Consider the following 70,556-nt stretch of genomic DNA (forward strand, 5'->3'; position numbering starts at 1 on the left):
GCGTCCTTTCAGCTCGCAGGCTTTGCAAAAATAAATATAAGAAAATAAAGCAGCGTTTTGCCATCCAGCGAGCCCCTTTTTTTTCCCTTTCCCACTCTTTTAATGAGAACCATGCCTCTGAATATCCTTTCAAGATCATATCGTGGTGTAACCAGGACGGGTCTATCACGAAAGCTTGAAGTTGGTTTGCATTTAATTGCGGGAGGGTGTAGGGTGGGGGGCGTAGGGGTGTTGGGAATGGTGCAAACGAAGAGCATTTATGTGGGTTTATCTTTTTCTTTTTTTTTTTTTTTTCCCTATCGTTGTCAAATAAAATCAGAAGACACCATCAAAGGGTTTTTCATTCAACAGGGTTGTATTTAAAAGCAAGTATGAGAATTTTACAAGAACACGCTCAATGGATGGGAATATAATGTGCTGCTTCTTGGCTGCTGGGGGGTTTACTCCCCCCCTTTTTGTCCCCCCCTCCCCGCCCTCGTCCATATGCACAATCCCATCGCTCCACATCAGAAAGCAGGAGAGCATCCAGATTGGAAACCTCAAATGTAACCCCCCCCTCCCCCCCAGAAAAAAAAAACCCTTCCGAATTGTTGTATTTACACAAAATACATGCACCACATCACCAACGGCATCTTCGGGATTTCTTTGTCCTCGAAAACGTCGCGTTGCTTTCGGACACTGCGAGAAAAAAGTCATTGTGCAAACAGAGGGGGGGGGGGGGTGGAAAAAAAATCACTTTTATGCCCTGTGCCTGGGAGTTGAACTTGTTTTCCTTAAGCAGGAATTTAAGGACTTGACTTTGCATTTGTGTTTGTAGGTATAAGGTATCCTTGACTAATGGAAATGCAGCTCGTTTCAGAGTGTAATTAGAGTTTCATTCATTTTTTTTTTTTTTTTTTTAAAGAAGACTAATATATTGTTCTCATGAAAATGCGAAAAGATTAACTACAACCGGAAAACAGCGAAAGACATCTGGAGCCAAATTCAGAGTAGGATTACTGGGCCAAGAAAAATCCTATAAATTTCAGTTTGCTGATGAATACAATGAACTCCACACCAAACGTGTGCTCCAAGGTGGAGGTTTCATATTAATACCAGTCCTATTAGAGCAGATTGCAGTGAGTCCCATGAATATGGATGATGATATTTCTGATATGCATTCAGGTATTTAAACTCCTATAGAAGAAACCCACACCACAATGACCGCAAAGAGGCTTTTAAGAGGGGAAATTCTAATAAAATGGTCAAATAAAATCATAATGTAGAACAGCTTGCAATGTCTTTATTTGCCACAGAATTTCACAGAGTATCCCGGGGACTCACTTTACATACACAAAGAATTTTTTTAAATTATTAATCTTTTGCAGGATTTTTTTTCTCTTGATGTTCTTCGTCTCCCATTTCCAGGAAGAAAAAAAAAAAAAAAAAAAAAAGCACTACGAAATTTATTTACAAACGGTTTCAGAGACAGTTATTGCAAATGCATTTTCGCCTGGATTTCCCCCCCGACTCCCGACTCCAAATGTAGAGATGATATTGCAGAGAATATATATATGGATATATATGCACACACTCCCATATATATGCATATATATATATTTTTAGACAGAAAGGGTGGATGGAGGAGATGGAAATAATGATCATCCTTGGAACACGGAGGAGCGGGGTGGGTGTGAATGTGCACACACACACACACAGAAGGACACACATGTCTGTGTGTGCATTCACACACACACACACACACACACACACACACACACACTCACCCCAGATGAAGTGATTTGATCCTACAGGGAGACTTTGGCCGCTCTTGTGATAACACAGCTGCATACTGAAATCACCGTGGTAGTAACACACAGCACTGCGATTTATTCAAACGGACAGGGTGCCTAAATAATAATACCAATAAAAATAATAATAATAATAATTATAATAAAAAAGGAAATCCCAACCTGTTCAGGCAAAAAAAAAAAAAAAAAGTTAAATAAAATGTTTATGGAATTCAAGTCCTTGAAGCGGGATCTGAAAGAAAATCTCACTCCTTTTGTTACTCAGCACTGTCCCAGACATACAAATATAAGTAACGAAAAGGCTTAAACTTTGAGGTTGCTTTGTCGACTCAAAGGGCAAACCCATGCTCGCAACTGTTCCTCCTCAATACACATACACTTCACCAGCAGAGGGGATTTCAAAAGATGTTCACAACAAGGGATTTCCAGAGAAATACTGCAGGCGGTCTCTGCTTAATTTTTTTTCTTTCATTCTTCTGTTCTGAAACCAAATTTTAACCTGTCGGTCAGTAAGATTTAACATCCTAGACAACTGGAGCCTTTTTTCTTTGTTTATATAGACATTGAAGAAAAATTCTCTCTCTAGCTCTCTGATCTGGAATTTCGAGTAGGGACATCTCTTCTTCCTCGTTCTGGGAGCACCTTAAAAGAACCAGAAGGCAGGATAAATATCCTAAAGAAATGCAAGACACAGACTCATCTTCACAGCTGACTAGATAGATAGGAGCAGCTTAATAACTCCAGTTATTAATGCAGGGGGGAGATATCTTCCAGCCTATTGTTAGGGGTAGCAGAGGTGAGGTTACACAGGGTCTTAAGGACCGTGGTGTAATTATTTTCCCACTGCACGGGATTTAACGCAGGCACATGCAGACATTTTCGGTGCAGATAGGTTATTTTTTTTTAAATAAAGACCAGCCTGGGACTGGAGGCAGCAGGCTGCTGGAGCAGGGTTTGAGAGGCTGGGGGAAAAAAAAAAAAAAAAACACACACACACATCCCCACGCTCAGCTGCAAATCTGTTATCTGTATAGAAACAGCATGAGCAAGGTTGGAATTAGAGGAACTAGATATTATGTTCCGCATAAGTTTTTGATTAACTCCAGTCCCCGCCACACACGCAAAAAAGAATCAAAGTAAAAGAGAATTTATCATCTGAGCTGCAAAAGGGGACTTGCATCACGAAAGCAAATAGGAAAACAAAACAACCCTCCCCTCTTCCCAAAAGAGCCCCTCGCTGAACGCTAACTTGCAAAGTTGCCTGGATTCAGCCTTTAAAAAAGCTCCTCTAAGACTGCCTAGAAAATGTGAGTGCATGCAAAAAAAACCCCAGAAGACCCAAGCAAACAACCACGTAAGTAAAAGCCCTTCCTGACAAAAGCTAGACGCTGCACTAGGCTTGGAGGAGAATAAATGCCACTTTAAACAGAAAAGTCGAAGAAAATGCTCAGCTTTGCCTGCGGATTCGGCAGATTTCTCCCTTAGCACTGCACCCCCACCAAGAGAAAAGACTCAACATACAGTTTTAATTAAAAAAAAAAAAAAAAAAAAAAAAAAGCCGCCCCAAACATTTTGCATGCATCTTAATGCCTGAAAGAAAGCACAGGCAGCTAAAGTAGTGTTCTGCCCAATTGCCTTTTACCCTCAGCAACCCGGGACCAAATCCTTTTAAAATGCTCATGTAAGTTCATGATCAAAGTTAATATTTGTCACGATGGTGTGCTTTTAAAATTTCACAGACTCTAAGATACTGTGTCTGCGCCTAACATCTCCATTTTTTTCAAAGAGCTTTTCCCATCGTAAAAATTCTTCTCGTTGGAAGAAAGAGCTTTGTAGGTTATAATAAAATCCTTTGAATGCTTATAAAACTCCACATAAAATTTGACCGACAAAACACACGGGCTAGTCCCTTAACCTTTCCATTTACTGCTCTACCTACTCGAATTGCTGCTTTTGCTTCCTTCCTTGGTGACAGAAGAGGACGAGGCTGAAGACCCTGGGTTTGTGTTTTCCTCCTCATCTTCCGGGTCTATACCTTGCTCTCCGCGGGATGACAGTGCGTGGGGTTGGGACTCTGCCTCCACTTTGCCCTCACCCTTCTGCAGGCAGGTCTCAGTCGGATTTTCCGCCCCGCAATAGGCATTTTCAAAGAAGCGGTCGAAACCTTGGGGCAAGACAGTGTTTTTGTTCATGCTGGTGTAGAATCCCGTCGATGCCGGGTGGTTGGAGCTGGGGTGGTGGTGGCTGTACACGCTCTCGTTTTTCATTAGCATTTCGGTCATGGTGGAAGGCGGGATGCACTCTCTATGCATCAGATCTTCTGCGGAATAACACGAGGCGTAATTGCTTCGGTGGTGCCATTTACTTGAGGGGTCTAGACCATAGGAGACCTCTCGCACGGGCTGCACTTGCGAGAGGTTGGTGGAGTAAGGGTAGGAGATTTGGCGAGAGGGGGCCTGTGGCAAGAAAGATGACACAGTTGAAAATTCAGGGACGTAATAGGTACAGCTGGGGAGGTAGAGATTAGAAGCGCAACCTGCCCTTTCTCCAAACTCAGCGCTCCTCTCCTTACGCGACTGGGAGCAGAAGTTGCCCAGGTTCACCGAGTTAAACATCTTTCTCCTTTTCTTGCTCCTATAGCTAGATGTTTTGGATCCGATGTGCAGAGGGGAAAAAATTTGGGAAGGCGAGATGACGCGCTATCCGTCTTAGTCGCTCCGGAGGACACGTGATCCAAAGTAGATATTGTCATATATCAGTTTGGAGCACTTAGATGCGTAGGAGTGGTTCACTTAGGTAAGATCTCAGAGGTTCAAACGATTGGTTTGCAAACACCGCAGAAACATTATGAAAATCAATTGCAGATTTGTATTCATTTTCCTGAAGGCACACCCCTTGTAAGCATTCACAGCAGCACAAGTACAAGGGGTGGCTTGTGAAGTTGCTGCTTTTTTTTTTTTTTTTCTCTCTTGCCTTTTTTTTTTTTTTTTTTTTTTTTTCCCTCCTCTCCTTCCTATTTGGATTCCGCTTGCTGCTTTTCAGCAGGGTTTGGAGATGGGGTGGGGGCGATTTGGGCTGGGGAGGAGGGAGGAGGAAGAGGGAGGGTCTTAGAGAGCTCGGACGGTGCTTTTCCACCCTTTTTGAAATATTTTAATTACGCTGATTATTATAATTTATTATTATGGCTATTTCTATCCTTAGAAGTGTTCCTGGATAGACTTTAGGTAGCTCAATAAAATCGCTGGAGATGCAGAAGTAAGTTTTCCAACATTTCTCAAAGCCTTGCTGCAGGCGGGAATGCCCAGCTTTTCCTACAGCTGCTAAATTATAAGTAACTCTCTATCTATCTCTCTATCTGGGAGTGAGGGGGTTGGTGCTAATTAACAAGCTTCTAACATACGCTAATTATGTTGATTTCTATGTGCACATCAACTATACATCAACCAAGTTGGCATGCTTTATGGAGAATATACCATTTAAGCAATGACAGTGTGCGGGGGATCGTGTAAAGTTTCCAAGTTTAAAGTTAAAGCAGGCCTGGGTTAATGACGTTTGATATCGAATTAGTGATATATCAAGGAATAGAACAAATGAATTAAGTCAATGTCTAATAAATATTCGAAAACCTCCTTTAATGTTTAGTTAAATATTTATTATGTAAGAGTGGCATATTGAATATTTAATGCAATTGTTTATTGTCAATCAATGAATGTACTTTCAGCAATACTCTCATCATTTATTCTTCCAGCTGAATACAAAAAGATATTCTTATTAAAGTCATTTGTCTTCTATCCCGTGCCCCGGGAGCCTCCTCTTTCTCTGTCCTTCTGCATTTTCATACGAATACACAGGGATACAGAAGCGTTGCCAGATATTTTCCGAGTTTTGCAAAGAACTACTAGGCGGGAAAAAAAATTATCCGGGAAAAAAAAAAAAAATCTCTTCTGCAAACCCATTGGAAAGGTGCACCTGAAGGACGCGTAACTTCCGCGGTACCAGGCTCCGAGGGGTTATCCCGCTGCCTTGAAATAGTCTTGAAGGAGCAAAATTGCCTGCAACAATTGGGCGCTAATCGGGCTTTCACCTGGATTGGAAATCTGCCTGAGGTGGAAAATATTCCTCTGCCGAACAGAGGTGGCTGCTTTCATCTATATATGAAAATCTTGCAGCGCATCCCCCCTTTTTTATCCTTTTATTTACAGGATCCTATTTAGGCATTTCCCTCCCTTGAATTATCCCTTTTAAAGCGCCCAGTAAAAGGAAAAATAAACAAAAATACTGAATTGTCCACACATAAACCCGAACTAAAACTCCAGCCTGGGATCTGTTTGGTGGTGGGCTGAATACTCCGAACAAAACTAACGCACCAGGAGAGAGCCAGACGCTTTTATAGAGAGGATCTTGTCAAATCGAGTTGCAGTAAATTCAAATAGCAAGAGGAAAAAAAGGCAAATCTCAGCCTTAGAGCACTGAGCCTTAGGAGCAGAAAAAGCCTCGACGGTTGCCGTGTTTTCGCCTTGTTCCCCGAAAAAATAATGCATAAACTCACCCGAAAATAACCAATTCACCCCAAAGGAGCAGCAGAGGGTCCCAGCCCTGCTCGGGGATGTCCCTCTTGGAGCTGAGCATCCCTGGGCAGCTCCTTTTTCACTTCGCTCTCCTCTGTTTAATTTTATTTAATTTGCTAGCTCCCAACCTGCTGTTTGCATTTTAACCAGGGGGGTTGCTTAATTCCTAGGCGAGATGTAGAGAAATGGGGAGGAAAACGCACCTCGAGCAACCGGAGGGCGGTTGTAGCCTCTGCTAAAAATATAAACATCCTGCAATTCTGCAGCAATACAAGAAAAGAAAAAGGAAACAACAACAACAAAAAGTTGATTTTCATGGAGGAAAACAGCCTCGCAAGTCCGTACCCTGCAGCCGAGCAGAGAGCAAAGCATTGCAAGATGCCTGAGCAAAAAATACAGTGGGTATTGCAGTAGAGCTTTCCAAACTATGGTGTTTATCAGGCGGTGTGCCCGGATTTTTATGTATTTATTAGGAAATCTTGAAGGGAAACATGGCGGCTTCACATGCTAAGGTTCTGTGCTCTTCCTCACTTTGAGCCTTCTTCATCCCACTAATGCAACAACGCACTCCTGGTCATTTATTTGCATTAATTTCTGGATTTCTCCCCCCTTTCTCCAGCTTTGTATTTTCTATTTAAAGAGCCGTTCTCATAAAACCCTTTTTATAAGGGATCGGGGCGTGTGAGTCCCTCTGAATGCTTGTGTGCGGAGATAGAGAAATGCACACATAGAAATATGTCTGTAATCCCAAAATGAGCTGCGCTTTCCTCCCTAATGCTCCGTTTGGCTGATGAATATACATATATATACAGGGGCAAGAACTCTGGCTGCAGAGATGGATTTCTTCAGGTTTGTAATCTGCCCTATTTTATGACTTGGACGTCGTTTTGGGCAAAACTTTTAATTAAAGTGTCAGCGATCTTTTAACTTGGCTTTTTATGGACCAATATTAATACTAACTACAAACTAATAATGTTAAGCTATTGTTTATGAGTGTAATTATTTTTTTCCCCAATTCCCTCCTGTTTGCAACCTGCGTGGAGGATCTTCTCTCTCCGATTAAAGGGGAAAAGGCTCTAAAATATACAATTTTTGTTTATATTTATCCCAGTCTAGATTCCGTAGGAAGGCTGTAGCCGTGAAGCTTTGCATCCAGGGGAGGAATGAGAGAGTGATATTGCAAAACCAATATCCAGGCAGCTTCTTAAACCCCAAACAAAGCACCTACACCCCAAAAACCCCCTCTAACACAACAGCAAACAACAGAAATCCGTGTGGCATAAACCTCGCCGTCTCTCCTCTAGGTGCGTGAATAATTTATTGCTCTTCGTAGGTAAATACATCTAAACCAAGCCCTGGTGTCGTTTTGGTTTTTAAACCCAGTTTAAAGGATAGGATTTGCCTGCTTCCTGCAAGGAAGCAGAGAAGAGGCAGCTGTGGAGTCACAGCACTTGAATTTGACCACCAAAGTGACCACCATAAAACGGAATGAGGGCTGGCGGCTCGCATTCCTTTTGGTTGCCCTTAAAAAAAAAAAAAAAAAAAAAAAAAAGCAAATAACCTTAAGGCAGAGCCTTAAAGCATCCAGAACATTTCAATCCCTTCTATTTTTTAAACCTGCTCCATTTCCTAGAGAACGGGAAAGGTTAGAGCGTGGAGGGAAAAATTAAAGATAAGCTGTGTTTGTGCTCTTTAAAGGGAAAAAAATATCTAGGGGAACTTGAGAAGAGGGGGGGAAAGGTCTGATTTTGTTCATTTTGATATGACTGTGTGTATAAGATGAAACTGCCCCGCCTAGAAGGTTTTTTCCCCTTTATTTAGTTATTTCTCAGCCAGAGGGAAAGAAAAGGAGGCGGCAGCACCGAGCTCGTCGCTCCTTGTGCCTCTTCTGCAATTAATAACATAAATACCCAGTTTTATCCTGGCATCTCAACCGGAGACTTGTCTCTACCCAAACTGCCCCAGCAGAAAAAGCAAAGTGCAAGGAAAAAAAAAAAATCCAAACCACCCCCCCCAAGCCAACCCCCCCCTTGCTCCGGAGTCCGCACTCGTTTGCCTGATATAATGCAAACACTTAACACATTTAACAGCGTTTTCAGCAGGCAAATAGGCTCAAGGCTTGTAGGATGTGTTTTGCGTTACTAACATGAATTTAAAGGGGATGTTAGAGGCATTTCGTGACCAAAAAACATTGTAGCAATTGTACCAAAATCAAAAACTTGGAGTTGTGAAAGTTGGCTTTAGCTGATCTGTGTAAACATCTGAAGTTATATTTTGATTTAGGTTAATCCTGTACTTGAACTCTTCTCAATAAATCATTCCTCTTTTTTTTTTTTTTTTTCCCTCCCATTGGAGAGAGAATATATTATTTTTTTTTCCTTCCCCCCCCGATCTGGAGATATCTGAACGCAATGTAAATTCGTTAGCAACCTCCCAACTTCGGTCAAAAACTTTTTTGTAAGTATTGCCATAAAGAAGTCTTTGTCCGAGCCAGTACAGTAGGGAAACTATTGACCGAGGAGGGGAAGAGGAGGGGGGGGGAAGAAAAAAAAGGAAGGGGAAAAAAAAAAAAAAAAGAGAATATATTTATACCAACCTGGTTTACCACGTTACTCATCGCTACTTACTGTGCTCTCAAGGTATCTGATGCATAATTTAGACCCTGAATCTTTCCCTATTTCAGCCAGTTGATCAGAGTTTGCTTTGCCTCCTGTTTGGGGGGAAAAAAGAAAGGAGATTTTCCAACCTGCACTGCTAACCTGTGCTCACTCGGGGCTGCAAATGCATTGTGAGTGGGTGCAAAAAGCACTTCTTTAGCAGATGCATCTCCCAGCAGCTGCAGAGATGGGCTTTGCTTTTGCTAAGTAGGCTCCAACTTCTGATGTCTAATGACTTTGGCCTATCAGATGTTCTCATAGTGATTTTTCCCTCCCTTCCACGACGGTACTACAATTACTTCCTCAGATGGACTTCAAAAAAGAAAAAGAGAAAGAGAGGAAACTCAGGCCAGTAAACAGATTACTAGACACCGCGTATGTGTACAGGAAATCTGAAGGGAGAGACAATAGCTACAAGTGGGAAGCGCTTGAAAAATATTATTATCCCCAAATGGGAAAGATAAATTTAATTGGATGGATGCCAGGCTGCGAAAGAAAACTATATAAGCTGTGAACAATTCAAAGGGAAAAAAAAAAATTACTTAGATCTCTCTAGACCTGAGCTGCAAGTTCAAAATCATGTGGACTTAATCAAGATAAAAGCAGATTGAACTATGCTTCCCAACCGCAGGCGAGGCTGGGACTGTCTGGGATAAAAATGTGCTGCGGGTGTCGGATTCAAGTAGAAGTGATGCCGAAGAGGCGTTAAGAAGAGATGGACTTAATAATAACCAATATAACTAACACTTTGCTGATCGGCCTTCCCACTTATTTTGATTTTCTCGTCAGCCACGGGTCCTTCCCCACCTTCTCCGCAGGGAGAAGCTGAGGCCGGGGGGGGAATATCAATGCCTGTGTGTTTCCATCTATTTATTTACTTTCTTTTCCCCTGCACAGCTCGGTTGCAGGGAGCTGCTGGAGCATGTGAAACGGGGAGGTTTGGGGAATTCAAGTAAAACTTCACAGCGTGCTAAACTCGCTCCTAGAGCCGCTGCGAAATTCAGCCTAGAGGAGACAGGAAACCCAGAGGAGCTCGTTAAGCAACACCTATTTCTATTCCACAGCCTCCCTCTCTTTTTCCCCCCTCCAAAGCTCTAAAAATACTTATTTAAGCACAAAGGAAGACATATAAAACACACCCAAACCTTTTAAAAAAAATTCCTTTATTCGCCAGACTTTCCCTCTTGATAACTTTAGCAGCGCCACTGAAATGTGCAAAACTGTGTAAAAAGTCGGAAATTGTGGCAGAGAAAATGTGTTTTCTGTTGGGTAACCCATTTATTAGCAAAATAGCCCCGAAATGCACAGTTCAGAATAGAATGTGGGCGACTAATCCTCCCCAGCCTTATTAAAACCGCACACACGTTTACATGCGTGGTATTTAATCCTTAAATACTCCGGAAATCATTTCCAAGTATTGCACTTTAATACTTTGGCTCCCGCATTCCCCTTTTTTTACCAAAGAGAAAAAAAAATAAAAAAGCTTTTTTTTTTTTTCCACAACACCTAGCACCTAGATGTATTTCCCTCAGATAACCATTGATCAAAGGCGAATCTCAATAGTTTATGGGGATAAACTTCAATAATTCGCAATTGAGAGCGCGACAGCGCTGGGCTTTCTCTTCCATCCCCGCATTAATCAGAATAATATGAAACAAAATCCTTCAGCTGCTTCACGGGGTGACATTTTCCAACCGTATATCCAGCTTTTAGAAGATAAATGCTGCCGGCGGAGGAGTGGAAGGTATAGCGCTGGGAAATGCCTGTGTCCACCCCTCTCCATCCACCTATGGAGCTGATGTATGTACCTGCCTCTCCCCATGCACTCACGGCCCTCCACCTATAAAATACGCCCTGGCATGCAAAAGCGCATCCATCTCTTCATTTTCAGCTGGAAAAACTGAGGCATCGGGGCACAAAAATCTCTTTTAAATAAGTTGCTTTCCTCTACTCCCTCTGCAAGCAGTGCGGCTCTTTTATTGCCTTGCAGAATAGAAAAAAAAATAGATATTCGCATCCTTCATCGGGGATGAGGGTTGAGTATTTTGTTGGTGCCATATTCAGTTGAAATGAATATGTATATAAATTAATGTAGTTGGAGATCTCCTTTAATAAGGTTCTGGCTTTAAAATACCTCATGTACTGAAAGCAGATAAATTATGAATTAAAAATCGGTCCAATAATCGGACTCTTATCTAATCCCACCTTCTGGTCCCTCCTGAACATTTATTTATTTTATGTATTGATTTCCCTTCTCTCTTTTTTTCTTTTCTTTCTCTTCTTTCTTTCTTTTCTTTCTCTTTTTTCTTTTCTTTCTTTTCTTTCTTTTCTTTCTTTTCTTTCTCTTCTTTCTTTTCTTTCTCTTTTTTCTTTTCTTTCTTTTCTTTCCTTTCTTTTCTTTCTCTTCTTTCTTTTCTTTCTCTTCTTTCTCTTCTTTCTCTTCTTTCTCTTCTTTCTCTTCTTTCTCTTCTTTCTTTCTTTCTTTCTTTCTTTCTTTCTTTCTTTCTTTCTTTCTTTCTTTCTTTCTTTCTTTCTTTCTTTCTTTCTTTCTTTCTTTCTTTCTTTCTTTCTTTCTTTCTTTCTTTCTTTCTTTCTTTCTTTCTTTCTTTCTTTCTTTCTTTCTTTCTTTCTTTCTTTCTTTCTTTCTTTCTTTCTTTCTTTCTTTCTTTCTTTCTTTCTTTCTTTCTTTCTTTCTTTCTTTCTTTCTTTCTTTCTTTCTTTCTTTCTTTCTTTCTTTCTTTCTTTCTTTCTCTCTTTCTTTCTTTCTCTCTTTCTTTCTTTCTTTCTTTCTTTTCCTTTCTTTCTTTTCTCTCTCTCTTTCTCTCTCTCTTTCTTTCCTTCTCTCCTTCTTTCTGTCCTTCTTTATTTTTCTCTTTCTCTCTTTCTCTCTCCCTTTCTCTCTCTCTTTCTCTCTCCCTTTCCTTCTTTTTCTTTCAATATTTGCTAGAAAATTGTGAGTCTATAAGAGAGGCAGAAGTATTAAGTTATGTGCTCTTACACCACAAATACTCATACATCTTTATTCATTGCTATATTACACCCATGTATGCATTCTGATTGAATATTTCTATGGGTTTATATTCCGTGGAGCATAGATTTTCCTAAATAACTATGTAATTATCTCTTCTTATTAACTGAAGGCAAATACATGCAAAATTTGCTTTTCAACACATGATTTATTTTACCCTTTTAATAGACTGTCAGGAAGAGGCCGAAAATCAGGTAGAATAGCTAATGTTATTTTCTTGTGGGAGTGCAAAATAAAGAAAATTTGAGCCCTTTTTCCTCCTTTCGGTGTTTTTTGGGGCTGCGGGGAGCTGGGCCGTCCGGGAAAGCCGGGATGCAGCATCAGGCGATGCTCGGTCCCCTCGCAAGGTTACAGGGCTTTTCAGACGGTCATTGTCACATCTATGGAGCCCTCTCTGTCACCGGGGGGGACCCCATCGCCCCCCCGCCAAGATCTGCCTGTTAGAAGAGAAAGACAGAGCAAACCCACCCCCCCACCCCCCCAAAATGGGGAATATCCACATTTTCATGGGTGTCGTCCCCACTCCGGGCTCGGCTCGGCACAGGCAGCCCCCACCGCTCGTGGGGAGCTGGGAGAGGGGCCGGGGGATTTGGGGTTCAGGGTGGGGGGAAAGTGGGGTGCAAAACACAAACCCAGACCTGGTGAAAGTTCCCTCCCGGCCAAGCTTTTTCCTCTTTCTGCCGTTTTCCCACGTCCCGGGCGCGGTGCTTTGGGGTGATTTTGCCGTTTCGGGTGCGTTGGGTTGGCTTCTGCACCTCTTTTATTTTATTTTAGCCCTCCATTTCCCCTATTTTGTTTCTTTTTCTTTTTCTTTTTTTTTTTTTTTTTTTCCTGGAGTGGAAAGGTCCACGGTGAAATCAGCCCCGGGTGGGGTGAGAAGAAAGGGAGACAGGGGAAGGACAACACCACTTATTGCAAGGCAAGAGGAAAAGGGACTCAGAGGTTTTATCCACCCCCACTTGCAGTCGACCCCCCCTTTTCACCCCTTTCCCTGCCTTATTGTTTATTTATTATTAACCCCTTTCCCCCCGGGCTCAGTCCCCGCTCAGGCCTTTTCCAGGAGTCAAATATGAGCAGAAACCAGATTTGCCCACGCATTAAAATCCACATTATTTTACTCAATTTATCCCCATCTCCAAGCACAGGCAGCAGATGAGCTTGGCTCAACCCCAAATATCTCCTACACTCACCTAATCCCCACCACCTTTTTATTTAATGATTACCCCTCCATGCCAAATTTTTCCCCTCTTCGAGACAAAAAAATTCTACCCCTTTCCCTCCCTCCACCCCCTTTTTTCTTTCTTTCTGCCTCTCTCCTTACCGAGTGAACTTCATTGTTTTCTGGAGGAAATGGTAATGTTCAGACATTAAACCTTAATTGGGCTTTTCTTTATGATGTTTAATTTCCTCCACGGCAGACGGGTTTGCATCTTGCTGGGAAAAGAGGAGAAGGAAAAAAAAACAAAACAAAAAAAAAAAAAACCAAACCGAAGAAGAAAAAGAAGGTGGGAAAGAGGTTTTTTGAAGTCTGCAGTCCAGCCTGGGGGGGGGGGGGGGGGGGGAGAAAGGATGAAAAAAAATAAGGATTTGGAGAAAAAGGCTCCATAAAACCACACCCCCCCTTTGCTCTTTCAGCACTTGGCTCATCTGTCTCCCCCTCACCGGCTGGAGGAGGGCGGAAAAACAGGGGGTTTACTAAAAATAAGGGTTGCGGCATCGGGCGAGCAGGTCGCCGGCAATGGCATTGCCCGCGGGGCTGCGGCGGAGCAGCGCGGACGGGCCGCGGAAGGGAGGCTGGAGGCTTAACTTGACCTTCACTTTGCGAGGGCGGCCCCCGCCCACCCAGACGGGCAGCCCAGACGGCTCCTCCCGCGGGCAGCGCAGGCAGCGAGGGCAGCCCTCCGCGGCCGCGGAGACGGAGGGCAAGAAAAAGGAAAGAAAATAGGGGATGGAGGATGGATGGGTGAGGGGGGAGTGCGAGGCAGCCCCGAAGCGCCCCAAAAATCAAAATTTCCAAAATTTATTTGCAATCTTAAGGGGAAGGAGGGGGGAAGGCAAGTTTTATCCGCTGCCTAAAAAAAAAAAAATAATAATCCCGGTTATAGTCGACCAGACCCTTTCGTCTCCCTCCATCTTCCCCAAGAAATCTCCTTTCACCCCACCGCAGCCCCGTCCCCACGACCTCCTCCCCGTCGTCTAAAGAGGCACCGAAAAATCCCGCAGCACATTTTTTCCCCGACCACCTTCCCCTCCCGCCCCCCCCGAAATCCACCCCAAGATCCCCTTTTCCCTATAAAAAGGGACAACGCGGAACCGCGGCAGCCAGCGCGGCTCCTCTTTGCAAATAGGTATTTTCTTTAGCTCCATTCGGGGGAAAAAAAGAGAAAAAAAAAAATCCATGGCAGAGCCATTTCATTGGGTTAGGAGGATTTTTTTAAAGTTTGAGGAGAGGTTCCTCGGACTTTGATGAATGCATTTTGGGTGAAAAAAAAAAAAAATTAAGTGCTTGTGCAGATGTGTAACTTTGCCGGTGTTCACCGGCCTTTGTGTGTCTGGGGGGGGGGGAGACAGATGCTTTATTTCACAGTCTCTCTATAAAGAGATAATTATATATCTAGTTATCCACCGGAGCAATAAATACTCTTCATCCACAATTACAGATGAAGATGGCTGGTTTAAATACCCATAAAGTCAGTGCTTGGGCTCTGGCTGGAAGTTGGAAATGTGGGAATCTTTTTTTTGGGGGGGGGAATGAGATGTAAAGAGCCACAGCAGGGGAAAACCCAAAGGAAAAGCCCTGTGGTCCCTGCAGCCCCCCCCCAAAATGAGCACGACCCGCTAAAAAAATCTCCGTATTGGTCTGGCTGGGCCCCCTGGCAGTGGGGTGCCCGTGGGTGCAATGAGTTGGTCGGTCCTTGGCTGGGCGGGGGTGTGCTGTGCTCTACTCGTACCTTGCTCCACGGTTACACACTGGAGCTCTGCACGGATATTTCCATTCCGTGGGGTGTTCACGTACACCCCCAACGCATTTACTCCCCCAGATCCCCACAAAAACCCACGAGATTTACTTTTCAGCTAAGAAAAAAAAAGCCCTGGCCCACACCAGATATTAAAATATATTTTTTTATATTATTTCTACCTCAGGATATTTTGATTTGAGGTATGTATGGCCTTTATTCTTTTCCTTTTCTTTTTTTTTTCTTAATTTTACTGGACCTGAAGCCTGCCCGACATTCCTCATTGCTACCTTGGGTCTCACACTGTACTTTTCCATACCTAATTTTTTAAATGCTTTCTCCTTTAGCAGCGTCTCGTCTCACCTCATAATAGTTTACTGGTTAATCATAAAAATAAAATGAATTTCCACACTCTCTGTAATTATCGACACTTCTCCACCCGACATGTAGGTTTGGGAGGCACAGGAGTGTACTGGCTGCAAAAATGAATATTAATACGCTTTCCCTTTGAAATAAATTAATTTTGGCAAACGTTTTTATAATGAGATACCCTGATGGTTTATGTGTTCTCTGTGGCCGTGTTTGGCTAACTCAAGCCTAAAATTAAAGCACAAACACTCTTAAAAAATTACAGGTAGATTTTTAACGCGGATTTGAGGTATATGCTCTCATATTCCAACTAGACCAAAACACGGGCTAAATGTGATTTATTCTGACTGGGGGAGATATAAGATTTCTGCATTTTTCTGTTACCACAGAAGCATAGGGAAAAAAAAATTAACAATTAAATTTTCTGCATCGACAAAAGCAGGCAAAATCCTTTCTTTTCAAAAATAGTAATTTTTTGATCTGAAATAGGGAGAAGATACAGCCCCCCTCCCCTTAAGCTGTAGAGAAGGATCGTTAATACGAGATTTATTGGGGGGCGAGGGGCGCGTATCTTTATTTCCTATTTGAGCAACATGAAAATAAAGTCACTTAATGAAGTCTGACTCTAAAAAAAAAAAAAAAAAAAAAGAGTTTGTGGAGAGTCAACAAGACTCAGCCATTAGAAAATCCGCGCAATTTAGCCGCAGTAAGGAGTACAAGTCGACTGATCTTTTTATCTTTCTTATCCTTTTCATCTTTATTATCACTCTTGTTAACAACACCAATGAGACTGGATACATATATCTCCTTTAAATGCAGTCATCCATGGAGCCATTGTAGTTGCTAGCTACAGATATATTAATTAATTTATTCTCTCAACAGTAAAATATTGCTGTGTCTACTTGCTACCTACCAAGCAATAAAAAAGAGGCTTTTTTTTTTTTTCCCCTCTGCACTTCATTAGGCTTTACCTATAAGTTCCCATTTGAAATGATTTGCTTAAAACTAATTACTTGCAACGTACTTCATTTTCCTCTCGCAGGGTCTGGAAGGTTTCAAAGTGGGGTGGGTGGCCATATGCTGATAAATGCTGCTAATTATTCCCACTCTGTGTTTATTTTATATTTATGAACCCCCACTCGGAACCAAACCAAGGCATTCTTCGGCAATAACGCACTGGCGTACTAATGATAAGGGGGGGGGGGGGGGGGGGGGGGGGCATGTGCCTGCAAACAGTCCCCATAATAGCACGGGGGAGGAAAGCAAACAGTTAATATATCACGGAATTAGCCAAAGGACGGAGCCTGAGCCACACACAGCCCGGGAGAAGGAAATCCAGTCATTCCTCTCACTTTAATGGCAATTATTATATGTATTGTTAATTGCTGGAATACTTTAAGCTGCAGCCCAGTCAAGCGCAGCTGCGGGGGGGTGCTCCTGCTTCTGTCCGGGTTCGGGGAGTTGCGCGGGGGGGGGGGGGGGGGGGGGGGGGCGGGTTTGAGGTGGGAATGCAAATTATTTCCACGCAGGGACACGGTGCATCTCTAAAATGCCCAAATCACTATATTCCCCTGCGTGTTATTCCCGCGTTTAACACCACCAGCACCCACCGCCGCACCCCCGCGGCAATGCCCACCCGTGAAAGGTGCCCCCCACACACCCCCTCCAGCATCACACACCGCCCCCCCCCCCGCACCCACGCTCCTGGCACGTCGCTCTTTGTGCAGCTCTTTTGGCCAGGTCCGAAGGGCTGAACGCACACAAAGCCCACGCACACGCGGGGACACCTATATGCCCCCACAGCCTATAGCACTCCATGCTATAGAGGCTACGCCTTTAGTCTTTATTTTGGGGGCCGTATAGGAAAAAAAAAAAAAAAAAAAAGGAGTTTCCAGGTCCCTCCCCTCCAGGCAAAAGCGCCAACCTGGGTGTCAGCAGCGTGGCCGGGTTTATTTTCTCCTGCACTTTTAATTCTTCCTATTTTTCCTTCTGCTAAATCACCTCGGGATTTGGGTATAAAAACACCCGCTTTGGCTCAGCAAAAGTGGATTGTGAGAAAACGAGGAGCGGGAGAAGAGAATTTTGACTTTCTGCCTTGATTTTTGGTGTTGTTCGCGGGCCGCCTGATTAAACTTCGCTTAAAGAGGCTCTTAATGGCTTTGAGACGAGCTCAGCGCTAAGTCGGGCCGGGTTTTGCAGGGGGAGTTCAAAGAAATCAGATATTTCTTCGGCACAAAGGTGTCAAGAATTTATCTCCTGGCTCAGGAAAAAAAAAAACCTTTTAGTATTCCTGCTTTGCACGTTGTATTTCACATATTGAGAATATGCTGAAAGAACCAAAACAGGGATAAATCCCTAAAATGGACCCTCATGCATGAATATTTTCTGTGATTTTTGCAGTAGCTGTGAAATAGCACCTCGGTCTTTGTCATTAACGGTAGAAATCTTCCTCACAATTAGAGAGATGAGGATTTTCTCCCTTCGCTAAAGAATTAATTTTAAAGCCAGAGCGATGAAATACGCTGCTGAATAAAAGAAACCAGCCCAGAAATAATACAGATTTTACGGCGAAGCAACAATTTGTTCTATCCACTCGCTGGTAATAAATAAGTTTTATCTATTTTCGTGAGTGTTTGAATGTCTTTGAAATCCAACTATCCCTGTTCAAGGTGAAGCGACTTACAATATATACAATTTATGTCACCCTATAGAACTCAGACCTGTTAGGCATAATTCCTCCTCCTGACCATTTTCCTGCCAAATTGGTGCAGGGACATTGGCAGAAGGAAATAAAAATGGATAAAAGTCTAACTTAAGTTCGCTTGTACAATATATATGTACATATATTCTCCTGGAGCAGGAGAAACAGAGGGAAGATGTGTGCACCGGTGTTAAAAAAAAATAATTTAAAAATCAAGTAAAAAAGTAAGTATTACAGGAAAAAGTGAATTTTTCACTCTGTAGAAACCCTAAAACCTGCAGATTTCCCCAACTACTGTTTCTTTAGATCCCCAAACTTGAATGTCTCTGGAGGGGTGGTTGGGGTTTGCTGCTGGGGCCCATTCCTATAGAAATATTTCCTTTCCTCCTTCTTCCTCTCCTGCCCAGATCAAGCAGCTCGTGGGGAAAAAAATAAAAATTAAATTAAAAAAAAAAAATAGAGAAACTGCTCAGGACTGGATGAATCCTCTTATAATTTTGGAAGACCCCTAGTGCACCCACCCTGTTTTGGGGAATCCTCCCCGAGGAAATGGGGTAAAATGTATGGCTTTATCTTAATAGTGTGTTTTTCGCATAAAAACTGATCTTAACTCCCTCAGGCTGAGGCTCAGGTCGGTGGCTCCCAGTATGCCCAGACTGGAGGGAGAGCTGAGGTTTACTGGGCTTGGGGCTGGATACGACCAGGACTAGGGGAAGGATCAGTTAATTTTCCATAGACCCCACTGTGGTTATCTTTAGCATTTCTTTAATAAAAATCCCTGATCGATCTTCTAAAAGCTTTTTTTCCCCTGCCTCTAAGAAGTGTATGGCATCTCCCCCAAAAGGAAAAAGCAGATAATCCATTATATATAAATATCCGCTTGGAGAGACATCGAGGAAATCATAATCTAATTTATTTAAATTGGCCTGACGGGGTTATTTTTTCCCCTTGTTAAATGAATTTGCCGCGAATTTACGCCGAAGAAACGCAATAACGCTGGTCCTAATAACCATAACCATAACAATAAGCATCAACATGCCCGAATCTAAATCCAGTCTAATATATTTCTAATTTAAGAGCTGCGCTTTCACGTCTCATTCCCATCTTAAAGTCATACCCAGGATTTTTTTGACGTTCCTCTGGTTTCTGTATCTCTAAGTAAACCCATCCATATAGCATTTCCATATGTACCTCGGGGCCGTGGGAGCCCCTTGGGCAGGGAGCTGCTTCCAGGAGAGGTATAGTCTCCCTGTACCCTCTACCAGAGACAAAAGAATCCAAATTAGCCCATATTCAAGCTTTTTTTTACAAAAAAAAAAAAAAAAAAAGAGTTTCGGTTGAGTGTTGCTTCCAATTAATGCTACACACACAAGTATAACTCTCCTTAAACCAGCAATTTCGAGATTAACTTATGCTTCTTGTTTCCCCAGGATTTTTCTAATTATATTTAGAGTGATGCAGCAAGCGATATTTCTCTCCTTTTACAGGGCATTTTACACATTCATTTAATTACATTTGGTTTGGTTTGGGTTGTTTTGTTTTTTTTTTTTTTTTTTACCAAAAGATGATCTACAAGCCACAGAAGGCGAGGCTGGCCAATATATTTTTTTGGTGCTCTTTTATTAACCTTGCGAGTTAATACTAATTTTAAATAGTAAACAGTAAATCACCAAGTAGAGGTTTGGGCAATTTTATTTATTATCAAGAAATCACATAATAATACAATATTTTTATTATTAATATTATTATTATTGTGAAGCAACTTTTTACATGACTATATAAAGCCAGAACGTGCTATAACAGACATTTGCATAGACCCTACATAGAATAGCTTGAGGTAAGAAACATTACATATGAACTATACTGCGAAGGATGCATATTAACAACCACGATAACCTAGACTAGAGGATACAAGCAGAAAAACAATGCCACGTACACGGAGAACAAACACAGAACAAACAGAAATCCCACCGAGCCGCCTTTTTAAAGCAATCTGGAAGAGAATATTGCATATATTTTCATTTTCTTCGGCATTTTCTCTAGGGGTTGCTGCTGGTGTCTTGGCCTTTGTGTTGGGGAGGGCGGTGGGGTTTTTTTCGGGGGATACAAGTGCCCCTCGGTGGGAGAAGAATAACGAAACGGATTGATTTGTTTTTTGGGATGGTGGGATTGAAATCCAACACAGCATTGCTGACATCTCCCCGTAACTCACCCTTGTTCCTCCCGGCCCCCATCCCACCGCTGCCTCATTGCGGGGGGGCTGCTGGGAGCTCAGGACAGCAAAACCTGCCTGGATTTGGTCCTTTTTTTTTTTTTTTTTTCCAGTGGAATTACAGCCCCCACCCACCCACCCACCCTGGTTCCCACGACACTGCACAGCCCGAAGTCACCCCTGCGGAGCCAGCTCAGCCCTGCGACACGGCGACAAGGTGCTCTGAAAGCACCCAAAGCCACAACCACCCCCCAAAATCTCCTCCCCGCGACCACCCCCCAAAATTTCACCCCACAACCACCCCCCAAATCTCCTCCCACAACCCCCCCCCCCAAATCTCCCCAAGACATTGCATTCCTCCACATCGCCTTCCTCTTTTTTGAATTGCGCATGGAGCATCTAGAGTTATATCTCTATATATGTGTATTTTAACACATCCTGGGCTTTATTGCACTGCATCGCGACAGGCGATACCCTCCACGGCGGCCCTTTTGTGTGGGAGGAGGGGGACAAAAAGGGACCCTCGCCCAAAAGCCAGCATTGAAGGAGGAGATAGGGGAGGTCTTTCTTTGCAAAAACAAGTGGAAGGAACTAAAGCTGTGACATTTCCCGGGTTAGGAATTTAGGAAAAAAAAAAAAGGGGGGGGGGGGGGAAATAAAGTGAAGCACCCGCGGAAGGGATGGGGATGAAGGGAGGAGGGTCTGATGGAGTCTCCTGCAGAAATAGAAGTGAAGGAAAAGGCTCCTTTCTGCCCAGGGAGGGATTTTTTTTTTTTTTTTTCCAAGGAGTCGGCTCCATCCTTTGCAGCTCGTAAATAAAAGCATTCCTCGGCGCTGCTGGTCATGACCATGAACGCGGGGAAGCGGGAGCACGTGGTGAGCATCCAGACTTCCCAGAAAACGCTGCTTTGCCATAAAATTAATCCCCCCTCCGATATAAAACGAATGAAGCAAAGCGTGGTGTGGCAAAGCACCGGGCTGCAGCACCGCCGTCCCCCTCTCCCCCCTTCACCCTGAATTAAAAATTCTTATTTTATTTTTGTTCATTTTTACGCTAAATTATAATTTCCCATGCAGACAAAGCTCCCCAAGGCCTTAAACCTGCTTCACCCCCACTCTGACCCGACCCCCGCCTCGCTTCCCCCCCGACCTAAAAGTGCCTTGAACACAGACCTGATAGGAAATCACGAAAATTGGTGGGTTTCCCCAGGAAATCCGAGCACACGTACAAAGAAAATGTGTCGCATCCTACCAGGCCCCTTTCTATTGCTCTGAAAGGGAAAAAGCCAGACAGGGGTTTAGGGAGCCAACCCCCTCGCCCCCCCGTCCCCCAAAGACCGAAACCTCTTCTTAAAGATGGAGCTGTCCCTATTTGCAGCTAGCAGGACTTTCTAGGGAGGTAAGGAAAGCATCGCCCTTGCTAGAAACCTGCAATTTTTCACTCTAATCGGCAGCTGGGGAAGGAAGACAAAGCTGAATGAGATGTATTTCCTTTAAAAAAACCCGCAATCTCCTTTTTTTTTTTTAAATTGAGAATATAGCACCCAGAAGACAAATCGCATCTTTCCATTTATCTCAGGGAAGGAGAGATGTGACTCGTTCAGACTCCAACAGGCTGTTATCACCGGAGGGTACAAAAAAAATGATTTTTTTCCTACCTATTTTCCTACACTGTCATCAATAAACACAGTAAAACAGCATACATACTCCATTAGTAGAGCTGTGGCGAAGAAATATCTTCTCTCTCTTTTTTTTTTTTTTTTTTTTTTTTTTTTTAAGAGGAAGGACATAATTTGGGGGTAGTGCAGAGAAGCGCTGTGAATTCAGAGAAAGAAAAAAATCTCCGAAAGGCTCAGTTTACGTAAAAGGAAATTCAGATTTTTTTCCTGGGAGGGTTTTCTAGGGGGGGCTGTGCTTTTTCCTTCTCCTTGTGACATTCTGGCGTTGAGGACAACACCACCGCCTGCATCAAAGCCTCAAAGGGACTGAGTGTGATACACATACCTCATATATTATATAGATATATACCATATACACCGGATATATACACAGTCTTTGTTTCTCGCCTCTTCCTAGAGATCCTGATTAAGCCTAAAGAGCCTGATTAGCCGCAAACCCTCAATTTAGACTGAGAAAAACACATCTTGGGTCACACCGTGCACTGAAAAAAAAGCATCTTCCATAAGGATGTAGGGTTGGCCCTTTCCGACAGCATACCCCATTTCCTTCCCTATTTTTTCGCCCCGATTCCTCTCTTTTTGCTATTTTCCCCTCCCGCTTTCCCACTTCACCACCAAACCAGCCCTAAACCCTGCGTGGCAGCCCAAGAGAGGGACCAGGGTCCCCCCCGTCACCCCCAAGGCCGGTTTCGCCGCCGACCGCCGCCGGCCGGGGGTGAAGAGCCGGGGGCGGGTGGAGCGGGACCGGCGGCCCCCGACGGCCCCGACGGTGCCCGGCGCTGCTCGGAATCCCTACCTGTGCTGCTGGCAAAGGCAAAGCGGCTAAAGTCGCACTCACAACCTCCCCTTCAGCCCGCCGAGCATCTCTGGAAGCCGTCTGTCCCCCCGCGGTCCCGGTGGAGAAGATGCTTTTTTTTTTTTTTTTTTTTTTGTTTTATTTCCCTCGCTGTCGGGTTTCATATTTTAAGGGAAACTGGTTATTTATGATTATTTCTTTATTCATTGATTTCTGGGTAAGGAAGGGTGGGGGATTAAGAGTGATTAGGTAAAGTCCCGGGAGCTCGGGTGAACGCTAGAGAGTCTATGTGGGTTTTTTTGTTGTTGTTGTGTTTGTTTTTTTGTTTTGTTTTGTTTTGTTTTTTTAATACCCGACACGGACGCTTTTAAAACTTTAAAAGAAAGAAAGGGCTTGCTCTCTCAGGAGGAGTCTTTTCTTTTTCATACGCCGGTTCTGGAACCAGATCTTCACCTGCTGGTCGCTCAGGTTTAATCGGTCTGAGAGCTCCCTCCTTCTTTGGCGAGTAATGAATTCATTGACCATAAACTCCCCTTCCAGCTCTGCCAGCTGCAGTTTGGAATAGGGTTTTCGTTTTTTCCGGGATCGTGTGTGCATCGGGTACCAAGGAGCACCTGGCAAAGGGGGAGCGAGAGTTGAGCACTTGGCAAGGAAAAAAGAAAACCCCTCCTCTTTATAAAAAGAGGGGCACCCCAGCACCCCTTTTTGCAGCTCTGCCCCGAGGGTCCCCCGCTGTTTTGGCCGTGGGTGCTTAGGGATACTCCCATCTGCCTACCACGGCCACGGGTGACGCGTGGGGCGGGCACAGGAGGCAGGGGAAGGGAAAGGTAGGGAGCGTTATAACCGGGCCACGGAGCAAAGGACGAGGCAAGGAGCGGGCGACAAGACTGGGGCTCCCCGGGAGAGGCTCCAGCCCGCTAACAGGGGGAAACCTCCACCCCAGTGTCGAATTTGAAGGCTGTGGGGGACGTTTTTTAAGCATCCCCCCCTCCTCCCACCTTTCCCGGGCAGACACACCTCTGCGATGTCCCCAAAAAGCCCCCGAACACTCCGCCAACCTTCCGCGCCGGGCAGGGATGCGCAACCACTACCCTCTCTCTCTGCGTCTCTCTCTCTTTTTTTTTTTTTTTTTTTTTTTTATGGGATATTTACATGTTTATAGCCTTTTCTTTTAAAAGAAGCACCACCTAATAAAACATTCGGGATTTCGGTGCTACCCCTAGTGGTCTCAGCACATATAGACACGCCGCTTCCCCTCGCTGAGCCCATGAATTCCACCACGAAGGAACCCCAAACCGGCAAGTTTCCAAGCAAACAGCCCCCCAACACCACCAGCTCCAGCCCCCGGCCCCTCCTTACCACCGTTGCCTAAAGTGCTGCCTTGGTTCAGAGGGGACACCAAACCCCCCGCTTCTCCGGTCGTGCCTTTATTCCCTTCATTGAGCAAGGAAGAGCTGGAGTCTGACTCCAAGGACTGGCAGGATGGAGGGTCGTGGGGCACCGCCTCGCTGCTCGGATAGTCATATTTGCTGAAATTGCCCCCCATGCCACTGGGGAGGCTGGATTCGAGGGGCAGCAAGGCACTGTCCCTGCCCCTCTCCTCCCTCTTGAGCCCGCTGGTTTCGGAGCAGGTTTCCCGGTAATAACATTTGCTTTCCTCCACCCGGGCGAGGTCGCAGGCTCTGCCGAAGGAAGGGTTAATGGAGACGGGGCTGCTCAGGTAGGGTTGAGGGTACCCGTTGCAGGGCTCCGAGGATGCCCAGGGCAGGGAGCAGACGTTATCCCGTCGGGGGTAGGAGAGGGAAGGCAGCCCGGGCAGCTGCCCTCCGGAGGCACGGAAATTAGGGAAGTAGAAGGTGTCTCCCGTGTGGATGTTCACCAGAGGTCCCACAAAGCCGGGATTAAGGAGGTTGTGCTCGCCCATTTCCGCGGGCCTGACCGAAAGCTTCTACTTTATTGCTATCTGACATTAAACATAGTTAAACCGACGGCTCGGCCCCATTGGTCCGGGGGGGTCACGTGAGCCCCAAATTGCGCTGGGAGGGGGGGGGGCCCTCCCCTCCCCTGGCAGCCGAGACAAAACACAACAGCAAGTTCCGCCTTTTTACGCCTTTTCTCCCCCCCCCACCCCGGCCTTCTTCACCCCCCCCAATCATAAAAAATCATAAAAAATCCCATAAAGCATTTTATTAAAAAAAAAAAAAAAAAAAAAAAAAAAAAGGCAACGGCTCCCAGCGCTGGCTTAAGAATCGCGAAGCGCCCTAAAATGACATGTTTAGCATAAAATAAGCGATAGGCGAGGGTTTTGCCCCAAAACCGCTGTGAGCCCCTCCCCCGGCAACACTTCGGGGCCCTCCACCATCTGCAAAAGCGAGGCTGGTTCTCGTTAATTAGCTCCTTTATTAACTAAAACAGTTCGAATTTACAATATCTCCCCAATAAATTACTATTAGATATTGTGTCATATAAAGTTTACGGGCTTTTTAAGGAGACGAATGATGGTGCCCGCAACAGGCTCATATTTACTCGCGGTGGGGTGGGAGAGTCGGAGGCTATTTGCGACCTCTTCTACTCTTTTTTTTTATTATTATTATTAGCAGTATTATTAGTATTATTATCATTTTCTTTCCCCTCCTCTCGGACTAGGTGGCTTTGTCGTGGGCTGGGGGAATGCAGCCTCTTCCCAGACTCTTGCCACTCTCCCAGGAAGGGATGGAAGATTTTTTAACAATCCTCAATTGCTTTTATTAATGATCTGTGTCGAATAAAGCAGCCAGAAGAACACGACTATATATAGCCTTAATTTACCCGGTATATATTCCATATACACCAAGGCGCACATACGCATAGAATAAGTGTTCAAATCTCTTTTTTTTTTTTTTTTGCATCGTTTCTGGGAAAGAATAAAATTATAGTCCTACCCCCTAATTTCTTTGGTCCCCACCTCTGGGAACAGAGGTACACACACACAGAGCTGGTTCCTCGCCACCTTATAGCAATATATTCTGCCCTCGTAACACTACAGAGCTCTTCTTCCCTCCCACCTATCGTCTTCTCCTGGTCATACTGAAAAGAGCTGCTGCAAAGGAATACAAGGGGTGGAAAAAAAAAATCAATATTGTCTTCTTTCAGAGCAAAATAAATACGTTGGGAAAAAAAAAAAAAAAAAAAAAAAGACAACTAGGAAAGGTGCATTGTATGGAAACCGGGAACACGAGAAGACATTTGAGGGTGTTCTAGGTTCGATTTTTTTTCTGCAGTGCTTTTTTGCCTCTTTTTTTTCTTGCTCCTTCCCACACCCCCCCTTTTTTTTTTTTTTTTTTTTTTAAGAAACCAAAATGCCCACCCCGTTTGCTCGATTTTTGCATGGCTTTGCATTCCTCCCTGCCTTAAGCAACTCCCAAGCGCTCCCCTTGCCAGGTTGACTCTGCAAAGTACCGTAAATATTCCTGTAGAGGTAAAACCGCTCCGCGGGGGCGGAGGCGCTCCGCGGAGGCTGAGCCGGGCGGGCGCAGCCGCATCCCCCCCAACTGCTGCTTTTCCAGCCAGCAACCAACCTCCCTCACCTATATTCTTACCGATATTTTATATATATTTCTCAAGCATGAAATAATTTTTTCCTCATCTGGCAAAACACTGGGGCTTCAGCTGACCCTCCTCCCAGACCTGCAAGAAAAATCAAGTGCCAATAAAATAACTCATTTAGGTGTTTTTTCGTCTTCAGTGGACAGCTCCTGAAGGTGGAAAACCTACTGTCCATATTTCCCAACCCTCTTTCTCCCTGGCACATCTATGGAAATGCTACATACATACCTTGCAGATATAGGTGCATACCTTCCTATACGCTTTGCCTGCGAAGGAAGAAATACGACTACTAGAAATATTTTGCTAGAATGAAAGTTTAGCACTTTTTTTTTTTTTTTAAACCTTGCCAAGGAATTTTTCTCCCTGCAGGTATAAGTGAAAAAGCTGCTTGCAATTTCTCCAAGAGTGTCTTCTCGCTGCAGAAGAAGCGCTCGCAACGCTGGGCAAGCGTGGGGAGGAATAGTTTATATAAAAATGAGCACGTGATCCCCGGAGGTTGCCATCTGAATTGGCTTTGTTTGCTGTTTTTTTTAAAGAAAACCCTTCCTCTACCTTACTCTTTTCTTTGCAAAATTCCCCATATTCAGAAGTGCCCGGGTGCTGCAGGGCTTTGTTCTCCACCGGACCATTTTTGTTTCAGAGGAGACTCTGGGTATTTGGGGCTTTTCCTCTTTATTCAATTTGAATTTTTTTTTTGAGGGGTGAAACCAAAAAATGAATAAAATTTCACGTTTACCTCCAAGAAAACATTAAGGGGAGGCAGCTGCAGGGCTGAGCTGCGGAGCAAGTGAACCACAAACTGCGCGCTGGAATCCTGCGTGGAGGAGTAGTGTCAGCGTGGGCATCACAGCAAGGGGGAGGGAGAAAAGCACCCCCGGTTCCTTTATTTATTTCTCTTTTTTTTTTTTTTTTTTTTTTTTTTTTTTTAAGAGCTGGGTAATGCTACAGCCGTGCTCAGAAATATATTAAGCGATGCACAGCGTGGAGAGTAACTCCCTGCTCTTGGTGGCCTTGAACAGGGCTCCCCAGCTCAGCGCTGCTCCTGCTGCAAGCAGACAGCAGGTCCAAGGAAGGGCACAAAAAATAAATCCTAAGAACTCTTAAGCAAAGCTGCCGCGTTTCCCCGGGAATTTCTTCTCCATTAAAAACGCATTTCCCAGTTCAGGTTGAGCGCTTGGGCTTTTCTAATGCTCAATGCAGGCTGAGCTTAAAAACGCTTAAAAATTAAAGCCTGAGTCGAGTCCTCCTGCTTGGGGCACTGGTACTGCTGGTTTAGGCAGCCTCCGTCGTGCAGAATCCACCCCGACCGCCGGCTCTCCAAAAATATATCCCGATTTCTACCTCATATCGCTTGCAGCAACCCCTCTTCTTTTTTTTTTTTTTTTTTTCCCCACTAGAAAAAGTTGCCCAGCCCAGCAGAAAAATCTCGGAGCCTTTCTCCATTTGCAGGAATCCCAGTTTTCAGGTAGCGAGACCTTTTCGACGCTGATATTTAATAATCCTCGGGGAGGGTTTATTTTTTCGCACCTTCACGAGTTACACAAGCAGCTTTCGGGAAATGCTGGTGGGAAGAAGCCGGGAGAAGCTCCCCGCCTATGGGAGCCGGTCAAAAAACAGCCCCTGGAAAAAAAAGAGGGAGAGAAAAAGACGCTGGAAAAGGAAGATTGCAAACGTCTCAGTTCAAGGTCACTGTCTAGTGTAGTGAATAGGATCGACATCTTATGCTAATGACTGTCTCGGGTGAGCATCACCCACTACACGGGGAAAACAACAACCCCAAGTTTTGGGTTGCCTTTTCCCTGCTTCGTCCTTTCCCCCCCTGTTTGGGGGATTTTTCCCTGCGCTCATCCCTTCCTCCTCTTCCCGTTTTGCACCACCGCAACCCCTCTCTACCAAGCGTGAGAAATAAAATTTCCCCTTCCCCTCCTCCCGCATTTCATCTTCCCCAGCGCAGCCCGCGGGGCTGAGCTCGGCTGGCGGCTCCCACTTGAAGAGGCTCTTTCTCCCCCTCCTCCCCAGCCTCCTCTCTTCAAGAAATCAAAAATCAGACTCAACATCAAATCAGTAAAAATGGCCCCAGCAAAATGGGAAGGACTTAGCCCCACTGTCAGTTCTCTCGCCGAAAAGACTTTGAAATTGAAGCCTCATAGGGCAAAAATAGTCTGCAAAGTATCTATTCCATCTTCCCGCCTGGAAAAGGGCGGGGGGGAAGAGCGGGGGGAAAAAGCAAATTAAAAGGTCTCCTTGTGCGTCTGCAGGTTGGAAAAACAGATCCCGTCATGGCTCAGTTTTTCTGATCAAGCAAATTTCATCCCGAATTGGTTGGGAGTTGTAAGGAGTTGTGGTGACTCGAACAAGAAGTTAGCTGCCAGGGTCAAAAGGGAAGTATTTAGAATAAATATATAGATACATGACACGGGGAATAAAATATAGACAGGCTTTGGAAAGCCCACAGAACTGTTATTTCGGGGTAGCTATATATCACTGAAACCTGTGCTGGCTACTTTTTCTGATGTGGAAAATGCATGTCTATAGACATCTTATAGATATATAAGTGTACAAGACACCTTTTATATATATATATATATATATAAAAGAGGGTAGAAAAATGGAACACGTAGGAGCTGGGTATTAAAAAAATAAATATATTAACATGGAAAAGTGGTAAATGGATACGAATAAAAACGTCTACGACACTTCGGCTCCTCCAATATACAAATCATCTGGGTCAGCTTTCAGTTTTAACGAAGGCAGGTCCTAGCCTGGGTGCAGGGAATAGTTAAATGCCTGGAATATCATTATATTTTTCCCCAGCTTTGCCAGCAGAGGATCTTCTCCTCCTATTAGATTAATGTAAACTGATGCCTGCATCCTTTGTGAGGCAAAGGTTTAGTCCCCAACTTTAGGGAAGTTTGCTTTGTCCGCCAGCTCTGTTTTGGGTGAGAAGTTGGCGTTTCATACTGTAATTCCCTTGGAGGGCTGAAAACCCCCAACAACTGTAACAACAAACCAGTTAATGGTCTAGAATTCACGACTCTAGAGCAAATCGCAATTGGAGAGCCTGCAAACCGTGATCTCACTTATTTAACGTTCCTTGTAAAGGAAGAGAAAGTGGTGGGGAGGAAAGGGAGTTTATTAAACCCACGGCTGGTCCAACTGTGGGCTGAACCCACTGAGCTCCCCGCCAGGCAGCAGCTTCCCCCCGGAGTGGAGGCGACAGGAGACACGACATTTTGCTGGATATAATTCTTAAATACCCATAAACACGAGGGTTTCCCCAAATGTGCTGAACCACGTAGGCAAGGCGGTTTATAAACAAGGAACCAGCAGTGCTCTAGGAGTTTGTGGGATGTGTGTGCACACACGCACCGTGTTGGCTGTCAGTGTCTTAAGAAATAATTTCTTGGCAAAGCCTTTAGAAGTCTCTTCTCTTCTGCTCCTAACAACACAACAAAAAAAAATCGTCTTTTTTTAAGACCAAGCGCTTCCATAACAAATAGAAAGTTAACTAGCAAGAGTTATACTCACCTCTGCACTGAGCACAGGGCTGCGAGAGCAGAATTTCTCCTCCAGATTAGGAAGTTATTATTTTAAAAATGCATTAAAGAAGAATATATGCAAATGTGAATGGACTAAAAAGAAAAAAAAGCAAAAAAAAAAAAAAGCAAAAGGAAAAGAAAAAGGAAATGAAAAATGGAAGGAAGAAGAAAAGGAAATTTAAAAAAAAAAAAAACAAAGAAAAGTAGAAGAAAAATAGAAGAAAAAAAAAAAGGAAAAAGAAAATTGAAAAAATTAAAAAAAAAAAAAAAAAAAAAAGGAAAAAGAAAATGCCTGGGGAAAAAAATAAAAAAAAGTTGAGGGAAATCCCTTGTCCAGGATTTTACCATAAAGCTGCGGTTGGGAAGTTATTCAAAGTCCTCGATACAAAGGAAAGAAAAGGCTAAACTTGGGAAACTTCCTTTTCAGGGCTTTATTGTTGGCCATTAGCCCGCCTGTCTAGACTTCAAATAACACCTTGTTTATCTGTAAACAGGAGCGGGAGCTGCTCGGGGCTGGCTGGTGAGGAGAAGATCAAGGGTGAGGGTCCCCTCACTTATTATCCCAGCAGCTCGTGATGTCAAGGTCAAACAACGCCTAGTCACGGTCAAGGGTAATACAGGAGTGACGTCACGGCTGCTGACCTAATACCCAGCGAGCTACGGGCAGGGCGTTAATGGATAAATAAGCAAGGAAAAGAGAACAAGCGATCCCCAATGGCTTTTCCTAACGGGGGGGTGAAGAAATAAGTGGGAAAAGGTAGAAATTAATTGGATTTTTGTTCCCGGGTGGGTCACGTCCGAGGGAGATCTGCTTCCGCACCCGCGGAACTTCAGCAGGGAAATACGGAGCTATTCCTTGTGCATGTGCGCAATTTTTAGATTAATTTCTTCTCCTCCAGGCAAGTGCCTCCTCCAGCGCTCTTGGAAGAGGATGACCCAATAACTTGAGTTAGGGGTTATATTTTGCCCTTCTTCTGTGAAAACAAAACAAAGCAAAAACCAAAAATCAACCGTGTCTGGGAACGTCAGGAAGGATTTAGCTTAAAAATTAAGTAGGGGTATTATTTTTATCCGACCAGACCCGAAAAGACATTTTTTTTTTTTCTCCCAATCCGCTGGGATTAAAGGGAGGAGCAAGTGTCCGTGGGTGTGCGTGGAGGGAAGGGGAGGTTTGTCCGTCCCGGGTTCCCTCTCTGCCCCTGAGGGCCCGATCCTGAGCTCGCCCCGCCACCATCCCGCCCCGACTCCAACCCCGACGGCGGGGGAAGGCTCAGCCCCACCTCTGGGGGGGGCTCAGCCTCGAGGTCCTGAGCATGTCGGGGACGGGGACCCCCTTCCCTGGGGGCTGTAGCTCCCCCCGTCTCCCCAAATCCCAGCCGACACCTCAGCATTGCCTCCCTGCATCCATGCGCCTTCCCGGCTCCTGGGCGCTGGGACAGCCCCGAGGAGAGGGTGGGGGGGTCGAGCGACACAGGAAAAATCAGGATATTTGAAAATATTATAGGAAACGGGGGCAATGACAGGAGAGCGCCTGGTTTCATGGTCTCGCCAGTATCTGCCAACCAAGAGCATCAAAAGCCCATTGGTGTCCTGAAGTGTAATGAATGAATTTCTTGTTTCTCCTCCGGTTTTGTGTTTGTTTTCTTTCTTTTTTTTTTTTTTCCTTCCCCTTTTAATTCCTCCCACACGAGTTGAAAGAGTGATCGACACACAAACCGACACGCAGACAGCCCTCTCCCCCTCCAACAAAATTAAACCACAGTTGACAAAAACTTCCAGTATTGGAAACTCCGTGAATAACTTGAGCCCAATTACCCACATCCATCAAGGAAAAAATAAGTATTTATCCATATCCCCTCATTCCCTTCAATAACCGTCGCCCAATAACCTCAGTTTGATCAATTTTTTTTTTTTTTTTCCTCCCCCAGAACTGGTGAAATTCAGGTAGAATGAGGAAGAATAGAGCCACAGCGAACAACAACGCTCGCTGTCGGGATGTCGGATTTGGGCTTGTCTGGAGTTGCTCTCAGGCATTGCAGTGTCTGCACACACAGCAAGCTTTTTTTTTTTTTTTTTTTTTAAGAGGAAGAGCTTTTTTTTTTTACACCCAAATCACATATTCTCGTGGCTCTCGTGGGTTTGAGCAGGTTTTACCAACGACTTAATCCCGCTATAGCAGCGCCGATGGGTTTCTCGAGGAATAGCGATATTTCCTAGCCGAGCATCTTAAAAACAATAAAATAATAAGATTTAAACCTCCGCCTGTGCTTCCAAACCACCGAAGTTCTTCAAAATAAATGCGGGAAACACTACCAGATCAAGCCCCGGGTTTCTCCCCGCACTCAGAGAAATGAGGGGCTGGGGGGGAGAAATCAGGGACCCCCTTTTTTTCCAGCTCCCCCGCAGGGATGGGGAGCTGGGGGGAGAGGATCCAGCCCCACTCCCCGGTGTGAGTCAAAGTCACATCCCACCTTTCCGCAGATTTGGGGAAGCATCCGAATCCATATGGGGCTTTCCCGGCATTTCTGGTGGTGGTATGGGCTCCATAGGGCACACTCTGCCACCGCGCTGAACCCGCGGAGAGACCCTATACATACACCCCCCCCATGTATTTAGCTTTCAGACTAATTTCCAAAACTATATGCACATCCATACGTACACACGGGGACAGACCACAAATGAGATCTACGCAACACTTCGTATGATAATATAGAGGGTTGCACTTGCATTTGTCTATGTGTGTGTATATATACCCGCATATATATGTATATATATGTGTATATATATAAATTCATATAGGTAGTCTAGATACGTTGTTATATGTGGTATATTATATGTGATAGACCTATACACGGAGATACACAGATCGCCTTAATACCCAGATATAAATTACATGCACACTGTCAAGCCCAACGCACATACATGTAACACATATATATATATAAAATATATATACGCCGACGCCCAGATAATAAAAAGAAACGGACATACACGGTTATATGCACATGCCATTATATATCCTTGTACAAATCTGTATATATATATACTTATGTGTATATATATATACTTATGCATATCATCCTGAACACCCAGTGTACCTACGCATGCATTTCTGGAGAGACCAGTGCTAATCTTTTTTTCATATAGCTTCATATAGCTTGTGCCTGCTCTGCCTGCAACCCCCCCATCAATATATGTGCACACTCAACGCAAATTGAATCTGCAATAACATTGTTTTAGGTTACATCCCTTTAAAAGCCTTTTTTCCCCCCCTTCCCCTCCCCTTTTGATCATTTAACGAGGTGATTAAATCTAGCAGATATTAAGGTAGATTGTAATCCGCCTATGGAAACAATTTCCTCTCTCTCGTATTTCTTTCTGAGCTGCCCGGCCGGCTTTGGGCCGCGTAAGTTCCGCGGGAGCGGAGCCGGGAGGGCCGCGGTGCTGCCCGGCGGGGCGAGGGCAGGTTGGGAGATTTTTATCTGGGGCTGGAGTCAAACAGGTTTAGCGAAACGCGTCCTTTGGGAGGGAGATTTAAAGAGATTAGAAGCGTCTCCGGAAAGTCATCGCGTTTTCACCCGGGGTAATTGCGAGGGGGAGGAAAAAAAGGGAAAAAAAAAAAAAAAAAAAAAAAAAAAGAGGCAAAATTAAAAAAAAAAAAAAAAAAAAAAAAAGGCACTCAGTCATCTCAACCTCCGAGGATTTATTTTCTCCGCTTTTTACCCTCCTGGGAACAACCTTCCTTAGGGACACGCATCTGCCCCTCGCATCCTTCGTCTGCTTTCAGCGAACCCTTTATTGAGCGGTTTCTGTCCAAATTTTCCGGATTTGCCCCCTTGTTTTCATCCTGTCTCTGCGGAGGTTCCCGCCCGGGACTGTATTTGAGGTGGTGGGGAGAGGAGGCGGCTGGAGGGAGGGATGGAGAAGCACGGGGCTACAAAGAGGTGCACAAAGAGCCTCTCCTCAAGGCAAAACAACAACAACAAAAAGATATTTATTTTTAAGAAATGTCATCTGCAGTCGGTACATATCATCTGGACACCACAGTATTATATACATATACAAGACATTTAAAAAAAAAAAAAAAAAAAAAAGATGCTTTTACATATCCAAAGAACACTGTCGATAATCAGCCGGTTTAGAGAGGGAAAGAAACAAACCCCAAAGACAATATTGTGCATTTTCCATCTTGTCAGCGGAGAACAGACATTCCAGTTTTATGGCAGAGATACAGAAACCCTCGTGAGAACAAACCCAAAATAGTCTCGTACAGCAACTCACTTCCATCTAGGACCTAAAATTGGGAGATTTAAGCGATACCAAGCAATGGTTTTCTTCCCACAATAGCAGCCTTATTTCTTATTTTCGGTCCCTAGTGCCGAGAAAATACGAAGCTGATGCAACTTTGTCATAGGTTCTCCATACATCTATACATCGGTGCGTGAAATGGCCCGAGATATGAGAGACTGGCGAGGGGGTCGGACTATACAGCGTTACAGGGTGACATTCAGAGTTCATCTCTCCTTTAACGTAACTACGCTCTTAGCTTATTAGTATTTTCCTTTAAAAATATACACAGTTTAACCTTATCGATGGGTTTCTCAGAGCAAAACTGGGGTTTTCACAGTCAGAGCGGGGCAGAGGGATAAATCAAAGATGCACTCGGTGGTTTTTAGAGGGGGGATGCGCGTGTGCAGTTGTGAATGTTGATTTTTTTTTTTTTCTCTTTTTTAAATAATGACTTGGAATCAGCAGAGTCCCAATGATGTTATCATACAAACTACCAGATAAATATTTATGTTTCTTGCTTCCTTTTCCTCTCCCCTTCTCCTCCAAAGTCATCCTCTGTCAGGTGGCGTGGAGATGTGCTGTCTTGGATTTGCTCACCACTTTCTTCTCCTTGACCCTCCGGTTCTGGAACCAGATTGTCACTTGGCGCTCGGACAGGTTGGTGGTGGCCGAAATCCTCCTCCTCTTCTCTTTGGTGATGAATTTGCTGGCCGCATACTCCTTTTCCAACTCCTTCAGCTGGATTTTGGTGTAAGGGACCCTTTTTTTTCGTCCCCTCCGATAGCTGCTGACTTCGGGTTGTAAGGGGACCACGTCTGGATTTAAAAAACAAAAACAAAAACAAAAACAAACATAAGAAAGAGGAGAAGATGGGGGGTTACTGCATCCCAGGGTGTGGGGTGGGGATTTCTGCACGTCGGAGAGAGAGAGAAAGGGGGGTAAAAAGGAAAATAAAGAGTGGAGGAATGCGAGCAAAGAAAAAGGGGAAAAAAGAGAGGGAAAAGGAGACAAGACAGGCAGAAAATGCATCCAGCGAGGGGAATAATGCTGTAATAATAGCGATAATAACATAATATTCATAATTCATATGGTGAAAGCCCGTTTTTCTTGGCGACACTCTCCACACTGATAAACAAGGACCATCAAGTCAACCCGCAGACTAATGTGCGCGGATAATCAAAAGGAGCTTCCAAACGGAGAGATTTGAGACAATACCTAGAGTTTCTCCCCTATTTCTTTCTTCCTTTTCTCCTCCTTTCCCTCCCCCCTCCCTCCCCCCCCCCCCGCCTCCAGCAGCAAGCCTTCTCGGTGATCCCCGCAGATGTGAACCCCAAACACCGAGCCCGGTGCAGAGACAAGCGCATCCCTCGCACCCCAGTCCCTCCCGCCGGCTTGGTGCACCCCAGGAAGCCCCTCGGGGGGGGGTGTGGGGGGTGTGGGGGGGTAACCAGCAAGAACAGCCCCGGCTCCCCCCGCTTTCTAGTGGCTTTTGTGGGGGGTGAGGAGGAGGAGACACTCTGTGCTTTGCGAAGGGGCTCTGGGGAAAAGGGTCAGCAGGGATGTGGGGAGCAACTTCACCCCTGTTCTGCCGGTACTAGGGAGGGGGCAAAGCTCCCCCCCAAGCTTTCGGGCACCCCCAGCCCCCTGCCAGGGTTGAGGGGTGACCCGGGTGACGAAACTGCTCGCCGCAAAGGTGTGACCCAGCTGGCTGGAGCAGGAAGATGGAGGCGAGCTCTCCTCGGCAGGCAGCACAGCCCCAATTATGGCTGACAGGAGTTAATTGGGGAGCCCCTGGGGGAGCTTTGGGGGCGATCGGCTCTTTGGGGGGGAGGGGGGGGAAACTGGGGATGCTGAGGGTGCCTCAAAGGCCAGCGGTGGGGTGGGCAGGAATCTTCTTCAGGGGGGTTCACCAATTGGGCAGAGAAAGCGGTGGGGGCGGCAGGTCCCCCAAATACAGTTTGAATGCGAGGATACCCCCCTTACCTCCCCCCCCCCCCCCCAAAAAAAAAACCAAACACACCCATCATGCAGCCAACAATGCATCGCCAAATTCCCGCTCCCCCTCCCCAAAAATCTCCCGGGAAAGCCCCTTCCTCCGTCCCTCTTTGTCCCGAAGAAGGAAAATAAATAAACCGATGTGCCCCCCCCCTCCCTCCAAGGACTAACGAGACCCGTCCCTTCTCTCCACCTAAGATGCTGTAGGGTCCCCCCTCCGCTTTTATTTTGGTTATTTCCCCCCAACGCCGCGTCCTTCCCCACCCAACGCTGGGACTGGAGAGCTGGAAGGAGCCTGGGGAGGGGTACTGGGAGGCAGCACCTACCATCACCTTCCTCCCCCCGCTGCCGTCGGGGCCCGGAGCCGGCCGGGCCCGGTGGGACCGGGGGGGGAAGGGAGCGAGGGGTTTGTTGGATGCTCTGGGGAGGGGTTTTGCCTTCCCGGCTGCCTGCGGGCTGTCAGTGGGGCAGGATGCGCCGCTGCTGTCCCCCCACCCCACCCCTCTGCCTCCCTCCTTCCCCTCCAGATTCATTTGTCACTTGACACCTATTCCTATAATTGTGTGTAATTGTGATATGATTTACTGCCCCAGCCCCCGACACTTCTCATTCGACTGAACCACTAGAAAAGGTTCGGTTTGTTTTTTTTTTTTTTAATTTTTTTTTTCCTTTTTGAAGCTTAGAGAAGCGGCAAGCAGAGGGGAAAAGGAAGAGAAAGGCACCGAGAGACGCTCTTTAGGTGAGGCAACAGGAGGGAGGAGAGAAGAAGGGGAAGAATTAAACGGCAAAGTTACTTTCCAAGCAAGCTCACGGCGTATATTTTGATTCAGAAATGATTGCTTCACCTTCTTTCCCATACATGTTCATACACATTGCCTTGCACAGGAGGCATTCCAGAGCCATTTCTTTCCCTTTAATTACATATACAGGCATACACGTATCTATCTGTATATGTATATATGCACACTCATCCACACACACGCACATCCACACCTCCGGTGGGAGCTGGCGGGTGGGAAGCGGGCGAGCACGCCAGTTCCCGGAGGATCCTACCTGGGAAAGGTGATTTCCAGAGGTGTGCAGACTGCGATTGCTCTTTGGAGCAGTACACTTGCCCATCCCAGCCATTAGAAAGAGCCCAGTGTTGGTAACCTTCCATGGGAAGCAAAGCGTCGTGTCTCGGTTCCGGGTGACCACCGAGCCCCGGCACCACCGACACGTCCAAATAGCCAGGGACAGCCTGGTAGGAGCTGGGAAAACCGGGATAAAAGGCGAATTCCTTGGCCCTCGACGGCAGCTCCTCGCCGGGCAGGGGCCCGCCGGCCTCGGGGTACTTCTCCCCGGGGTGATAAGCGCAGGGTTTCTGCTGCAAGTTGACTCCGTGGGAGTGGGACAACCTACAGCCGTAGTAGCCCCCGCCGAAGGGGTAACCGTAGCCCAGCGCGGCGCTGGAAGCCGCCCCCGACGGGCACTGCCGGGGTGGCTCGGCGGCCGCCAGCTCCGCGTACGCGGCTCCCTGCGGCGGCGGCGGGGGCGGCGGGGCGGTGGGGACGGCGAGTCCCGCGTGGGGCATCATCTCCCGGCAGTGCCCCAGCCCTTCCATGCGGTTTTTCTCCCGCGGGGCGTCCTCGCAGCGGCAGGCGAGGCCGTCGGGCCAGCGCGGGGGGAGGCCGAGCGGTGCCGTCATGTCATGCCGCGCTGCTCCCGCCGCCCTCTCCTCCTCCTCCTCCTCCTCCTCCTCCTCCTTCACCGCCGCCTCCTCCTCCTCCTCCTCTTCCTCCTCCTCGGCCGCCGCCGCCGTCGGGGGAAGCTCCGCGCCGCGCCCCGCCGCCCCACGACCCCCCCAACATATCGGCGCCCCGCGCGCATGCGCCACCGCCCCGCCGCCGCCGCTCCATTAAGAAATCCGCCGCGGCCACGCCCCCCCTGCCCCCCCCCGCCCCGACGTGGCCCCGCCCACGTCACCCAGCCGTCACGGTCATTGGCTGAGCGCTTTTCCCCCCCCCCCCAACCCCCCCCCCCGCGCCCGCCCCGTCGGCACAAAGAGCCGCGTGGGGGGGGTGGTGGTGGTGGTGTGTGTTGTGGCTTCCTGCCCACGCGTGTCGGTTGCGATAGGACGAAGCGGCCCCCCGCCTCCCCATGTTCCCACTCACACCCCGAAACACCGAGGGGGTGGACGACACAGGTTTTCCATTGAAGGATCCCCCCCCCCCATTTGTGTTTCAGCGTGGGGGGAGGATGCTGTAAACAATATCGGGAGGGGGAACGCATAAAAGGATAACCCCCCCCCCACCCGCGATATTTCAAGGGGAAACGACGGACAACCACCCTACGACTCTTCGAGGGGGCGGCCAAAAAGCACACACACGCACACCCCACCCCCTCCTTTTTCAATTTTTTCTCGGGTGGAACCTGTTGATTCTTTTTTTTGCTTCGCAAAGTGCTTCTCCCCTCCCCCGAAAAAAAAAATTTAAAAAGCAAAAACTCTGCCCAAACGCTCCCCCTCCCTTCAATTTCCCAGTCAGACACTGAAATAATTTGATTTTCCCCCATTCGGCGCGCGTGGGAGATGTTTAATAGTTCGGTGATAAATATTTCAGCGACGATGTGGGGGTAGGGACAAAGCGGGGGAGGGGGTACGGGGGGGTCTGTTGGTCCAGGCTGATTTGTGAGGGTTTGTAAAAACGTGGGTTAGTTCATAAAGCGGAGCTGGGCTGCCGCGGAATTGGGGCAAAAAAATAGAAAAATGGCAGGTTGCTGACTGGGAGGGATGGGGATGGGGGGGGGGGGCACTGGGGGGAGGCTCGCAGCCCTCGGGGAACCCCCAGGGGAGGAGTTAGTAAGAGAGGGAGGAAGCTCAGAGATGTCCATCACCCTAAAAAGTAGAAATAGAAGAAAAAGTGGAAAATAATATATTTTTTTAGGAATTTGGTGCCTTAGCCTGTACGAAGGGAGGTGAGCTGCATTATCTCCCCCCGCCCCGAATTTCCTGGGGGGGGGGGGCTGCCATGGGGAGTGAAGTCCTCCGAGGGGACCTCCACATGGCCCCAGCGTGTCCCTGTCGCCCCCCGTGGGGTGCATACCCACGCAGGACACCCCTCCACGCTGCGTGTCACCCCTTGAATCCTAAAACCATCCCTCCGTGCTGCTGGTTTTGGGGGGTAACCCCACCACACACCCCCTCAGCGCTTCACCTGCCAGCTCATCCTCTTGCAATTCTTCCTGATAGCAAATAAATAAATAAATAAATAAAAGCTGGGAAAAAGAAAAAAAAGAAACATAAACCCACCCAAATCCTGTGGGGCGGGGAGAGCCCACCCGGCAAAGGGAGCCCGTAAAAGGGCGAAGGCGAGTTCCCAATGAACTTGCCCCGCTCCGAGAGGCCGAGGAGGGATTTTCGGCGTCCTAAAGAGCCGTCGAAGTCCAAGTTCAAGGCGAAGGAGCCCAAGAGGGTCCCCCGGAGCTTCGCGGGTGGGTTTTGCGGGGCTGCGGCCTCGGGGGGCACCTTCGCAGGGCTTGAACCTGGGTTGAAAAGTGGAATTGGAAAAGGTGGTGATGGGCAGGGGTGGGGGAAAATAAAAGTAATAAAAAAGGAATGGAATGCTATAGAATGAAATGGAATAAGATAAAGTCAAATAAAATACAATTTAAAAGAAAAGTAAAATAAGTAAAGTGAAACAACGTATAAAATAAGAAAATACACTAAAATTAAAATAGATAAATAAAATAATATGAAAATTAGAAAAGCAATGCCCGCCCCCTTTGAATTCCACAAAGTGCTGTGAGTTCCCCCAGAAATCACCCAGCAGGAACATCCCTCCTGTCCCCAAACCCGCACGGCTCGGAGGGGTGATGGAAGAAGCCGAGCAAGAAATGATACGTAAATTAAAGCTGGGTGTCCGCCACGTCGGGGGGAACTAAACAGAAACCTCCTTCCCTCCCCCAGCAGCCCACTTTTTTTTTTTTTTTTTCCGCCTTTAATTTTTATGAAGTAGTTAACATTTTGTTGTAGCATGTGTCCTATCTGCGCGGCGTGGGAAGGGGATTAAATGTTAAAAATATAAAGATTTATGGTAATAGAGGCGGACCGGGGGATGCGCCAAGCGGAGCGGGCAGGGCTCGGGGTCGAGGAGTCCTGAGGAAGGCAGACAGCAGGAGAAAATTCAAAAAAATATCAGCAAATTGAGCTGGCGGGTTCGGGGAAGAGCATTTCCACTTCCTATCCCGGGGGAATATCGGTTTAATGAAAGACTGGATTTTGTAATTCGGTGTGATAGTGCAGGTTGCACACTGAAAATCAGGGAAGAGGGTGAAAACAAGGGAAAAAGGAGAAGAAAACAAGAGAAAAAGAGGGCAAGACAAGAGAAAAGGGGGGGAAACAAGAGACAAAGAGGAAAAAAAGAGAAAAATAGAAGAAAAAAATAGAAGAAAACAAGAGAAAAGGAGAAGAAAACGAGATAAAAGGGCATTTTTCTAGAGGTAACAGAGGAGAAAAATCACATTGAACTCGGTGGTTTCCTTGGGAAGGGTCCGCGGCTGGGGAGGGAGGAGGAGGGTCAACGTGCAAAACAGCTCTCAGTTCCGAAAGTGAGGATTTTATTTTAAAAATGCTCTTTTTTTTTTTTTTTTTTTTTTTTTTTAATCATTTCTTTTAATTTCCCAGCTTTTGAGGGCGGCTCTCCCCGCCATGGCGAGTGGGTTAATGAACCCAAACCAGCTCGGGGATGTCTACACTTACCAAAATGTGGAACCGCTTAGGAGAGTGGTACCCATAAATAAAAAATAGCAAGAGGGGAAGGAGCAATTAGAAATGAGCAGATGTGAGAACCTTTCGTTAGGTTGGTTTTGGTTTGTTTGTTTGTTTGTTTTTTAATAGTATTTTCCCCCCCCCAAGCTCTTTTTAAAGTATAATATTCTTCTGGTTGTGCATTTCTAGAAAGAGGCTGAAAGAGTCCGCATCGCTCACACACCATCCCCGCAGCATCACGTTTTCAGGATTATTTTTCAAATTTGGGAAATAAGAGGGGAAAATTGACCCATATCAAATAATATTGACTTATAAATTCCTCCTTCTCATCCTCGTGTCGGCTCTAGGCTTGCAGATTGCTCCGGAAAAGGTTTTATATGGATATTTCTGCAGGGAGCGGTTCCCTCTCCGTCTACTAGCAGGCTCCGAGAAGAAAAATGCTGAATTTTCTTCTTCTGAAGACAAGTATGGGTTTGCCTTCCCTTTCTCTGCCGTCTTGAAGACAGACCCTGGGAGAAATTCAGTGTATTTATTTCTTTAATTTTATTCATGCTGGAAAGGAAGGGAGAAACAGATTAATCTCTGAGGCCATGGGGAAAAAAAAAAAAAAAAAAAAAGTATATACATCCTTGCGGTGTCCAGCTCTGTTCTGCTTTGTAAAACTGCAAGTTGTTTCTCATTCTCATTACCTTATCTCTATCAGTTTAGCTGTTGGTTTTTAAGGCAGTTTTCTACCCTTTCTCCTTTAAATTAGCCATTTTCTTTATTGCCACTCTCTCCTTTTAAAAAAACAAAACAAAACAAAACAAAAACAAAAACAAAAAAACACAGAAATTTAGAGCTGAACAGTTTTGCAGGTGAACGCATGTTCGCAGCCGGAAATCTTGAGGTTGTCAATATATCACGTTTGTTAAAAAGCTAATTGGACTTGTAGATATTCAAGGCAAACTCTCCAAAAGAGGGATTTCTACCCCAAACGTGTAGAGGTAACTGTTTTCCTGAAAATACTGATGTGTCTGTGGCCAAACACCTAGAGAGCACATCCGTGCCCATCTAACAGCTCAGAGCCAAGCGCTGCTTCTTCAGGCCAGGGAAATCTCACCCAGAATAAAATTCATCAGCTGAAAAAAACCCTCTTTAATATCCACATATCCTCGAGGAAAAAAAATACGGGCTGGGTGAGAAGAAAGAAAAAAGGTAAATCCTTTATTTCAGTTAGGGGATAGATGAAAATAATTCACTGCAAATCTGTGCCACGTGAATATTTTCCTTTTCATTTTTAAATTTCGCCTTTTTTCCCTTTGTTTCCCCCTTCTCCCCCTTCATTGTTGTCTGAAAGATTTAGAAATCCCCCCTCGATACACCATTTTCTGGAAGAAAAAGTGTATTTATGGTTCTTCCCACCTCCAGACATCTCACATACAAAGAAAAATGGCCAAGGTATGAGTTTTATTAAAGTAAAATCGGCTCCAGCCCCTGTTAGTGCCTCTGTGTTTTCACGATGCACCCACACAGAAAAATCTCTACCTCGATTTGGAAAGAAAAGTTTCCTTCTTTTTTTTTTTTTTTTTTTTTGAGGCGGGGGGGAAATAAAGGAGGGGAATTTAACTTTTGAGCCCTCAGGGAAATTAGAGTCCGTGGTATGAGAAAGTCTGAGATCAACATACAATTTTCCCACTGGAGTACCAATTTAGTGAAGAAATTATTCCACTAAATCTTATATTCTTGCAGAGGAATCCAAGGAAAGCTTTCCCAGGCTTTGTTCAAAATGTGCTTTGGATAAATAAAAGCCAAAACGGACTTCTTTTCCCAAACTTTGCGTGCCTTATTTTTTTTTATTTTTTTATTTTTTTTTTTTTGCGAGAGAGAAAAATAAATCCTAACATCCCTGGTTCAGCTCATTGCTGAATTAATACAACCAGGGAGGCTGTGGCCAAGCCTTAGCAGCATTCTTGCAAAAGCAATGCCCGGAATAGCACAGGAAAATAAGATTAAATGCAGTCTTCTCTGCCTTGACGCATTGCACCCAAAAGGGACAAAAAAAAAAACACCCCAAAAAGGGACAGGAAAAAAAAAAAAAAGTTTTTTTACATCAGACTGTCATTTGTCCCAGCCGTTGGGATTATCACCAATTCTTCAGCCCTCCCCTCTTTCATGGGAGATGTTTATACAGGGAATTTTTTTAAAAAAATCAAAAAACCCTCCTACCTAATCTTTAATTTAAATGCTTTTAAAGAGAGAGAGCGAGGAGGAAAGATGCATCGAGGAGGGAAACACAATCTCAGGTTACTGCCCCCCCTCGCCCCCTCCCCGGGCTGGATCAAACCGTCTCGGGTGGTGTCAGACGGGGAATTGAGCCTGACCCGAGACGATCCGGCTTTTCTCCTTCCTAACCTGTCAGATTCCTGCAACCTGTTTGGAGTGGATCCACCCCGAGGCTTTTTTTCAACCTTTTTTCTTGTTTGGTTTTGTTTTTTGTTTTTTTTTAGCTGCCATCGATAATGCGCTGCCAGCCCAGCCTATCCCCAGCACCCCCCCCCCCCCCCAGCAGCAGCCCCCCAGCTTGGGAGGGGGTTTCCTAAAGCTTGAGGATGTTCTTTGTGTGTTTTGCTTTGGCTTCTCTGCGTTTTTCTGTCTAGAAAAGGGGGGAAAAAAAAAAAAAATATATATATATATATATAAAATCCCTTCCGCTCTCCTCAAGGCAGGGCCAGAGGCGGATTTGCAAAGTCAAACCTCGCTGTCTCCAACCCCGTGGCTTTATTACCGTGTTTTATCCCTCCCCCCCCAAAGAAAAAAAAAAAAAGGTGCTAAATTTGAGAAAGAAAAGAAGAAAGGGATAAATACTTCTTGGTCCTGCTTATCACCCCAGGGGTGACAGCGCGGGGATGTGGCAGCTTGTGGGGTGCTCCCAAAATCTCGCTGCTCTTTTTCTCCCTCCCATCCCTCCTCCCCATCCCGCCGCCTCTTTGCACGGCGACACCACATTTTGAGGCAAATAAGGGCTTTTTTTTTTTTTTTTTTTTTTTTTTTTTTTACAGCCACTGCGGAATGTCCCAGCTCTTGGCAATTCCCCACCGTTAATTATTGTTATTATTTTTCACGCTGGCCTGGTGCAATCGGTGCTCCTTGACTCAGCGATTCGGAGACAGACAAATAAAATATCTGCCTCAATTTAGGGCCCCTGTCTGGTCGGAAGTCCAAGTTCAATTCCAAGTTAAAACAGGAGGTTGCCTGAAGCCCTGACAAAAGAAAAGGGGGCCATTTGGTCTGGCTGGTGTCAACAAAGTGATATCTGGAGAGCGTCATTATCTCTTCTCATCATTTTTGCCTTCATATTCTCGGGGAAAAAAAGAGGGAGAGGAGTGGGGGACACTCAGGTGCTTTATAGCCCTTTGCACTTGGATGAGGCTTTATTTTTATCCCCCCTAAATGTCATTTTTATTTCCTAATTTGTAAGTGCTCTAAAATACAGACTCTTTTTTTTTTTTTTTTTTTTTTTTTTGTTTGGCCGTGGGATTGTAACGATCCAGGGTTATTTTCTCCCCCATCTCCCGGTGCTGAATTAACTCAAGATGCGTTTGGAAGGATGGAGACTAACACCAGGCCGATGTAAGAAACCTTCATTCTTTTGCCAAATATTATTCAGAACCAGTTATATGAGCGCTGTGTGTTCAAGGCTGTTTCTCCCCTTCTCCCACCCAAACTATTTACTTCTTGGTCCACTTGAAGTCCAAATATTTCATTCCTTGGAGCTGCTTGAAGGGATTGAGAGGGAAGAGTGGGAGCCCTTTGCCAAGTTTATTCACGTTTTCAAAAGCAAAACACTGAAGAGTTTCATTTCCAGAGGTAGAAGCTGAACTTAAATGAACTGTGTTTGCCAAACTGGTGTTTAGCATATATTAAATAGAGAAACAGAAATGAGGAATAGGCACGACTGATGACCACAAGCTTACACAGAGGGTAAAAGAGCATCGCAATCTCCATTTCCAAGCAACATCGTGAGGGGAGAAGTGTAACTCTACAGAAAACCTGGGATTTATTAGGTATTAGCTAGGGAAAATATGTATGCAATAAGAAAAGAATCAAGAAAACGGAAAAAAAAAACCAACCCAAAACCCAAAGCAAACCCGATGTTTGTCTTTGAAAAAAAAAAAATTCAGTAAATGGAGAGATCCCAGCCTGTTCCAAAAACTATTTACTGGGCTGAAGTTGAAAGGAGAAGCAATGCTTACGGAAATAAAGCGATACATGACTCCACCTTGGCAGAAAGAGGCTGAAATCGCTGTGTTTTCCCCCAAAACATGTGCGGGTTGTGTGTGAGATGGGCCGTTTTGCTTTTTGCAGGATCTTTATCCGCCTGAATGGAAATAATCTGAATTTTGACCCAGGAGTGGGACTGTGCCTTCACCTCAGGTATGGCTATTTATCCTCCATGGCTATTAATAACATTGATTTCATTGTAGTACTCAAGGTCGCTCCTAAATGCCAAGGACCTGATGAAATTCTTCTTTCACGAGGTTAACCCCCAAATATGGATTTGGGGGCTAAAGATGGGCTAAAAAAGCCTTGGCAGGACACAAGCAGGGCTGCTGCTTTCCACCCCTCTCCCTGAGCTGCTCCGAGCGCACCCAAAGCATCAGCAAAACTTTGGCACCAGTAAAATACGTTTTAATCCTGTACCCGGTTAAAAAGGGGTGAAAAAAGGATTTTACTCCATTATTGATCAAAAAAAAAGTGGTTTTCCTCCCTGTTCTCCAAGGCTTTCTCAGGTTCCGGTATGCCACGAGTGACCCGAACAGCTCCTATGTGCTTTTCGCCTCCTCAAACACGTGAAAAAAAAAAAAACAAACAAACAAAAAACAACAAAACAAACCAACAAAACCCCCTCTTCGTGGTTTTCTTCGTCCCTGAGGATGCGCCTTTGCAAATCGAAAAATAAAAAATCGACTTTTGTATTGTCACGCTGGGGCTTTTCGGCGTTAAACGGCAAGTGCATAAAGCAGAGTCTTCCTCGGGGACAGTTAGAAATGAGCGGGGGGGTCTGGGGGTGGGCTTGTGTCTGCTGAGCTGGGAAAAAAGTTAAATCGGGGGATGGCTACAATTTTGCTCCGGGGACCTCTGACTAGGGAGATTTATCTTAAAAAGGATACTGTGTCCTTTTTCTCCTGGATAGTGTGTGTTAGGGTGAGGATTCATCCAGCTCTGGGGCGTGGGGGCGGGTTGGAGGGGTAAATGGAGAGAAAATACATTTTTTTTTCTCTCTCTCTTTTATTAATTTGGGGGGTTGTAAGAGGTGCATTGAGGTGCGAGCCCCGTTTGATTGATTCAGTCAAATTTTAGCAAGGTGAGGGTGGTGGGGGTGTAATGCTGGTTGGAGTGGCCCCCCCCTCCCTCGGGCTCTCCTCCGGCCCCCCCAGTCCTTACTGCCTCGGAGCTGCCAGACCCGAGTGGGACCGCGATGACCCACGCAAACACAGGGAGCCAGGCAGGGAGAGGGACCCACGCAGGGACTGGCTCAGGTGAGGGTCTCCCCTGGCCTCCGGCGTGTGGGGGGGTGCTGCCCCCCCCCCCCTCAGGGCTCCTGGGGGGGCCGTTTCCCCGCATCCCCCCTTTCCCCACTCCACAAAGCCGCAGCGCACTCGGGAGGCAGGGAGAAGGAGAGGACAATCCCAGAAATTTCGCCCCAAATTAGCTGAAAGTCCGTATAAAAATCAAACCTGATTTATTTAGAGTGCTTGGCCGCGGTGTGGTGCGTAGGTAGGACCTGGAGCCAAGCAGAACTTGTGCGAAATATCCTCCCCTCCATCCCTTCACCCGCCCACCCGTGGATCTATCTACCACCTCTCTATGCAATTATTGTATATCCTATACCGATTATATACCATATATATATATCTCTAAGTCACTCCCTCACAGCCTTTTTCTCCAGTACCTCTTCTCTCCTGTGGTTATGCTTGTTCCTATGTGTCTACCCCGAAAATAAAGTTTCAAGCACTACCTGTGAAGGATGCTGAAGCCCTCGGAGATACCTCACGTTTTAATTACTTTCCAATTAATTCAGCATTATTCCTTCTGCTAAAAACAAAAGCCAAACCAACCAACCAACCAGCCCTCCAAGGAGTCACTTATCAAATCTTTCTGCAAAATAATTGGAGGCATTCCGGGTCCTGCTTTGTATTTCGTCTTCCCACAGCTCGCTTTGAAAGTCCGATGGCAGGTTGTGTCTTTCCAATGATGAATATTTAATTATGTCCTTTAAATAATGCCTGGTGACTCGCACGGGGACATTTGGGCTCCTCAACTCTTTAGGACGGTATGTATCCCCTGTTTTTCTTTGCAGATCAAGTGGAGAGCCAAAGCATTCCCAACCCGCTCTCAAGGGTTTCATTCTGGAGCTAAATCACTCCAAAATAGTCCCCAGGTGAGAAATTAGGGGAAGAGAAACGGGGAATGTTATTGATATTTCAGCACGACTTGAGGGAACAGGAGGTGGGAGCTTCAGGCAGCTCTTGGGAGTGTGTTGGCGATGGGAAAGAAAGTGGTTGGGTGGCTTCTGCAGGGATTACCCCATGTTATCTTAACTTTACGTAATCTCCTATTATTATATGTAAATGCATCTTGTGAGTTGGAGACCTCCTAGAGCTGTTTACGAAGGGAAAAAAACCTGTCAAATTTCTGCTGGGGACCAGCCTCCTCCCATTTCTTCTCTCCATTCATCTTTGCACGACTTCTGGTAACAGCACCTGAAGATCTAAAGGTAAAATGATCAATTTGCGGAAAAATCCCCCACGTTTTATCTATGCAGATCAACCGATTCACTAGGTAAAAAAAAAAAAAAATAGAGAACCTGTTCTTGAGTGTTCAGATAAAAATGCGCATAAGTTTCGGTGAAGAAAACGATTTTCCCTGGGTGACATCCCCGCTATTGCTTTGGCATCTTCTTTAAATTAATTCTTCTCTCTCTTTCATTTCTCCCCTTGAGAAGAAGCAGTGAAAAATAACGGGGAAAAAAGACACTTTTCCAATATTTATTTTTCAGTAGTGGTCAAGAAACATTTCCCTTGGTATTTTGCAAAACTTTTTCAAAGCCAGCTCCTTTCCGGATTTGCAGGCAAAGCCGGGGCGTGGAGAAAAAAGTCCAACCGGGTCCCTTCAGGATATCATGGGGTTTTTATCTCTTCCACCTCCCCACCACCCCCTTCCCCGGCGAAATTGGACATTTTTTGAACTGCTCATGGGCACCGGGATTTATTCCCCACCGAGCTGCTCTTGCAGCAGCCCCCTCCACATTGCTGGCTGCCAAATACACAAATATCAGTGACCGGCCTGTATCAATCTTCTCGGCTCCAAATATTTACCAGTTTTTTTTTGTTGTTTTTTTTTTTTTTTTTTAATCTCAAATCCCACCTAAATATTTCTGCCTTATTTTTTTCCAGCAGTGCGTCAAGGTTATTGCAGACTCCTGGCTTTGCTCTTTCTTGCACGGAAGTTTTTGCTCATGCAACGCTGCAAGGGCTCCGGGGATGTGCCAAGCACCTGGGGAAAATGGCGGGATTTCGGGAGGATTTGAGGTTTTCAATGAAAAAAATCGGAGTTCTTGAGACCTGGGCGAGTTGAATGCAAACTGGATAGATAATGATAATGATCATGATAATGATAATAGCAATAATAGATTAAAGCCCCCGTTTGATGCCATGAGTGCAGATTTAGGAGGCTAAATACACGAATTAATTTTTCGGTCAAATTATTTATTACTGCCGGACTGGATTAAGGTAAGAAAATTGACGGGTAAAAGTGGTTTATTTCGACAACCCCCCATTTCGCGCTGGAGATTCCCACCGGCTGGAGCGGCCTCAAATCAAACCGCGATATAAAAAAGTGCTTTTTTTTTTTTTTTCTGCCTTGCCTTTGCTGGCCCACGGACACCCCACGGTGGCCACCAGCCCTGGAGCTTTGCAGCCACCCCACGGCAAAACCGACGGGGGAGAACAGGGGAATTACAGGCACTAAGGAGTTAAAATCTGCAAATCTGCCATCTGTCCCCGGCAGAATAAACTACAAATAAAGAGTGTGGACCGAGCGTGAGGTCGGTGACTCAGGTTTCTCCCCGGGGAGGGGGGGGAGATGCTCTTGGCTCAAGCCCGGGATGCTTCTGGCTCCTCGACCCAGGGCAGAGACCCCAGACACCGGCTCAGGAAGGTTATTTGCCCCCCAAACACCCCTGCCACATAGACACACCCCTAACCACCCTTCCCCCCCCCCCCCCCCCCATCCTGCATCTCCCGTGCACTTAATGGTGAATAAGTGCTGAAGTCACCCTGATGGCTCTTTACTCCGTGGCGGGAATAATTTTCATGGAGGGGAAGTTAAGCAATTGAAAGATGATTTGTTCCTCTTTTCCTGCTCCTATATATACAGCTGGAGTTGTAAGGATGAAAGGATCTATGCCTACACAGATGCATATGTATATATTTATGGCTATGCCTGAGTTATGTATATATCTATATACATGCATATTTGCATGCAGATATGCATAAAGGGTTGGGGGAATTTAATTAAGGCTTATCAAGATCGTTTGATTGGCTGCCCTCGATTAGCTGGAGCAGTGCTGTGGCTTTAGGGGATATTTGCCTTGTCTTTTTAGGTGAATTTGGGAATTTTGGGGCAGCTTTTGGGGCAGGCAGAGGCCACTGGAGGTGAAAAACATGATTATCTCCTTGCAAATTCTGTGGTGTGTTTGGGCCTCTTTGGAGAAGAAAAAGAAAGGATAGAGAAAGGGATAAATGGGGAAAAGAGGGAGTGAGTGTGAGAAGAAAAAAAAAAAGGAAAGGAAAGGAAAGGAAAGGAAAGGAAAGGAAAGGAAAGGAAAGGAAAGGAAAGGAAAGGAAAGGAAAGGAAAGGAAAGGAAAGGAAAGGAAAGGAAAGGAAAGGAAAGGAAAGGAAAGGAAAGGAAAGGAAAGGAAAGGAAAGGAAAGGAAAGGAAAGGAAAGGAAAGGAAAGGAAAGGAAAGGAAAGGAAAGGAAAGGAAAGGAAAGGAAAGGAAAGGAAAGGAAAGGAAAGGAAAGGAAAGGAAAGGAAAGGAAAGGAAAGGAACTGTGATATTAATCTCTCTCTCTTTTTTTTTTTTTTTTTTTTTTTTTTTAAGGCAATTGAGATCAAGTGGAGCCAAGAGAAACAAGAGGAAAATTTTACCAGCAAAACGCCAACTTCAGATAATTGCAACTGTTCTCTTCCCAACGGCGGCTGCTTTTGGTGTTCCTTCTTCTCTTCCTAGTGACACATTTTACCATTTGCCCACATTGAGCCAAATTCTGTTCAGGGTTCTGCAGAACCATCCAGCAAGTCCCGGCGTTACAGAGGAGTCATTCTGGAGCTGAGGGGAAGGTTTCACCCCAGGGTGCCAGTGGGGTGCTCGATGCATCCCATTCCTTGAGCCCCAGAGCCACCAACCTCAGCCCCTACCATGAGCACCTTGTGCCTCCACAAAACACGTCCTGTTCCTGGAAACCACTTGCAGTTCCCACATTTTTTGGTCTTCTCCGCCTGGATGGGGATGAGTATGAACTTCAGCTCCAAGGTGTCTTGTTGCTGTAACCTCCCCTGCCTTGTCCCCTTCATCTGGGTTTCTCTCACCCTCACTGGTGGGCTGTAGGCTTCAGAGTTAACAGTACCCACAGAACACTATTTTCTCTTCTTACCCCAACCCTAAATCTGGGACAGACGGTTTTCTTTGTCTGCTTTAGGCCCAAATTTGCTCAAGTCTCAGCATCCCACCCAGTCCCACTGGGACAATGAAGCTGTACCCACTACCTCCCATGGGGAACAACAGGGAGTGAGTTGCTCATGGTCCCCAGACAATGGAGAAGCACCAGCAGCCACCATGGGTCAGAGCAACCAAGTTCCCCTTCTTCACCCCAGGAGAACAATGGGGACATCTCCACCCTCCCCAAAACAATAGGAGAAGTTGGTAGCCAGGGCCTGGCCACATCTGGCCTTCTTGGTTCCAGGGTCATGCACCCTCCATCCTCCCCCCAGCCTTGCAATATTTGGGGTATGGGTCTATCACGGCTCATCCAAGACTGCTGGGATGCAGGGATCTTTCCAAGTTCCCCTTTTTATTGTCTCCTTGGCCACCTCCTTGTTCCAGCCTTGAGTGGCATCTTCTGCCTGTGTCATCTTGGTTGGTCAATTTCTCTGGGACACCAGAATGGGGAGATCACCCCCAAAAAGCTGCTCCACCCCTCCAGATGCCTCTACCTGCGCAGTTCCCTTGAGAAATGTGTTTCTGCTCTCCCTTTCTGTCTGCCTTCACCCTGGATGAAATCCATCTGACCCCAGAGGAGGAAAGGTGTCACCTCCATGGACACCTGACCTTTGTTTCTTGTCCAAGGAGACGGTCTGGTCTGGAGCAGTGACCAAGACACAGGCTCCTGCTCCTTCCTGATGCAGGGCCATGACATGGAGCTGCACAGTGGCCACCTCGACTCCCAGCCTGGGCACAGCCTGGGCCCAAATCTTAATTTTTTTTCACAGTTATGCTATAGGAACATGTATCTCCGTGTCCATCCTCTTATCCATGCATCCATGCATCCATGCATCCATCCATCCGTCTGTCCACCCACCCATTCATCCATCCGTCTGTCCACCCACCCATTCATCCATCCATCCATTCATGCATGCATCCCTCCCTCCCTCCCTCCCTCCCTCCCTCCCTCCCTCCCTCCCTCCCTCCCTCCCTCCCTCCCTCCCTCCCTCCCTCCCTCCCTCCCTCCCTCCCTCCCTCCATCTGTGCATCCATCCATCCATCCCTCCATCCATCCCTCCATCCATCTGTATGTCCATCCGTCCGTCCATCCCTACACATGCTCGTACACCTCTGCAGCCCATCCACATGCAAACATACACCCCCACGCATGCATGCATGTAAATCGGCACATGCAAACACGCGTGTGCATAAACACACATGGTCCATATAGACACACGACGAGATCGAGATCATCCCCCAGGTGCATCTGCAATGGGATGGGTCAAACTGGGGAAACAAGAAGTGCTGTTTTTTTCAGGAGGTTTCTTTTTGCAAAATCTTGGTGCGTCTTTGGGCCGGATCCTGCCCTTACTGGGGCCCAGCACCACCCAGCCCGTTTCCCCATGGGGGGCTCGTGGCCCCTCCTTGCCTTGGGTTTGTGGGGAGCTGCAGGCTGAGAGGCGTCATGGGGGAACCCCGGGATCTGGGGGAGTCAGCTGGGGAGGCAAAGCGGATCCTCCCGGCTCTAATTAAGTGCGATGAAGATGTTAATTGAGCATTATGGTGTGCTAATGGACTGGGGTACGGGGAGGGGGGAGTGGGGCAGCGCTCCGATGTCTGGCATAGATTTTGCACTTTAATTAATGGAAAAGATGCTCTGGGCGATGCTTTTAAACCGACACCGAAACCCAGACACTCTGAAATGCCCAAAGAAATAAAAACAGCGACTGTCAGAGAATAATTACACTGGGCCGGGCATTCCCAGATAACTTGAGCAACAATTCTTGCTGTTCCCCCCATCCCGCCTCTCCCCATCAAAAAAAAAAAAAAAAAAAAAAAAAAAAAGAAGAAGAAAAAATTGAAATAATTATGTGTCTGGGTTTAAACTCGGCAATATCCACCTCCCACCCGACCAGAGGTGATGAGTTATGGGGAGGCGCCGCGATGCACCTTCCTCATTTCATTTTATCCCGGTTTTCTCAGTTTTGGTGTTTGGGGTTCTTTCGAGATTTTTTTTCCCAGCAAAGGCCTAATTTTTTCCATGTTTCCTGTGCTTTTGGGATCTCCCTAATCCCCCCACATCTAATTTTTCCACATCTTCATTCTCAGCATCCCCCAAAGCCAGGGAGCTCCGTGGGACCACTCGGGTCACCTCCCGACGCCTCAACCCTCTCCCAAGGTTTTTCCTTTTTCCTTCCAATTTTTAAACCGAGTTATTAATTTAGCAGGTTTCTTCTTCTTCTTCTTTTTTTTTTTTTTTATTCCCCCCACACCCACCCCTCCCTTTTTTTTTTTTTTTTTTTTTTTTTTTTAAACCAAATCGGTTGTTTTCTGAGCCGCAGGACAAAATGCAGAATATCGTGGGGAATTTATGCTCCAAAAAAATACTCGCCCTGGGACCAGCATTTCACGCCACTTTGTGCTCAGGATTTGCATGAAAATCGGTGAAAATGGACAAAAATGGGAAGCCATCACTCCCCGATGTCCGACGACGCAGTGTCCAGGAGGCTCTTTTCACCTGGTGCTCCGGGCAGGTCTTTTCCGCAGGCTCTGTTAAAAGAAAATTCTTAAACCAGTTAAATAACTTTCTCGGAGATACTATTAAAAAAGCAATCAAGCCCTAAAATACGCGATTTTTGCCAGGTTTCTCTCTTTTCCCTCCGGAAAAGCTGTCTTTTAGAACTTTTGCTTTTTAGACCAACTTATCGAGAAGTTACCTGACAGACAAAGATTGCAAGTACTGGAGGGAAAAAGCGCAGAAAATAAGAAACTCTCCTTTAAAAAGAACAAAAATAGGTTCCTGAAAATGTCCTCGAGGCTTAAAGTTGGGGGTTTCTGTAAGGACACAAAGCACACCAACGCTCAAATAAAAATAATTATTTGTTTTTGTCAGGGCACATTTATATATGTCCTTCCTTTGGCAATTTCAGTTTAGGATCCAACCTTGGAAATATCTACTCTTGAGTGAATACACGCCTTCCTACTCAGTCCATTTTTATTCCCCCTCCACCCCCCCTAATTTAAATACCTATTAATTTAGGAAAGCAAAGCACTGATAGAAAAAAAATTCGATCATTATCAGTTGCAAAACCGCAGCACCGGTCTTTGAACTGGTAATAATTTATTTAAGGAAGGAAATCGTTTCTTCGGGCTTTATTTTCTTTCCCTTTAAGTGCTCAGGTTTTTCCTTTCACCTCCCCAGGCGGGACGGTGCTTATAAACCCCATCGATGGGCTATTTTAGAGGAGGGGGATTATAGATCTACTCGGGGCTTTCCTAGGAGAAAAAAAAAAAAAAAAAAAAAAAGAAAAAGATAATAATAATAATCAAAAGTCAGGAAAGCAGCCCTGCACGGGTGGTTCGGTGCCAGCTCGCTCCCGTGGGAATGGGGAGAGATTTCCATGATGATTTGTGCATGTCTTAACTCGGAGCCTTCCCGGTGACCTATGACTAATGCGATGAGCGCTTCCAGGCTCAGCCGGTGGCGGGGGGGGGGGGGGGGGGGGGGGGGCTCTGCCCCCCGGCACCTGCAGCACCCAGTACCCCCCGCCTCCGAGCATCCCGCTTTTGGGTTTTTTTTCCGGATTAAAAAAAAAAAAAAAAAAAGCGCATTTTTTTGGGGGGATGGGAAATGGCAGGCGCAAAAGCCGCGCATCTTCTGCTTCCCTGCCTGCGGAAATAGCGCGTTGGCGGAGCGGCGCCTCTCCCAGGCGCGCACCGCGGATTCTCCACCCCTCCCCCGCGCAGTGTTTGTACGGCCCCAATTCCCCTTTTTTTTTTTTTCCCCAAGCAACACGCACAGCTCTTCCCTGCACCCCTGGCCCTTTAAATAAAAATTGTAGAAGAAAACAATAGGTTGGGGTTTTTAAATTATTTTTTTATTAAAAAAAAAAAAAAAAAGAAAAAAAAAGCACAATCTCACTTCTTCCATTCTCATGTAATTTTTTTTCTCTTTCTCCTGGCTGTCAGCTATTATTTGTAATGTCAGAATTTGGTTACAGCCCTTCCAACCCAGGTGCAGCTCTGCCCCGGGGGTTGGTGCCTGTCTGGGCTCAGGCTGGTGGGAACCCAAGTTGAGTTTGTCACCTCTGCAACACGTAGTTATCTCTCTGCCTCTCCAGGGGAATTTTTTGGGGGGTGTAGAGATGATGCCCGGGTGCATCCCCTCTTCAGATGGAGGCAGCGATGGTTGGGGTGTCCCTTGGAGATGGATGTGTCCAACCCACTGTCCACCTCTTCCTTCTCCCGGGGTGTTTCTGGCCTTCCTCCTCTTCTCCTGATGTCCCCACAGCACTATTCAAACCCTGGAGCAATCCTAGTGAAAAATTAGACTTTATTTCCCTTCCCAGGTACATGAGACTCCAGTTAGGGTTGCAATCTCCAGCTCCAGAGACCATTGGCATGGTCTGGGGTATGAGGGAAGGACCCAGAGAAGGACAATGTACAGGGAGGGGGACCAAATGGGTTCAAGACCAGGAGGTCGGTTGTACAAATATACCCATGATGACTTCAAAGGTGTTGGGGAGTTTTGTTCTCCTTGGGAAACCCCCGTTTTCCTTCTCAACACACAGGTGTGCTGGAAGCAGGAGCTGGGAAGGAGGCACGGGGAGGAGAGACATAGGGGAAAGGGCTCCCTTTCCCACAGCAGGACGTGTGGGGCAAGAAATACTGCTTCTTCTGGAAGACCTGGTCCTCTCTGCAGCTTCAGAGGTGGCCACCTGTGGAAGCCTGTTGTTCCCAGGATCACCAGAAGAAGACCACTGAAACAGAGAAGGTGGCAGGCAGGTCCAGAGGGCTGATTTTGCAGCCCCTATGATGCTGAAGCTCTTGTGAAGGTGCCCCCCAACCTCCATGGGTTGCAGGGACTAGTGTTGAGGTGATATTCAACATGGAAAAAAAAGCACGTATCTATTCCCAATGAGCTGGGTCTCTGCACACAGAGGTTTCATCCCCAGATGTTATTTTTTGGCATAAACATTAATTTTGATTGAAATACTGAATTCCTCTTCAATGTAAAATTGTTGGGCTTTTTGAAATCTTGGGTGCTCTTTACAGACCCAAGAGTCTCCAAAAATTATCAGTGGAAATGAAAAGAAAGGGAAGGTCCACTTAGGGCTGCCTGTCCATCCATCCATCCATCCATCCATCCATCCATCCATCCATCCATCCATCCATCCATCCATCCATCCATCCATCCATCCATCCATCCATCCATCCATCCACCCATCCATCCATCCGTCCGTCCGTCCATCCACCCATCCGTCCATCCACCCATCTGTCCATCCATCCACCCATCCACCCATCCACCCATCCACCCATCCGTCCATCCACCCATCCGTCCATCCACCCATCCATCCACCCATCCATCCATCCATCCATCCATCCATCCATCCATCCATCCATCCATCCATCCATCCATCCATCCATCCATCCATCCATCCATCCATCCATCCATCCATCCATCCATCCATCCATCCATCCATCCACTCATCCATCCATCCATCCATCCATCCATCCATCCATCCATCCATCCATCCATCCATCCATCCATCCATCCATCCATCCCAGCGTGCAACCCATGTGAATGTGGACTTTGGACACTCTTGTTGTTCTCCACCACCTCCAACATGTGCCTGGTCAGAGAAAGGGGACAGCAGCCTCCTCGCCCTGCAATAGCATTCTGTACCTATTCTCTGGATTATTTCCCAATGTATTTCCCAGCTTGTGTATTATATTTTCAGGATATTTTGTCTTTCTTCTCTGTGAACTGAGAAGCTAGGCACTGCGCAAGCAGAGCTGAGCCTTCCTCCCGCTCCCTGCGAGGAAGAAGAGGTCTGACAGCGTCTGAACCCAGCCAGGAACTCCTGGACATGCAACTGGGCTTGACCCTCTTGTTTTCCCTGTGTCTCCAAGGCACCACGCAAGGATTTCATTTGCTTTCCAGTGTGGTTTCTTTGTTGGTTTCCCTTTGCATTGTCCGGCAGCCTTTATGGACTTTTAGCTATTTTTATAAGAGGCCTTTTCCTCTCATTTTGGTTATGTATTTTGCTTTTCCTCTAGCTGGAGGGGGTGGTTCAATAAATAATGGTAATGAGGCTCCTGTAATTGCTTTTGGATGTGCCTGCAGATGAAATCTTGGATAAATTATTTCTTGGTGGGAAGATTTCACTTGGCTTTTTGTTGTTGTTCTTCTTCCCCTTTCTTCTTGCCCAGCTGCCAAAAAACCTGATTTCCTAAAAAACAACTAGAGCTCAGGGACTTTTGAGGGCTTTTTAAAAAACAACAACTTTACAATTTGCCACCTTATAGGGTTGTTGGGGTTTTTTCCCCTCCATGTGCTTCCCTGTGCAAGGAGAGATTTATTTTGCCTTAAATGCCTCCTTCTCCCAACAGCCCTTTATGAAAAATCGCCGCCCTTACGAGATGTTCAGGCTCATTCTTTGCCTCCTAAATTTGTCAGGCGTAAATTCAACAAAATAAAACATGTCAACAGGAAGAGAAATAACTCACGCTTCTATGAAATAGTCCTCTTGGTAGGAAAATGGTACTTTTACTGGGTTTAAACAAAGTTCCCTCTTGACCTGGACTGGCATTATGCTTAAAAATGGATGGCTGGAGATGACCCCATATTATTAACAAAATATTGCAGTCGAGAGGACTGGTTTTGGCAAAAAAAAAAAAAAAAAAAGGTTGAGGGGAGATCTGGAAAAGTGGGGTTTCAGGGTTGGATGCAGCAGAGAGAGGAAAGAGGGATAGAGGGATGGTTAAAAGGATGAAAACATCCTGGGAGCCATCGGAGAGGTTCAGCCGGATGTTGAACGTGGTGGGTAACGGGATCGGCTATGGCTATGTGACCTGATTAAGAAAAGCTAAAAAAAAAACCTCACTCACACACCCCCACGACTAAACATGCCTTTGGTTGGCCAAGCTGAAGAAACCTTCCTGCTCCGCCGTGTCTCGCATGGTTAAAAATCTGTTTTCCAGTCAAACAACAGATTTTTCCCATGACTTGTTGCCTCTGGAAATATTCCTCTCCCAGAATATGTTCCCCTCCCCCAAATCTGTGCTTTTTTCCCCTTCTCTTGGACATTTTTGTCTTATTTATTTCCATTGCTAGAGCAAAACTTTCCGAGTCAGTAGGGAGAAAAATGGCAGCAAATGGCCAAGGGACCTCAAACCCAGGGATGTCATTTCCAAAGGCTTGGAAAATCACCAGGGGAACAGTTTCAGAAGTGCCTGTTCATCACAGGAGCTTCAGAAATGCCCAAGCCAAGAAGGAATTAACTCTTTGGCCCCTAAATTGCTTAGACGTAAGGCAGAAAAAGGTCATCTCCCTTGCCTCCAATTCCGTTGTATTTCAGGGCATGAAATTTGGGCAGGATCCTTTGAAAATTGCTCCCTGGGGAGACTGGGGGCAGGTGGAAAACTGGAGAGATGAGTCTGGGGGAAAATCTCTCCTGCTTGCTTCACCCTGGGATTTGCCACCAAAGCTGCCTGAAGAAGAGAGGGAAGGCTTCGTTATAGCATGTTTTTAATTGCTGCTTTGTTCTTTTGCTTTCTCTCCTTTTTTAAAAAATTTCAGGGGTTGTGTGTGACCCCTCTTCTCCGGTCCTGTGTGAGTGTTTTATTTCCCTTCACACGGTCAAGGTGCAAAGTTGCTTGGTCTAAATGGGATTTGGGAAGAACCCACCCCAAACCCCACAGTGGTGGGCAAGAGGGGGTCATCATGTTTCCCACTCGATCGCCTTTTCCTGCTGAGTTTTGGCAGTGGTAGAAAGCTTGCTTAGATAAGTCCCAACTCGTCGTAGGGGCTCTGTTTTACACGAGCTGGGACGAGCAACGATGAGAGCGGCTACAGAAATAAAAGGTAAATTCCCTTCATAATCCCACAACTTAAACCGGTTTATTCTTCAACACACACGTGGATCTTTTAGGTTAGTGCTAGAGCCAAAAGAAGGATTTCTCCTGGTTTTATTAAGCCAAGAGACAACTCTTGTGCACACACAGACACACAAAAACGCTTGGTTTTCCCCTTGCACATCCAGACCCAAACGTGTTCTCCCTTGCACCCATCCATGGTACATTTGGATCTGTGGATGTTACTCTGACTTCTGGATAATTAATCTATTAATTTCCATAAATGAAATGCTCAGCCTGCTGCATGCAAGGAGCAAAGTAAGCCCAACCCGTGCGCTGGCGTGTTTGCCGGCTCCTCCGATGCTCACACCCGGGATGGTGCTGGGCTGTGGAGCCAAACGAGGGGAGCTTTCATCAGAGCATCTCGCTTGGGCCAGGGCGAGCTGAGCCCTGGCGTGGCTGGAAGCTCCAACTGCCAAGAAAAAGTCTTCCTTGGGCCAAATGTGTTGGTGGCGTAAGGTAAGCCTGGCTCCTTTGAAGTGTTTGGGACAGAGCCAATTTACGCCCAGTTGGGTTTGGCCCATGGTTCATGTTTAGCAACAATTTTTTCAAAAACAAACATTGGGGAGGGAACTCATGGGTATTTTTTCCCCCAGGGCATTCAATTTAATAGCATTAAAGGAAGTATTCCTCTTCCCTTTTCCTCTCCTCTCCCTTTTTCCTCCCTTATTCCTCTCCTCTCCCTTTTTCCTCCCTTATTCCTCTCCTCTCCCTTTTTCCTCCCTTATTCCTCTCCTCTCCTCTCCTCTCCTCTCCTCTCCTCTCCTCTCCTCTCCTCTCCTCTCCTCTCCTCTCCTCTCCTCTCCTCTCCTCTCCTCTCCTCTCCTCTCCTCTCCTCTCCTCTCCTCTCCTCTCCTCTCCTCTCCTCTCCTCTCCTCTCCTCTCCTCTCCTCTCCTCTCCTCTCCTCTCCTCTCCTCTCCTCTCCTCTCCTCTCCTCTCCTCTCCTCTCCTCTCCTCTCCTCTCCTCTCCTCTCCTCTCCTCTCCCTTTTTCTTTCCTCTCCCCTCCTCTTCTCTCCCTTTTCTCCTTTCTCTCACATCCTTAAGCCTGTGAAATGATCCTCAAGGCCCAGTTCCTCCTTCCCCCAGGATTTCAGCACTCATTTCCCCAAGGCTTTCCCTGGCCCCAGCCCATCCCAGTGGGAATTTAGTGCCTGGTCCTTGGAGATCTCAGCAGCTGGCACACACCAGAGGTCACTGTCCACCCTCAAGCCCTGCTTGGTTGGGACACGACAGGATTAATGCCCACTGAGCTGGAAGATCTCACCTAAACCAGGGGTTTGGTTGTAGGGAATAGGTTGTAAGTCCCAAAATCTTTGGGGCAGGCATGGCTTCATGCACACTCCTGCTCCCTGAATCAGAGCGCTCAGCTCCGGGGAGTGGACCTTTACTCAGCATTTGCAACCCTGTGATTCACAGCGGCTGGTGGCTGCTCATACCCACGCGCAGCAAATCCACCTTGAAACAAACTCTGCCAGGATGACCCAGGCTTGCTTTTCTCTTTGCAAAGAGATTTGCTTTTGAAGTCTCCAACTGGTGAGCTAAAAATAAGACAGAAGGATGGGGGGAAGGAAAAGCCATGGTGAAAGACATCGCTGGCTTTGGGTTTCAGATATGTGGGCACCAAGGCATTTGCGTGCTTGGCTTCAGCATCTAAAAGGGTCAGACCTGCCGTGTACCCAAAGTGCCACAGTCGAGGACAGTTTTATTCCCCCAAGAAGTCTTGAGATCTGAGTAAAACCCACCATCACCGGTGAAATTGTCCCATCCAGGGAATCATGATTTCACCCTGAGATTTTGGAGCTTGGGTATCAAAGTGTTGCCCAGTATGCTTCCTCCCAGCGAAATGCGCATTATTTGGCATCATCGCCATGGATTAGGGTGACTAGAGTTGGCTGAGGGGACGGCAAAAAAACTCACCCCTTTATCCACTTGGAGAGGCAGGAGCTGCCTGGCCAGTCACACACAAACCAGTTCTGCAGCGCTTCAAACCAGCCGCAGCACCTGATGGCACCAGCCCAGCCGAGCCGAGGGTGTCTGGGATTTGGGACACCCTCAGCTTCGTGATTTCCAAAGATGTGGAAGAGATTTGGGCTGTTGCACATTCAGCTCGGGGCAAAGTCTTGCTGGGGGCTGTGGAGTTGGTTATCACAAATCCCTCTAATTATCAGCTCCTCCTTGGTCCTGTGTCTGCACAGCACCTTGCACGACGAGCCTCGATTGGAACTGGAGGTCTCAGCTCTCTCCTACAAGGTTTGCTGCTGCAATGTTTATGCATACTCAATGTCTTCTTCTCTCTCTGGGGCCTGGAGAAGGGCGGTAAATGGGATTTCTGGAAACTCAAAACCTTTGGGGAGACCAAGCCAGTTCAATCTGCCCCTGTCATCATGCTGGGATGAAACTCAGACCAGGGAGTTTTCTGTTTGTATGCTGATGACACCACCCTTTAACTCCATGACTAAGCTCTGGGGATGAGCCATACCCACTCGCACCTTGTTTTTTTCCTGCCAAAGCCGTGCACCTTGCTGCAGAGATGAGGATCATTCCACAGTGCACTGCCATATCCACTGCATTTCATAAACCCCGAAATCAGGAATGACCCACCGACCTCTCTGTTTGCTCAGCTCCCTCTTCAAGAATGTCTTCTGTTGTGCACTTCTGCAAAACCTGCTCCCCTCAGCCCCTGGATCCATCTCTCCCCACAGCTGGGACAGACTGAGCTGCATTTGCTGGGGTGGGGAAGGTGAAAAAATGTTTTATTCATGGGATTTTTTTTGCTCTCCCTACAAATTGCAAATCCAAGGAGCAGCAAAGATGTGCATCAACAGGAGAGGACCATGTCTAGTGAGCTGGATACATTTCCTAGCATTGCTCCATCTTTCCATCCAAATTCAGGTTGACTCCCACATCACTATTTTAGCACATTCTCACTCCCCAACGCCTCTTCTCAAGCAACCAGATTTGAGGTGGTTATACCTAGCAAGATGTTTGCTTTCTGGGCTGAAAGCAGCCACAGCTTCTGGACAGCTTTGAGTTTTCAGCTCCACCTGCTCCATCCATCTCTGGAAAGGGTTCGGAGCCCTTAACCATCTTGTTGCACCTTACCTGCTCCGTGCTCATTCCTGGCTCTGCCATCAGCTTGCCCATGACCTCGGCCACATCATTTCCCCTCCCAGTGCTCCAATTTCTTATTCTATAAAATGGAGATAACGGCTGTGATTTCCCTGGCAAAACAGTTGGACAACTCCAGCTGAAAAGCTTTCTAACAACCGGTGTGCACAGAGGATGGTTTTATCACTATACGACGGGTAGATTTGGGATTGCTGGGAATTACATGGCTCTCAAGCATTTACTGAGCTGTTTTTAACCTCGTAAAAGCAAACCAAACCCAGGAAAGAGGAGAGGACTCATCACCTCAAGGCTCACCTCCACCAGAGCCAAGTGGTTGTTATCCTGAAGTTACGGTCTATGAGGTGGGATGGGACCAAGTCACCCGCTTGGTTATCTTGGCCTGAGCAGAAAGCCTTCCTGATGGAGATTTGTCTGAGCTGCTCTTTCAGCACTTGAGATTCAATGTTCCCTGAGAGCAACAGATTTTAACGCCTCCCTTTTTTGTAACAGCCAGGGCTGTATTTCATCCCTCCTCCCCAGAGATTCTGCATTAGAAAAATTTATAAGCTTGGAGGATTGTACTTAGGGATGAGATAATGGAGGCCAGGGGTGCCTCTTCTGGGAAATGTTTTGGTGGTCTGATAAAAGCTGGAAAACATACCTATTTTCTCCACTTACTTCCATGCACCAAATAAAAGACACCAGCTCCCCAGGTAGATTTTGGCAGCCCCTATCAACCTGGGCAAATGAATAGGAAGACCAGTGTGGACATGAGTGGCCAACGTCAGGCATCCTGCAGAAATTGCATCTGAAATGGAAATAACTTTCCTCTGCATCAGTAACTCTTTCCATTGGGAAAGAGGAGGAGAGGAGGGGTCTAACCCCCCAGCTGCATGCTTTGGGGTCAATGCCACTGGTTGTGGGAAGGTAAATACAGGGTAAATTGCGGAAACAGATGCCCAGTTGGCCTCCACCCAGGTCCTCCGACTCCAGGAGGGATTACCAGGTCAGGAGATTCACAGCACGGATGCGGCTTTGCAGCTTCCCCAGGCTGGGCTGGTTCGACCGGGGTCAGCTCGACACGGAGCCAAGCTGAGCCTCGACATGCACCAGTGCTGGGGCACGGCGCGGGGGATGAGGGAAGCGCTGAGCCCCTGGTGTCACCTTGCCTGTGTGATGCTGCCAAGTTTTGGGCAGCAATGCCGCTGGGCATTGACATTTCTGTCCCAAAACCTTGGCCCTGCTGAAGTTATTTGTATTTTGGAAGGCTCTGAGCTCTCACAGCTGCTTCAGGCATGGCCTTCGGGCAGCACGGGCAGCAAGGGCGAGTCCTCATGGGTGCAACATGCCTTTACACAGATCCCTCTGTGAACGTGATGGGACTGGGCAGGCTCTGGCTGCTCAGCCTGAGATCGCCCCATATATCCCATAATGTCTCACTGTGACCTTACAGGGCCGAGGAACCAGCCCTGATCCTTCCCAGAGAGGCCAAGCGCAGGGTGCAGAAGACGGTTTAACTATAGGCATCCTTCAGTGGTGGCCTGATCCCATGTAAGACCCATCAAAACCAGGCTGCAAGTTCTCCCATTGACTCCAACAAGCCCCAAACTCATTCTGCAAAACTACAGATGCTTTTGGTCCTACTGGGGGGACTTGAGGGAGTCGACCACTGGGCCATGCCTTCTTTCTACTTTGGGAGATGCTTTGGCTCTTCCATTCCAGCCAGCTCTGGCCAAGAGTCCCTGCTCCTTGCCTAATCACTGTGTAAATCCTCATCTCCCATTCAGGGAAGCTGCACACGTTGACAGCTCATCACCCAAGATTTAAATCCCCAGCAAGTCTCAGAGATTCACCCCGTCCCTGCACAGCAGCTGTTTTAATTGTGCAGAAATGCTTATAATGTCATGAAAAGAAAGTTCGAAGGAGAAACCAACAATTATTGTTCAGCAAAATAACTCAATTCAGGGAAAGCCAGGAACCGGCGCGTTCACTTTCCTCCTGTCATTCCTCTGCTGAACTTATTTATTTTAAAATAAATTACCGGCCGTCCTGTAAAACACTTTACTGGCAGCTTTTAAAAATGGCCTCTCCCTCCAGCTCCTAATGCCACGTTATCCAGCAAAAAGCGGTGTTTCACAGACAGCAGCCATCAACCGCATTGATTTGTGTGGACTCAAAGATGAATGATAACGTCGGGCCACGGGACAGACGGTGATTTATGAACCAGGGGGGAGCTGGCGGCTCGCTCCTTGCAGTCCAGGCTCCAGCACTGCTCGGGCATAAGCATCACATCACCATCCCGTTACTGGTCCCACTGGGAGAGGATTACTGGGAAGGGAGGACAGAGGGGGGTCCCCTGCTTGTATTCACGGCTGTAGGATGCCCAACAGGGTCACGGCACACCATGGCTTCGCACACCATCCTTGGGGATGGTTGCACTGAAGTTGAAAGCACCCCAGGAGGTGATACCCGTGTTTTTTGGGTGCTATTTGAGCCAGCTGCTATTTATGAGTCCTGGGATGGAGGAAACAACGGTTGCCAGTGGTTCATAGCTTGCCCTCTGGAGCAAAGTCTCACTAACTCTAAAGCACGATCTGAAAAATGGATTTTCTATTCGCCAGCAGGATCCAGGCTCCGGGTGAAGCTCCTGCTGGACTTTGGGCAGCATTAATGTCTCTCTCTGGCTGGGAGGCTCCAAAGGTTACGCTGGTGTAGAGCTCACCCAGACGTCCCCAAGACAGAAATACCGTCCCTCACCTTCACCCGGTTACATCAATACAGTGGGAATTTAATTACCTTTGAGACCTTTAGCTCGGTACAACTAATAATATGGCCAACAGGTCAAAAAGAAATAGAGAGGGGGGAATTTATACACTGGCTCTCATGGACACACACAGAGCACGAGTGATAATTTCTTTAGGAAAGCAGCCGAGGCTCCTCAATGGGTTCAGTAGGGATTTCTGTGGGCAGATCCAGGCAAAAGAGGGATGCACAGTTGGAAGAGAAACCCCACATCTAGGAATAATAGCTCAGCACCACCTAAATTTAAGTTAATACTTAAATCCAGCTGGATTGCACCCTCTCCCACTGCTGTCCCCAGCGCCAGGCGCTTGCGCAAGACCCCAAGGAATACAATGACGTGGCAGGATTTTCCTTATAAAAATTTTTGCTCTGCTCTGCAGGATTGCAGCGGGCTGGAAAATTCTGCTGGGCATGTGCAACTCTGGGTCGTGCTGGATGCAAATTACCTTGATTACAGGTTGGGTAATTATAGTCGCAGCACTGGCGGTTGGAGGGCTGCGGGGGGAAGCCCCTTTTTTTTTTTTTTTTTTTTTTTTTCCAAGGCTGCCTGTGAATTAATCTTAAAACTTTCAACACAGAAGGGGTGTGCGTGCGTGGGGGGGGGGGGACGGGACTTTGCTGCTCCGCTCTGCTAAGAGCATAAATCACTTTTAGGGAATCGTAAATCAATCTCTTCCCGAGCCCTCCAGCCCGCGAATGCAATGAGGCGATGGTGGAGCTCATGCTTCACAGCCTGCATGCGACTCTGGCAAGAAAAACACTCTCCAAAATATAAAGAAGTCTTGAGAATGTAAAAGCCCTTCATTCAGAGTGGGCAGACCCAGGAGGGTGGTAAAACGGGCCCTGGAAACTATAGGTATTTAGATAGGGGAGGATTAAGGGAGGTTGTTAAGGGGATTAGTGCCAGAGCACCTTTCCTACTTGGATTTGGGGGAAATAAGGTCTGAGGGTGGCTTCATCCCATTTTAGTCCCTTTGGGCTGCAGACACCTTCGCGCATTTATCCCATCGTCTCTCAACCTCTGCCCACCCCGAGCACCCACCACAACCCAGCCCCCGGGGAGCCGCTGGCCCACCGAGAGCCGGCGTCTCGGGTTGGATGGGGGAGGTTTCGTGCCAGCGCCGAGCTGGGGGTGCGTGCCTGTGACCCAGCGAGGGAGCATTAACCGCTCAACGCTTGAGCTCCCCACGTTGGGGTTTGCCAGTGGGAGCCACTGATTTCCCTCTGATGAGCATTTCGAACAAGTGTATTAAACGCTCAGCGTCCTGCTGAGCCCTCTGCGCTCAGCATGGGTAATATATGTATTAACGTGCCAGCGAGACGCAGCATTATTCTTATTAAAAGTAATTTACGCAGCCCCATCACTTGACATTTATGTTTCGAAGCTGGTATAAATCTGGCATGCTCAGGCAGGGGGGTTTCTGCATGGATGGGCCATCCCAAATAGGATGCTCTTGCCACTGAAAGCTTTGGTTTGAGGCCAGGGAGATGAGGGGCAGCTCCAGGAGGCTTTTATTAAGGGGAAAAAGGGAATATTTAGGGAACGAGGACTAAGGGAGCATGCCGGCTCTTTCTCCTGTTTTGACTCAGCTGTTAATTTGACAGTGAATGACGATGGGGTGGTTGTAAATCTGCTGCTGGCGGATGCAGCCGGCTGAAGCCGTCTGCAGCGAGCCGGGGGTGGGAAGCGCGACGGCACGGTGCTGGGGGGGCTCGGCGCCTCCAGGTGAGGCTCGGCCCCGCGGGGGCTGGCTGCAGGGTGCCCCCCATGCCGGAGCAAACGTCCCGGTGTGAGCAGGGCACGGGGGGTCGGAGCAACGGGCCGTGGCATGTCCCCGTGGCCCTGGGTCTGCCGCGCGCCAGCCGCTCCATGAGCTCATCGCTCGGGGGATCTCTGACTCAGTAAATGACCCGTTGGAAGAAATGAAGGGGAAAAATACTGGTGGAAAGAGAAAAAAAAAAAAAAAAAAAAAACCAAAACAACCCAGAAGAGCAAAAGATCTAAGAACCTGGCTGTCTAATTTGACATCATCGGGCGCTCTTTCCACCCAGCCTCTGCCCTGTGCTGTGCTGCGTATATCCCAGAGCCCTGATTTAGTCCTATTGCCATAAGGTGCCTCAGTTTCCCCATCTCTAAACCAGCACACCGCTTGCTCAGAGAGGTCTCAGGGAGCCCTGAAGTGAGATATGGCACGCGAACGGGCTTCGGTGTGGGTTATTTGCAGGCAAGAGGGGAGAGGACTCCAAAGAGCCCTAAAAGGGATCCCAGTGAGCCCTGCCTTGAGCCCGTGGCACAATCCTGTCCCTGTGCCCCGAGATGCCCCCCTGCACCCCATTTCCCATCGCCTGGGCTTTGCCAGCACCCAACATGCAGCATCCAGAGGGCACCTCGGTCACCTCTTCCAAGCTGCCTATCTTGGGGTGGGGTGAACCACCCGCCAGAGGCGCCTCTTCCTCCTGGGGGATTCCAAAGGGTGCTGAGGACAACTGGATCAGGCCCTGGGGGTCCCTGGGGCGGGACTGCCCGGGTTACAGCGAGGGAGATCTGATGGATGAGGGCTGGAGCGCGGGCACGGGCAAGGCTGTGCCGGGTGATGGACGAGAGCGGGGTGACAGCGGGGACAGACACCGTGTCCCTCCTCCTCGCCGGGGTGCGGGGCTGGCTCCAGTGCCTGCAGCTCACGGGCAGGGGCCAAGATGGAGACAGGTAATGCCAAAAACCTCTCCTAGAATGGAAGTAGGCAGCAGGTCCCGCAACAATTGCTGTCATGAAAGGTATGGGGTGACCTACTTGCTGCAGAGTTTAACTCAGTGTTAAGAAGAAAATAAATGCCTTTAACTAAATCTGCTCCGCTTTCAGTGGCCTATATACCAACCTGCCTCTTTAGCAGCAGCAAAGTCTCCTCTGCCAAGAAACGCCACAGCAGTGACCTGTTTCTCGTGCTGCCAATGCCTCCAGCCCATCACAGTGGCACGAGGAACTGGAGGAACCTATATACCCAAAGATGATGCATAAAGGGTCTCCTCCAACCTCCTCCTTCCCTGGTCCTTAATAGAGGATTTAATTAGGTTTTTTCCATTCCTGGGGACAGCAAACCAACATTTTCCCCATGTTTTCTTGGTTTTGCAGGTCCAAGGATGAGATTTTGGGGGGAATCACCTTGTCCCCATAACCCAAGGGTGGTTTGACCCCATGGTACATCCCCGGCAGGTCCAACCTCCCTTCCCTGGAACACAGCAAAGTGTTGCAGGACAGTGGTGGAAAGGGGGATCGGATCGCTTGGCTCTGCAGAAATGCCTTTAATTCCTTAATATCCCCTTTTTTAGGGTACAATTATAGATTGGCTGCACCTCGCTGCCGTAAATCAGCATCAAAGGCTCCCTCGCGTCAATAGAAGAACACATGTACTTACAAGACTATGGGTGTTTGATGCTAATAAAAAAAGATTAAACGAGAGGTCGTAATCACCCGCCGAGCCTGCCAGTGCCAACACAGCGTGCGCAGCCGGGCCGGGCTGGAGGAGCCGGGACCGACCCCCTGGGGACACCCCCAACCCCAGGGCCCTTCCCCGCGGGGACCCACCGGGGCTGCTCCAGCCCCTGGCCCCCTCCGCTCCCCCCTTACCCACCTCCCACACCCCACGCTGGATTTCAAGAACATTAATCACCCTCCCTAAACTGACAGTCCGGCTTTCTGTACCTGTAGCGATTATCCAAGCGTTTTAATGACACCTTGGACCCAAGGTATCAATTAGACATGTCAGGATAAGAACTGCCTTGAGCTGATTCAGCCCATCACGACCACAAGGCAGGGACCTGTTCCAGGCTCTCCCCGGGATGTGTTCAACCCTCTGGGGTTGGGATGGCTCCGAAATGCCCCAGGGGGGGGAACCAGACAACGACTTTGCACCTCTTATTTAGTGCCTCGCGTGCTGCTAACCCCTTCGCTTGTGCAACAGCTCCTGCAAAGAGAGGCAGGAACGTGCTTGGATTTATACCATGGTGTGGGATAGCGTTGTACGGTGTGCAGGGATTATAGGGAAATTTGGGTTGGATCATGGGGTAATTTGGCTGGGATGGGATCTCAGGAGGTCCCTTGCCCAAGCTCCTGCTGGAAGTAGGGTCAGCTACGGGACCAGACAAGGTTGCTCAGGGCTTCATCATCCATCCGCCTACCCACTTATCCTTTTTTTTTCAGCTTTCTTCCCCATATTACTTTATCTCAGCCTGTGGTGCGTCACCCACATGTAATGGCGTTTAATGTCCAAAATCCTGTCCCGCTGCCTACGCACAAATCTGCATTATTTTCCTCCCTGATACATCCCTGATTTGCAAATGTGATACCTGCAGACACCGTGGCTCCTGCTGTTGATGATTTTATTTTCCTTTGCAACCAGATGAGAGCTAAGCAGGAGTTTTTTAAGCATCATTTCAGAGATGAGGAGGGAAGGTGGTCAGGGCAGACCCAAACCAGCCAGTCGCAGCGGTTTGGGTTAGAGTCGCATCTCATGCCTTCATGGGTTGTAAGCGGCGTCCAGATGAGTATTGGGACGCAGAAGAAAAGCCCCACATGGGGGGCAGGAAAAGCTCCCAAAGCAAAATCTGCTCTTGAGGGCTTGGGAAGAGCCAGTGAGCCACAGGGACAAGGCTCTTCATTGACAGTTGCTTTTCCAAGCGGATTTCCAAGGAGTTTTCCAAGCAGTCATCAGCATAAAAGGGATTGAACATCTGTGGGGCAGGCGGGTGTGTGGGGCAGGACCCCCCCCCCCGCCCCCAAAGTAGCCCCAGATGGGAGAGCTGTTCTGCAGGAGGGAGCTCACCTGCTATTGCTCCAAAATCTCTCCCTTTAGGTTGGTGTTTCAGATCTGGATCCTTTGGGGACTCTCCGTTTGCGGTATCCCATGGAAATGCAGTGTCATCAGGTGAGGTGTGGGGCACACAGAGGCCTGGAGCCGCTGGGGCCGGGGAGAGCTGCGAGCCCAAAATTGAGATGTTGAACATAGCAAAGGTGGATTTAAATAACCATTTTCCTGTCCCTTCGCTGGTGGCAGTTCAGAGCCCAAACAACCCCTGCGCTGGCCACATCATGGGCAGCCCATGCAGCTGTGGGATGGGATACGCGCGGCACGTGAAACACATCCTGCTCCCAGGTGCTCCAAGGAGCATTCCAGAGCAGAGCAGATGTGCTTGTAGGTCTCAAGATAGCTCCCACAGGTACGGCTGCTCTTGGAAGATCCAAAGCCCCGTTCTCCAGGTGGGTATTTCTCTTCCTTTGGGTCACCCAAGACACATGGACTCTAGGAGGCTTCTTTCTCCCAATAAAGCCTAAACTTCTCCATAGCCTTTCCTTGACACCAGATGGTCAAGTCAAGGACTTCCGTTGAGGGAGACCAAAACATGACAGAAAACCACCCTACCAGGGCAAGAGGCTCAGGGCTTGGGCGGTAGCTCGGCCTGCGGTTGCTTGTCATGGCCAATGACTCAACATGGTTGTGGGCTCAGGTTTTTCACATTCCTCCCTGCACGCAGGGAGTATTTCTACCCACAAGCTGCAGTGCACCCACGGCTCGGCACCCTTCCTCCTGAGAAAAGCCTCCAAGAAGACAAGAGAGCCTCAAAGCTGTCGTCAACTTGTGGGCAAGCCGATGAGCACTTTGCGGTGACAGAAGGCCTGTCTTCATGAGCTGGCCTGCCAAAAATGTGTCTCTCAAAATGCTGGTAATGACATATTTTTGGGAGCTGGCTGCCTCCTACTTCTCTGGAGTTAGAAAGGCTTGAAAGCCAACGATCTGTCAAAGCCTAAGGGCTATAAACATGTGGTTTTGCCACCCAAGGTCTTTCTCCTTGGCTTTTGCCTTTGCCATTCTGGGATTGGGTGTTTTCTTTTTTTCTTTTTTTGAGGAGTCTGTGGGAGAGGGAAAATTTAATACAGCCTGTGGCTCCCTGCGCCGCTTGGACCTGCAGCTACACCACTTTTGGGCCAATAACAACGCAAGAGTTGTGAGGCTTTGCCATGAAGCCACAGTCCTAGGATGCAGGACATCTCGGCTCCTCTCCACCACAACG

General features: G+C 47.1%; 3 protein-coding genes across 3 annotated transcripts; all 3 read right to left on the reverse strand.

Annotated features, from left to right (window-relative positions):
• Positions 1–2,199: 2,199 nt before the first annotated feature.
• HOXC11 (homeobox C11) lies at positions 2,200–4,405 on the reverse strand. The gene is made up of 2 exons (XM_042796907.1): positions 3,730–4,405; positions 2,200–2,432 (listed from the first exon to the last, which is right to left on the reverse strand). The coding sequence occupies exons 1-2, from the start codon at positions 4,403–4,405 to the stop codon at positions 2,200–2,202; spliced, it is 909 nt and encodes a 302-aa protein (XP_042652841.1).
• Positions 4,406–23,132: 18,727 nt separating this feature from the next.
• HOXC12 (homeobox C12) lies at positions 23,133–24,681 on the reverse strand. The gene is made up of 2 exons (XM_032989033.1): positions 24,117–24,681; positions 23,133–23,371 (listed from the first exon to the last, which is right to left on the reverse strand). The coding sequence occupies exons 1-2, from the start codon at positions 24,679–24,681 to the stop codon at positions 23,133–23,135; spliced, it is 804 nt and encodes a 267-aa protein (XP_032844924.1).
• Positions 24,682–34,729: 10,048 nt separating this feature from the next.
• HOXC13 (homeobox C13) lies at positions 34,730–37,853 on the reverse strand. Its single transcript, XM_032989066.2, has 2 exons — positions 37,220–37,853; positions 34,730–34,986 (listed from the first exon to the last, which is right to left on the reverse strand). The coding sequence occupies exons 1-2, from the start codon at positions 37,851–37,853 to the stop codon at positions 34,730–34,732; spliced, it is 891 nt and encodes a 296-aa protein (XP_032844957.2).
• Between the last annotated feature and the right edge of the window lie 32,703 nt (positions 37,854–70,556).

Source organism: Tyto alba, unplaced genomic scaffold (genome assembly GCF_018691265.1).
Source record: "Tyto alba isolate M040663 unplaced genomic scaffold, T.alba_DEE_v4.0 Super-Scaffold_23, whole genome shotgun sequence".
Taxonomy (NCBI): domain Eukaryota; kingdom Metazoa; phylum Chordata; class Aves; order Strigiformes; family Tytonidae; genus Tyto; species Tyto alba.

Coding starts and splice junctions, on each gene's coding strand:
- HOXC11 (XM_042796907.1), bottom strand. CDS start 4,405: ATGTTTAACTCGGTGAACCTGGGCAACTTCTGCTCCCAGTCGCGTAAG. Junction 2,433..3,729: donor AAGCAAAAGCAGCAATTCGA/GTAGGTAGAGCA, acceptor GGTTCTTTTAAG/GTGCTCCCAGAACGAGGAAG.
- HOXC12 (XM_032989033.1), bottom strand. CDS start 24,681: ATGGGCGAGCACAACCTCCTTAATCCCGGCTTTGTGGGACCTCTGGTG. Junction 23,372..24,116: donor CAGCACTTTAGGCAACGGTG/GTAAGGAGGGGC, acceptor CCCCTTTGCCAG/GTGCTCCTTGGTACCCGATG.
- HOXC13 (XM_032989066.2), bottom strand. CDS start 37,853: ATGACGGCACCGCTCGGCCTCCCCCCGCGCTGGCCCGACGGCCTCGCC. Junction 34,987..37,219: donor CTGGAAATCACCTTTCCCAG/GTAGGATCCTCC, acceptor TTTTAAATCCAG/ACGTGGTCCCCTTACAACCC.